The sequence below is a fragment of the Fukomys damarensis genome, unplaced genomic scaffold (genome assembly GCF_012274545.1).
Source record: "Fukomys damarensis isolate Sample0158 unplaced genomic scaffold, DMR_v1.0_HiC HiC_scaffold_8, whole genome shotgun sequence".
Lineage (NCBI taxonomy): Eukaryota > Metazoa > Chordata > Mammalia > Rodentia > Bathyergidae > Fukomys > Fukomys damarensis.
Window position 1 is genome coordinate 7,476,284 of NW_022900920.1, and position 72,089 is coordinate 7,548,372.

Sequence of the window (72,089 nt, forward strand, 5' to 3'; positions counted from 1 at the left end):
CTAGGTAGGAATGAAGCCTCATTTCTCATATGTGGACATTGGAATTTCTGGTCTAACCTTGTGCACGGTGAGAAAAGGTCAGACATTCCCATGGCTACTCTATTTTCAGCAGAATTCTCCCTTATAGATTTTTTCATCATTTCTCCACCAGAGCTGTGAGCATAAACACCCTAAAATGAAACACACACAGACACACACACATACACACACACACACACACACTCACAGAGAAGTTAGGAAAACAGTTAACACTAAGCATAAATGACTCCTTTCAGAAAGGAAACTTAAGGAGCAGAAGCAGAAAAAACTATGATCTGGAGGGGCAGCAGAACTGAGCCCAGACTCCACTCTTAGGCCTGTATCCTGCATTATGGTGCATGCATTCATGCAATACAGTAGCAAGCAAGGGACTATGTGTTCTAACTCCTGTGATTCTTCTTAATACTGATGCTTACTGCATTCTTGCCGCGCTAACCACACAACTGGGGTGTCATTTCTGAGGCTGTTTCAGGGGTCCCAGCAGATCCAGGATTACTGAGGAAGGTACAACTTGCCTGAATACAGAGGTTGTTCGTAATCTTTTGACAAATTCTTTTTCATTGATATTTTGAAAATAAAATGTCTTACAGGTAAAAGCATAATCGAGATTATTAACTATAACTTGAATATTTAAAGTAGAAATTTTTCATACTTCTTAGGTCTAGGAAATTTTAAAAGCATGTATAAATTTTTCTGGTTTCTGTGGAAAAGGTCACAATGAACAGAAAATAGAAATTGCAAATTGTTCCAATTTAAAGCTATTGTATGAGAAATGTCTTTGTTGAATTAGATGAGAATTTTGAAAGCTGGAATAATATTTCTCCATGTTGTTTTCTTTCATGTTTAATCTGCACTATAATATTTTTTCACTTTCATGTTTAATCTGCACTATAACATTTTTTCCATCACTCTTTTGTCTAGGCCATCAGCAAAAATAGTAAATCAAGCCTGAATGGGTTGTCTGCCAATCTGCCAATGTCTGTGGTGTAAATACTCCCTCCATGGCTGATTTCTGAGAAGCATCCAACATGATTTCATTGAATGCAGAGGTGAAGAGATGGGCAGTAGGACAGCATCCACAGTCTTCTACCACATAGGTATATTGGAAAACTTCAACAGGGCAGATTGCAGTAAAATATAGAAACATAATTGGAAAGTGGTAGATTTAAAATAATTATTACCTTTGTTTTTAATAGGAGTTACATAATTAAATTTTCAGCAATGGTCACACTAAAAAATGGATTAAAAAAATCCCCAATGTTTAAAAATCTTATGATCTGCTCTGAGGATTCAGGCTGGAGGAACACCTGTTCCTTGGGGCGAATTCTTATCATAGAAGAGATGGTCAAGAAAGATAAACAGAGAAGCATAATGGTTCTTGTAATCCCTTTCTCAGAACTGGCTGGGCCTTACCTCTTTCCAGTTTCTGTTGGCCAAAGCAAACCACAATACTGGACTTGAAGTCAAAAGAACAAGGAAGGACAACTCACCCAGACTGTCCATGTGAATTTTGAACAAACAACACATCCGATTAAATTTTGGATTGATAATTTAGCGAGGCACAAAATTCTAGGTTGAAAATAATTTTACCATAGTATTCTGGAGTTTTTCCAATATCATCTGTTGTTGATGATGGAAAATTTACTCATTCTAATATTCTGCTGGTGGTTCCTCTCTCCTATAATGGTTTAAAACTATTCATTAATTCCTGATCTGTATTTTGACTATAATTAGACAACAATGAGTTTATCTTTCTTTGTTCAACACTTGAAGGATCCATGCTTTTAGTCATATCTGGAAACTTCTCAGCTATTAGCTTTTTTTTTATTGATTCCCCATACTCTTTTCATTTTCCCCCTGGAATTCCTTTTAATTTAGGGGTTGAGCTTTAATTACCTGTCTCTGTATTCTAGATTTCATTTGAATGACACAGTCCTGCTTTATGTTCCTCTTGAACCTCAGATAATTGATAAATCTACTGAAATTTTGATTTCATTGAATATATTATTTATTTTCCATGTTATTATCTGTTCATTTTTATACTTATTTGTTCTTGTTTAATTTCTTTCTTTTTTGTTTCCAATTCCTTGCTTATTTATTTATTTACTTTTGATTCTGGGCCTTCTCACTAAACTATATCCCTAGCCCTTTTCTATTTTTTTATTTTGAGACAAGATCTCACTAAATTGCCCAGGTTGGTTTTGAATTTGTGATCTTCCTGTCTCAATTTCCTAGAGTACTGGGATTATAGCTATGTGCGGCCACACTTGATTTCTTATTTAATTTTTGATAGATATTATATATATATACTCATTGTCCTTTTGAGTACCTAATGTAATCATTTAACCATGTAATGGATTTTGTCTAGAGTACAACATTATCATAATTATTGATCATGTTGGCTTCATTTTAAGCCTTAATATTCCTTATATGTTCTTAGTTTTTATTTTGAAGAGAATCTTATTGTTTGAAAAGTTTTTTTTTTTTTTTTCCCGGTCCTGTATTTACCCTTCTAGAAGCACTGTGATTGCCTCTGGATCCTCAATCCAGAACTACGTCTTAAAGGCTGTTCCAGTCATGAGATGGTGCTGGAGCTAGCCCAGGTTGAGTCACAATCTCATAAGCTGTTTTATTCAGTTCTTGGTTATGGGGCTTTCTTATGTCCTGGTTCTTTATGACCTCAGGCAGTGAGCAGCACTTGCCAGACAAATGGTGTGAGTCTCAGTTCTCAGCCTGACTTTGGCATTGGTCTAAGTCTGCTTCCACTTCTCTTGTGGAATGCCTTTATTTATTTGTGGATTATATGAGTAAAAAACTATAGCTGAGCCTTCCTGACTCCATGCTGTGATTCTTAAAGCAAGATTTGTGTTGCCTCTGAGCCCTGGACTGTCTTTTCTACTCTCCACCTTTTATATCTCATCTATTTTTGATGCTTTAGTTTTGAAGCAGAGGAAACTCTACAAAGCATGAATGTTCTATGCCGGTTTCACCAAAATTAAGGTTATTTGATCTGTGCCGCTGAATGAACTGAATTATTCCTGCATCTAGAGATTAGTCTTCCTCATGATGTGAAAACAAAACTAAAACATTTGAAATCAACTTGCATGTGTTTGACTCAGAGATGAATACCTCAGCACATCAAGGAGGCTGTGGCCAACTACATTTGATGAGATAAGTCACAGATGTTATTAGTTTACAAACTGCTGTGAACTTCAAGGACTTTTAAGCTCAGTTTCTGAAGTCATTTGGAAAGAGAACAGATGAGAGTTGTAAAGTTTAGAATAATTACTCCTTGTGTTTGGCTACCTAGTGCATATGTATAAGTAAAGGAGAAATACTTGAGCACAGAATTAGAGTCTTCCATCCTGCAAGAAGTTCTGCTAAATTCCTGAAGTGTCTTATTCAATCACAGCCTTAAATTTCTTTTCTGATAATTTCATCTCCCAAGGAGCATAGATTGAAGAGAATCCACCAGACAAGAGCGACTTGGTAACTAAAATAGACATTCTGTGGGGACTGGAGAGGTCATTCTGTCATTGAAGATTTGTGGTAATCAGTGAAAAGAATCAGAGCCTATCAGCTATGGCACTAATAAAGAAGATTTCAAACATGTTCAGGGAAAAGACAAGGAGGCCCACTTCCATGCTGAGTACTGAAAGGAAGAAGGCACAGAGGGTAGGAAAGTTATTACAAGATGCAATATCATCATGTCATCCTGAATTAATCTAGAGAAAAGACAAGACAATACCCTCCAAGCCAAGGTCCTTCTGCTAAGGTTGGCTTTGAAGACACATACTATAATGGGAAATTATGATCACTAAAAAGACTACAAAAGCATTTTAGATTTTTTTTCTCTCTTTGAGTTTATTGGTACATTTTAGGTATACAGTACAGTCACATTCATCATTGGGATCTTGTACCTTTACATGACAGGTCTTGGTTCTCATTTTTTCCCCTTGTCCCTTCCCTCCCTTCACCCCCTCCTCTCTTCCCCATTTAAAAATACTTTATTAGTAGTACATGTTTGTAGTACGTAATGTTTACAATCATCAGGGAAGTTGGTACACGTACATGACATATCCTAATTCTCTTTTCAGCCCCTTCCCCTCCCTTTCTTCTGCCTCCCACCATCTCTTGGACGTCTCCTCTTATGTATTTCTGTACATATTTGCAGTGCATAATGGTCATATTCCTGATAGGGACTTGGTGAATGTGAGTAACACATCATAATTCCCTTTTTAAATCTCATGTCCCCCACCCAAGTCTCTTGTGTCCCTTCTTTCAGGCTAAAGATCTAAGAACATTACAGATTCTGAGTATGCGTGTTAAGGGAAGAGAGCACTTGATAAACAAAACCTGAAAAGGATGCTAAGGAAAAAATGTCATATTAGGCAATACAGGCGAAAGGATGCCTCTGCGATGCCCAAGTCTCCTGTATGGAGCCATTGATGAGATGTTGATGTCGGAAAATCATCTTTGAGTCCCATATGCATTCTTTTTCCTTTTTTAAAAAATTAATTTATTGGTACATTTTAGGTATACAATCTGACATTGATCATTGGAGATTTGTACCTTTACATAATGTATCTTGATTCTCATTTTTTCCCCATTCCCCTGCCCTCCCTTCAACCCTTCCATCCCTTCCTATTTACAAAGACTTTGTTCCCATTTTTTCATTTTCTCATGTTGACCTCATTCTTGATAAAAGTGTAGGAGAGTATTCAGGAGATGGGAATGATTCTCAGGGACTCAAGAGACAACCTGGGAACTGGCCAAGGAGCTTCTTGCACCTGAACTGGTGACATTGAGAGCACAGGGGAGATTAAACAAAATACTATGTAGCCAAGAAATACCAAGGCCTTCATGCTTTAGTAAGCTACAGAATGTAGTGTAAGTTAGTTACACATTTGTGACTGTATGACAATCATAGGCAAGATTTAAGAAAATGTTGTGAAATAGTTGATTTATTTATAAATTAAGAAAAAATCAGCCACCTTGAGAATAAGCCTGAGTTGACCAGGAGAAAGTTTTGCCAGTTAAAGTAATCTCTTTCAGGCTGGGTACGTGGCTCAGTGGTACAGTGCCTGCCTAACATGTGTAAGTCTCTGGGTTCTATCTCCAGCATTGGAAAAATAAATAAAAAATACAAATAAAAGGTCATGTCTTCAACTAATGGGCAAATGGGCTGTTTCCAAGTTTTAGCTATTACAAACTGCGCCACTATAAACATGGGTATGCATATATCACTGTGGTATGATTCTTTTATTTCTTTTGGAAAGATACCCTGCAGAGGGATGGCTGGGTCACATGGAACCTCTAATCCAAGGTACAAGAGTCCAATGATGAATGAAACTGTACTGTATACCTAAAATGTACCAATAAACTCAATGAGAAAAAAAAAGTCATGTCTTTCTTTGACTGGTTTTCCAGAAGGATAGCAAGTACTGTAGTTGAGGTAGCAAAGTGAGGTTACAGCTGTCATGGGTTCTTTTCTGGCCATGTTTCTGGCATGGGTGCTTGCTGGGTCATAATCTGCTCTAGAAGCAGATGTCATCTACCCTGAGGCTTTTCATTTTCTGCCCAAACAAGTTAAATTATTTTGAGTGCTTCCGCGCATGGAACATTTAGTCCCAAGCATCAATCAGGAGGTCATGCCCCTCTCCAAGATGCGAGGCTCAGAACTAGTTGCTGCAAGGATGCATCCATGCTGAGAAATGTCCCTCTTTTACCTTAGTGCTTTGAATGGCACCAAAGACTCATCTACAGTCTCATTACATTGAGATGCGGTACTTGGCAGTCAACCAAAACTCCAACGTATTATTTTTTCCTGAATAGACCACTTATTTTCACCTGAAAATAATGATAGAAACATTAACTGATTAATTCTTTCAGATGACTGCCATTAATCTGAGGGTAGTCAGATAAGGAAAGGGCTGGAGACAGTCTGAGCCAGTAAGCACACTTTATTTGTGGTCTTGATTCACACTTGGATTCTTGTCAGTGTGGTGTTTTATTGGAGATCATCATGGGACTCAAGTTTCCTGAACTCCCGCAAGAGGCACTGGAGTGCTCTACCATGTAGACACCTTTTTTCTTTTTTTTTTGGAAAAAGCCCCCCTGTGGGCAGAAGTAGAAGACAGGGCATGGGTTGTGTGTGAAGGGTACAACACACTGGACAACTGAAGAAAATCATCTGACAAGTTTATTACAGCTAGTTCCTGAATGTTTTGAGTTTATTGGTACATTTAAGGTAAATAATACAGTTACATTCATCATTGGGATCTTGTATCTTTCCATGAGGTATCTTGATTCTTATTTTTTCCTCATTCCCCTGCCCTTCCTTCACCCCCTTCATCCTTCCCTATTTACACACTCTTTATTTCCATTTTTTCATGTTTTTTCTTTTCCCTATTTCCTTTCCTCTACCCCTCCCACTTCCCCTACTCCTTTAGCCCTTTCTTCCTATTTCATATTATCAATTATACCATTTGAACATTATTTAATTTTTCACACCAAAGAAACTATTTTGTATTTACTCATGTGTGTCCTATTTATTGACTTAAGAGTATGCCCTCAATGTGCATCCATTTAGCTATAAATGTCTCTATTTTCTCATTCTTCATGGCTGAGTAGTACTCCATATTATAAGAAAACCCATATCTTATTTATCTAGTCTCCAACTGATGGACAATTAGGCTGTTTCCAAATTTTAGCTATTACAAACTGTGCCACTATAAACATGGGTGTGCATATATCACTGTGGTTTGATTCTTTTATTTCTTTTGGAAAGATACCGAGCAGAAGGATGGCTGGGTCAAATGGGACCTCTAATCCTAATTTTTTGGGGTATCTAGATATTGATTTCCACAGTGGTTGCACCAGTCTGCACTCCCATCAACAAAGAAGGGTTTGTTCCCTCCCACCAGGGTTTGTTATTGGTTGATTGTGTGATAGCAGCCATTCTTTCTGGGGTGAGGTGGAATCTCAGTGTTGTTTTCATCTACATCTCTTGAATGACCAGTGATACTGAACATTTTTTCATACATTTATTTGCTGCTTTTACTTGTCTGAGAAATATCTGTTCATTTCATCTGCCCTTTCTTTTTTCGGGTCTTTATATTTGAGGGTTCTCATTTTTTGAGTTCTTTATATATTCTAGGTAGAGGACCTTTGTCTGAGGAACTGCTGGTGAAGATTTTTTCCCACATTGTAGGTTATCTGTTAGCTCTGTTGGTGGTTTCTCTTGCAGAAGCTTTTAATAAGATGAGATCCCAGTTGTTGATTCTTTGTGCTAGTTCCTGTGCTATGAGAATTTATTCCTAAAGTTTTTTCCTATTTCAGTAAGACTTAGTAAATTCTGATGTGCCCAAGACTCCAAGTAAAGCATTTTAGCAACAATCCTTTCTCTGCATCCATAACCAATCAAATACCCTCCCAAATTCCCCGAAAAGAACTCCTGAACTGAGAAGCTGCATGGTTAGGGGCGGCAGCAGATCTCTCTCTGTACATCTTAGCCTCCCCTTTTCCTGATGTTTTCCATCTCCAGAGAGTTTGGGGCAACAATAAGGACTTCAAAGGCCTAAGGGGCCAGGTCAGCTTTTGCACAGCACACTGCATTGCAGGTTAGACAAAGGGAGTTCTGGGATATGGCAGACACACACACACACACACACACACACACACACACACACACACACACTAACATTAAATGTTGAGTTAAGAACACAGGTAAGTCAGACAGACTGCTCCTGTGGAGAAGATGTCTGAGGAGAGCCTCATTGTCCAGCCCTCAAAGAGGTGTGTCTCAGTTTGAATTTCTTGAGCACATATCTGAGATCAGGATTCCTGTGTGAGGAGAAAGTCATGCTGCCAGCTGAGTTGGGAGGTGAGCTAAGAACAGGAAGACAGTTACCTCTGGAGGTGACTAGAGAGCGATACTTCGGGAAAATGGGGAAACAATAGGACACTTGGCCAGAGATATCCTCCTTATTGTAGAGGGAGCTGGGGTGTTGGTACCCAATTTCTGCAAGGGCTTATTTGCAGCAAATTTTAGGGAATAGTAGTGCCCTGGGTGGTCCTGCTGAGTGACAGGTGTTGGGTATGTGGTCGCCATGCCCTGGGAAGGCTTGGACAGGAAAACTGATGAGAGCGTCTTTGTGCAGGGGCTGCATCAGAGAGGATCACTGCTTCCAGAGTGACAATGCCCCATGAAAGTGGCTATTGCACAGAACTGCCCTGGGGGAAGGATCCTTAAATCATGTCTAACAAGACCTATGAAACATGAAAAGACAACCTTGTAAAGTGCCATTGCTACATCAAAATGTTATTAATTATCCCATAATGTTGGTGACAGTGAGGTGTCTGATCCAATTCACATTGTAACCAGAGACATCACCCATAAGCATCCAAGCTTCCAAACTGAACAGGTAAAAATTTCTCTTGATTCATCCCTCAGTTCCACATGACCACTCTAGCCCACCTCTCCCCAAGTCTGCTTCTAAATATTTGTCAAGCTAGACCAGGTTTCTTTATCTTTACTAGCCCTTCCCTGGTCTAGATGACCACTGTCTTTCCTTTGGATTATTCCAGGTCCTCCTAGGTGATCTCTTTGACTTTGGTTTTGTCCCTATTCAGACCCTCTTCTTCTTACATCTGCAAAAGTGGACGCTTCCACTGATGCTCAGACTTCACACTCCTGCCCAACTTGAGTGAGAGCTAATTGCAAATACATGTCCCTTGTGTAATAAATACGTGGTTTGCACACTTACACAAACACACAGATTATACACATACACACTAAATTTATCAAAATGCAAAGAACATACTTTGTCAGATATTAAAATGTGGAGTTACAATATATTTCTGCTTTTTTTTTTTTTGGTACTGGGGATTGAACTCAGGCCCTATGTGCTTGCAGGGCAAGTGGCGAAACCATTGAGCTAAATCGCTGGCCCCTATTTCTGCTTCCTTAATACTGATGCTTACAGACCCACAAGATAGATTTCCTGTGAGGTTTGTTTCCTATTTCCAGTAGAATTATGAGGCCATTACATTGGCTTATAAAGTATTATTTTTGTATTTCCAGCTCTGAATTAGACCAATAAGTGTGTATGCTCCTTAAATGAAAAATAATTAAAGAGATAATTGAACTGTTTTAAAATCTTAACCTGAATTTGAACTCTAATAGTTTTTAGTTCAAGAGGAAGGCTGACTCAAGAAGAGATGAGACTTGCCCTGTACTCATCTCTGAATTTCTATTCCAACCAATTACTTTCTTTCTTGCTGGTAATCTATTTCCTTTTAGTAACAGATTAGTAATCAAAAGTTGAGGGCTTTCAATTTGCAGTTTCATTTGAAAGTTAGGAGAATAGAGTTTGTTCACACACATTTTCTCTCTCTGAAATCCCCACAATATTCTTGTTGCTAAGAGCTCTAAGTGAATTTAGATTTAAGGAGATACAGCCAGGCAAAGAGAAAGAAAGAAAAGGAAGAAAAGAGTGTAAAAGTGAATGCAGCAGCCTGAATTTTTCTCTATTTTTTTCTGACACCCTAAGAAAGCTGAAAAACTATTGATTGAGGACACTGAATTTGATAGAGAATGCCTAGGAGAGACTTGCTGTGTATTCCTGTGTGTGTATAATGGTGCAAACATAGTTGTACTTGTGTGAACATTCAATCTTAGAGTGGTTTAAGTGCAGGAACAATGAGAGCAGAGGCAGCTTCAAGAAGAGGCACAGAGCAGAAGAGAAATCAAGTCTAATCTAGTTGGTGAAGGAAGGAGCTGTCTAGAAAACTTCCCCAACACCACACCTATGCACCGTCACCCAATATACCACCAAAGTCTTGTTCAACCAGTTTGGAATTTCAGAAGGAAATGGACCCTTCCTTCCTCATTTTGGGATATCATGTGTGCATGTGTGTGTGTGCGCATGTGTGTTCGTGTGTATGTGTGGTATTAGGGGACTGACTCCATCATCTTCACACTGAGCTACATCTCCAGCCATTTTTAATTTTGACAGAGTCTTGTTAATAGGCCCATGCAGGACTCAAATTTATAATCCTCTGGCGTCAGGCTCCTGCAGTGCTGGGATTACAAATGGTGGCTGGAAGATGTCTTTAAAGAGAAGCTCTGATGTGTTGAAAGGATTCTACCTTTCCTGGCTGCAGTGGAAACCAGAGAATGAGGAAAAAGAATATTGTGCTGGTTCTGGAGAATAGGATAGGAGCATAAAGTGGGTTCTGTTTTTCAATGTTATTTCAGCAAATCTACTCTCAAATGACTCTGGATTTCTTTTTGTCCACATTCCAGAGAGCCAACATTTCTGGATGGATGCTCGGAGTTTCCAGAGGAAAGACTAGCCCTGTTTTAGAAGCAGAGTTAAGATTGTGTTTACAAAAACTAATAACAGCCATTGAACAGTATAGTAAATATTTAAAAAAATGAACCAAAACTGATACTTCTGGCCTGATGTCTCAGTGGTGTTTAGATCTTAGGCCCCAGTTTGTGACAGTGAGCATCAGGCAGACCACCCTGCCACATGCACCTCAGCGACTCCAGCAAGGAGAGACATTAATCATGTGACACACACGTTGGTGCAAGCTGACCTACGCTGAAAAGGCAAAAACAATGAACCTGGGAAAGGGATACTGGAGAGGGGCACTGGGGTTAACCTTAGGGGTCAAGGAAGACTCTCCAGAAAGCCAAGCAAGCTGAAATCTGAAAAATTGCCTGCAGCTAGTGAAGTTTGAATGGGTTGGAAGTGGAGAAAGCATTAAAGACAAGAGATATGAAAGTGTTGAACAAACAGGTGGAGAGGCTAGCTGGATGGCTGGGAGGGGCCTGGGCTGTGCTGCCACCTTATGCCTTAGTCTAACCTCAAAAGCTCCCTGACCTTCACACTGCCTCTATTCTTGCCATAGCCCTACTCTTTTGATTCCCGGAAACCAGAGATCTCTGCCTCTTTATTAGGGCTGTAGTTTCAGCCAATAGCAGCAAGGGTTTTAGGGACTGAGGCAGAAAAGAGGGAGAACCGTGGACTGTTATCAGCTGCTTTTGCTAAGATGACTGTTGTTGGTCCTCCAAAGACATCTTGAGATGACATAGAAACTTCCTTGAAGAGTCCATGGTGGGGAAGGAGGAGGCAGCACAGTGGAGTCTTTGTGTGTGGTTTGCTGATAATCTCACACCTTCATGTAATTCATGGCTAGGTGCTAGGTAAGTCCCATAGCATCTCACACCCTAACCTTGGCAAGGAAACTCCTCCAAGGAGTGAGGAATGTGGTGGGCTGCTGTTGAGCAGCACAGGTAAGGACAGAGCAGAAGATAGTTGAAAGCAGGGACCTAGAGGAATTGCAGAGAGTCTCTGTGCCACCCAGCAATGTAGTTTCTGTAACTCACTCAGGAAAGGATCAACCACTTGAGGGTTGTGTGCCATCCTTGTAAGTGGTCTTATAACAACTCTGAACTACTGATTATGGCCTAAGCAACTGCTGTGGACTGAATATTTGTGTTGCCCAAGGGAAGGCCATAGTTTTGACCCTCAAAATGTTGGTGTGAGGAGGTAGGCCTTTGAGAGGTAATAGAACAGAGAGTAATGCCCTGATGAATGAGATCAGTGACCTAATAATAGAGCCATAAGAGATGATCTCTGCCACGTGAGCACATGGAGAACACAGCCATCTTCAAGCCAAAAAGGGAACCTCTCCAGAATTTGCCGTTCTTTGTTCTCAGATTTCCAGCCCTTAGGATTACAAGAAGTTGTTATCTGTTGGTCAGTATCTGGGTTACCTTTCTCATTACTGAGACAAATTTCTCAACACCCCAAATTGAAGGAGACAAGGTTTATTATATTTTGCAGTTTGTAGAGGTTTCAGTTCATAGTCAGCTGGCTCTAAGACAGGATGGCATGGAAGGGGAGCATCACAGAGAAGAAATAGTTTATGGTGGGCGAAGGCAGCAAAGCAGTGGAATAGCTAAGAAGCAGAAAATGATGAACAGCAGCCCTCTTTCTGTCCCTTATATTCTATCAAGACTACATTCCCTTAGGGTGAGTTGCACTCACACCCAAAGTGTTCATTCCCATTATTTGCACCCAGAACTATACTGAACCAGTCAGTGGATTGATTTAGTAATCACACACCCTAAATCTGGATCATACATTCTAGATCCAGCTACCTCTGAAATGCTCCATCTATGATGTCATGAGTCTTTGGGGGAACATCTAGATACGAGGCATGAGAGTCAGTTTGTGATATTTTGTCACAGCAGCCCAAGGGAACTAAGGTAATAATTCAGTGGGGCTAGTGCCTACTCTTCACCTTTTCCTTGGCCTCTCCTGTATGCTTTTGTTGTCCGCTGGGCAACAGCTCATGCATCTGCACAGCTCTGTCCCATCTCACACCTTTGTACCTGCATCTCCCCTGCTCAGCTCTCTTTCTGGCTTGTTCCCATATCTAACAGGCTGCATTTAAATCTACCCTCCCTGGGGAGATCCCATATGGGTAAAGCTTTGGCAACCAGCACTCTGTGGCAGCTCTGGGTGGGACCAAAACCTACCTTGAACCACTACCAGGTGATGTCAGTGTTGCCCAGCAATACCCCCAGTGGTCAGTGTGTGGCTTTAAGTAGGAAAAATATTCTCTCCTCCCACCCCATATTTGGTTCTATTTTTGCCTTGATATCTGAAAGATCTATTGACTCTCAGCTAACCCTATACATACATTTCAGTCTGTGGAATCACATGGTTTCACAAATTCATAAATTATAGGATAAATAGAACACAGAAAGAAGAGGCATTTGAGCCAGGATCTGGACTCCAGGAATGAGAGTTGTGCTTCTAGTCCTTCCAGATTTGTGAGCCCTAATTACGTTTGAAAGTCTAGAGAAACTGCCTCTTTTCCTTGACAACCACTGGCAGAATCAATGAGTCTCTGCACATGGGGACACTGGTGCCTGCATAGAAGCTTCAATATGCACATGTAGGAACAGTCCTTTTTGAACCCATTGACTTGGACATGTAAGTACAGGGAGCATCATAAAACTAAAAACAAAAACCCTCATGATAGCATGTTACCTTTGCAGTTCACAAGTGTGTTACAAAGGAATGCCAAGGTGTGGGGTCAGTCACGGAGAAAATCATGGACCAGGCATTGCATGTCATCTGGAGGCTGAGAGTTTAGAAGTAGTTACCCAGGAGGGTGTGTGGTGGGCCCTGACCTTATCTAGCAGGGACCACCCAGCAAGCACTTGCCACACCTCTGTGTTGAGAATAATTGAAGGCAGTGATGACACTAGAAGGAACACTGAAGCACTGGCAGCACCTTCCTGTGCATGTTGGCATGCCTGTGCTACTGGGACAAACACTGCCCAGGCTGCATCTCTCAGGCTTGGAGTGGCCCTTTCTGTTCCCGTGCCCACCCTTCCTGACTTAGGATGTACATCACGAGCATTTCCCAGTGCTTGTGACATGATTACATAACTGTGATCCTCTTCCTGAGTGAAACCGACCTCAGGGACAGGTCTGTGGGTAACACAAGTGGTGAGAAGGTGGTTCTAGGAATGGTGAAGCTGAGTGCTCATCTGGGCTTTGACATCTCTTGGCCGTGTAGCAGTGAGTTGCTTCTCCTCTCTGATCCTCTGTCCCCTTCTCTGTGTGATGGGTGCAGGGTGCCCAGTGTCTTTAGAGGGCTGCAGGAATTAAAGAATCTGCAGCCATAGGCCAGGTTGCTGGTGCACATGCCTTTGGACATCAGCAACTAAGCACTTGCTTATTGTGGACAAAGCAGCAGCTTGTCTGAGGATGAATCTCCGCTATGCACTCTGTCCCCAGAGAACTTTTTGAACTCCTGTAGTCTCAGAGGACTCTGTGAAAATGGGGATTTGAAATGGAACCTAATTCCCAAGGTTGGTATGAGAGTCATATGAAAGAAACACTGCAGTGTGCACTCCAGTATTCCTGGAAATGCTTTGGGAACCTGGGCTCTGCAAACTCTTATTGTTAAACCCTTCTTTGATACCCTCCCCAAATGATCTGCCATGAATTCTTGTGTCCCAAGCTCTTCAAAATGTACTACCAAGGGAGCCCTGCAAACTCCAATTATGAAGATATATTTAGACTACTGATGGAGTCAATATTATTCAAACTAATAATGGACTGGACAGAGGAACATGTTCTATTCATAAAGGAGATTGCAGTCTGCTTAGGCACAGGCTTGATAATGACAGAAATGAAATACATGGAAATATTCAGTGGCAGCACACTGAACAAGCTGTCCTTTGGCTATGTATAATGAATTTCTTCAGAGAATATGGTGCCATTTCTCCATTTGCATTTATCCAGCAAATGATATTAACTTATATTATCCCAGAACTTACCAGAAGGCTTAGGGGAAAGTGACCTAAAATCTACTCAACCCATGGGAGATGAATAGACAGACACTCCAGTCTTCTGGAGTTTTCCTTCAGTCCAGATTTCATGTTAATATTGTGTCTAGGACTATCAGATTCTTTATGAAGGGTAGAAATGAGAAACCATTTAAATAATGGCTCTGAAATTTCAAATATATTAATTTCAACTCCATGCTGGAGTCATAACCAAACTGCTCTCCCTAGACATATTATTAAATAAATCCATATGAGTAGATTGGATCAGATAATAGTTCTAGCACTTGTCCCACCCTCATGATTAATCAAAATGTGTTATCATCCTAAATGGCAAACAGATAAACAAAGCCTTCAAATTTGGTTTTAAGCATCTCAAAGCCTGAGGGTATTTGCTATTTTTCTCAGTAATCACATTTTTTCCTGTTGCCCAGTTCCTATTTTCTAAATCAGTTAAAAAAAAAACAACAACAAAAAACAAAAACCATATTGAATATGACTTGGGGGCTTGGAGAAAACTAATTGAAATGACGTTTTATGTGATGACAGCATTTTAAAAAAGCAGTAGTGATAAAAGTCATGGACAAAAGACCTTGTCTCACAACTTCTCCATGCGTCCTGCCTTCTATTTTTAAATTGTTAATCAAAGCTGCCGACTTATTGCTTATGGGGAGATAGAACAAATCTTTATATCCCAAAAGCTTTTTAAATTATTCACTGTGCTTACTACTTTGCTTCTAAAGGGAGATTATCCTTTTTAATTGGAAATCTTCTATTATTTGTGCCTGAAATGTTTGAAAGAACAAGTTGAGGTGCAGCCCCTATTAATAGCCTAGTGCGAGGGAAAACAATAGAGTATGGGGTTTCATGGAAGCTATTCATTGCCAGGCACATTAACCTAGTCTCTGTCATTAATCTCACCCCCAGCTTGAGCCGAGAATGGCCTGAGTCCTCTTCCTATTTTATCAAGTACCCCGTAAGTTCAGCTTCTCTTTCACTTAAGGCAATACCATTGTTTCTTCAGTTATATTGCCCTGAAGATTAGGTTGTTAGGTTTTCAATATGTGCCAAGCTCAGACTCTGTCTACCCTGTGCAATCCTAACATGGTGATCAATTTCTGTTTCCCTTCTGGAAGTCAGACCTGGCAAGGTATCTTCCAACACTAGAGTGGCTAAATGAGGAGTTTTGGTGAACAGAGAGCAAAGGAAGAGCCAGGCTTGTTTTAATAATGTCATAATAGTCCCAAAAAGGCTTCTGACTCAGGCAACCTGATGATAATTTTAGTCTCACCTGTAATCGATTGTAGGTATAGTGACTTAACACACCTAGTAAGGTGCCAAGGATCTAGCAAAGAAGAGATTCAGAAAAGACACTAACATTCACAGGCAGTGAAGAAAGGTTTGTGAGGAGGCCAGGAATGAGTCCAGGGCAACATTAGCTAAGAGAAGAAAGAAGGCTGCTCCACAGGAGTCCTAGACCTGGTTCCCTTTCTGACCAGGCAACATCAGTCCCTTAATCTGTTAAGGTAGAGTAAGACGAGCACTGCCTGCAGGGATTGCTGTGAAAAATAAAGTCAAGCGCTTCTCAGACCACTCAGCTATGTTAGTTGTTATTATTCAACTTCTAAATGCAAATGAAAGGAACCGTCTGTCCCCACTCTTCCTTTTTTCTTTCTTTCTCAAATCTGAAGCAACAGTACTGTACACAAAGCATCTTTCTGGAATGCTCCCCTGAAAACGTATACTTCCCCTGAAAATTAGTACTCAATTTCCACCATGAGGTTGGGAATAAAAGTGATTTCACCTAATATGCCCATGTGAAATAGTCTGGGCTGAATGAGATGCATGTCTGCACCTGAGTTATGTGTGATCTGCCCCCATAGGATCTCTCAAGACTGTCAAAGACACTTCAACTCCTTGCTTTCTCCCAGGCCAGGAGTCCCAGCCTCTGCAGCATGGCAACGCAGCATTGGCTCCACACTGAGGGATTCTCTCCCCTGTGTAGACTCCAGAGCCAGGCACAGGTGGCCCAGCTTTCCTAGGTGCAAAGGTGAGATGTCATGTTCTGTGTCTCTGGGAACAAGCAGAGGTCAGCTGATGAAACAGGTGTCTCTCTCTTCTGTAAGACTGCTTAAATACCTTGCTCATGATATGACTCATATCAGAATTTAGCAGAAGTGATGTGTCCTCAGTGACCCAGCATTTCTCCTTGAATCAGTTAGGAAGAATGACTCCCTTCTGAGTCAGGAAGGGCCAGCCTGCTCGATTCTAAACTTACCATTCCAATGCAGTAACCATGGAGATGTGTTTTGATGTAATCATCTCATCCTTTCTCTGTATGCATTTGCCTCATTTAAAAATAAAACCTTTTCCTGTGTGGTAGTTTAAAAACTAAATGTATGTATTCTCAGTTTTAAAATTTATTGAGATATAATACGCATACTGTTATAGTTTGAATTTGAAAAGTTCTGCAAAATTCATGTGCCAAAGGATTTGCTGCCCCTGTTTGAGCCTTTTGGGAAGTAATTAGATCATGAGGGCTCTAACTCCATCAAGTGGATTAATCCTTTGATGCAGTTGTAATTTGATGACATTACAGGGAAGTGAGCAAACCAGAAAGTAGGCCTAGTTGAAGGGAATGGGTCCTAGTGGTTTGACCTTGGAGATTGTTGCTGGTCCCTGGCAACTTCTCCTCAGGTTATCTCTCTCTCTTTCCTCTTTTTCACTGCTACAAGGTGAGCACCTTTCCTCTGCTGTATTTTGCCTCACTCTAGGCCTAAAGTGTGGAAGCTGAACATGGATTGGAACCTCTGAAACTATTAATCAAAACGTCTTTTTCCTTTTTTTGGGTGAAGCATTATTTTATTTTATTTTTTCTCATTGAATTTATTGGTACATTTTAGGTATACAGTACAGTTACATTCATCATTGGGATCTTGTACCTTTACATGACAGGTCTTGGTTCTCATTTTCTCCCCTTGTCCTTGCCCTCCCTTCACCCCCCCTCCCCTCCCCATTTACAAACACTTTATTTCCATTTTTTCATTTTCTCATATTTTTTCTTTTCCCTTATTACTTTTCCCCTACCCTTCCCACTTTCCCTACACCTTTAGCCCTTTTCTTCCTATTTCACATTGTCAATTATCTCATTAGGATCTTATGTACCATTATAGTTTTTCACACCAGAGAAACTATTTGGTATTTACACATGTGTGACTTATTTATTTCACTTAGGAGTATATCCTCAATATGTTTCCATTTTCCTATGAATGAATTTAATTTTTCACTCTTTATGGCTGAGTAGTATTCCATTTTATAGAAAAACCACATCTTCTTTATCCAGTTTCCAACTCATGGGCAAATGGGCTGTTTCCAAGTTTTAGCTATTACAAACTGTGCTGCTATAAACATTGGTGTGCATATATCAGTGTGGTATGATTCTTTTGGAAAGATAGCCAGCAGAGGGATGGCTGGGTCAAATGGAACCTCTAGTCCCAGCTCTTTGAGGTATCTCCACATTGATTTCCATAGTGGTTGTACCAGTCTGCACTCTCACCAACAATGGAGAAAGGTTCCTTTCTCCCCAGAACCCTGCCAACATTTTTTATTGTTTGATTTCTTGATAGCAGCCATTCTTTGTGGAGTGAGGTGGAATCTCAGTGTTGTTTTCATCTACATTTCTTGGATGACCAGTGATGTGGAGCATTTTTTCGTATGTTTATTTGCTGCTTTTACTTCTTTGTCTGAGAAATGCCTGTTCATTTCAGATGCCCAATTTTGAATCGGGCCTTTATATTTGGGGGGCCTGATTTTTTGAGTTCTTTATATATTCTAGATAATAGTCCTTTGTCTGAGGAGCAGCTGGTAAAATTTTTTTCCCACATTGTAGGTTGTCTCTTAGTTCTGTTGATTGTTTCTTTTGCAGTGCAGAAGTTTTTTAATAAGATGAGATCCCAGTTGTTGATTCTGTCTGTTAGTTCCCATGCTACTGAGGATTTGTTCATAAAGACTTTTCCTATGCCAGTGTCTTCAATAGTTCTGCCTAACATCTTCCAGCAAGTTTAATGTTTCTGTTTTAATATTTAGATCATTAATCCACTTGGATTTTAGTTTAATGCATGGTGAAAGATAAGGGTCTAGTTTTAATCTTTGGCAGGTTGAAATCCAGTTTTTCCAGCAACATTTGTTAAAGAGACTATTTTGGCTCCACTGAGGATGGTTAGCTCCTTTGTCAAAGATGAGGTAGCTGAGTATATCTGTAGTTGTTTTTGTATCTTCCAGTCTGTTCCACTGATCCTCAGGTCTGTTTCTTTGCCAGTACCATGCTGTTTTTATCACAGTGGCTTTGTAGTATAGTTTCAAACTGGGAGTTGTTATACACGCTGCCATGTCTCTGTTGCCTAGGATGGCATTGATATCTCCAGGTATTTTGCTAGAGTGACAAAAAGCTGATTAAGCATACCAAGTATTTATGACATTAAAGTGCATAACTCAGTTGCTTTTTGTGTGGTCACAGATATGTACAACAAACACCACAGTCAATTTTAGGACATTCTTATCTCTCCAAAAACAAAACCCCTTATACCATCACCCATCCCCTCCCTTTAATCCAGGGAACTCCTAATTGCTATAGAATTTCTCTGTGCTTCCACCTCACCCCACAGAGAATGGCTGCTATCAAGAAATCAAACAATAACAAATGTTGGCAGGGTTTTGGGGAGAAAGGAACCCTTCTCCACTGTTGGTGGGAGTGCAGACTGGTGCAACCACTGTGGAAATCAATATGGAGATACCTCAAAGAGCTAGGTCTAGAGGATCCATTTGACCCAGCCATCCCTCTGCTGGGTGTCTTTCCAAAAGATTTAAAGAATCATACCACAGAGATATATGAGCACCAATGTTTATAGCGGCACAGTTTGTAATAACTAAAATTTGGAAGCAGCTCATCTGCCCATCTGTTGGAAACTGGACAAAGAAGATGTGGTTTTTCTATAAAATGGAATACTACTCAGCCATAAAGAATGAGAAATTGAGTCATTCATAGGAAAATGGATACATATTGAGGATATACTCAAGTGAAATAAATAAGTCACATGTGTAAATATGGAATAGCTTCTCTGGTGTGAAATACTATAACAGTACACAAGATCCTAATGGGATAATTAAGAGTGCAAAATAGGAAGAAAAGGGCTAAAGATGTAGGGAAAGTGGGAAGGGTAGGGGAAAGGAAATAAGGGAAAAGAAAAAATATGAGAAAATGAAAAAATGGAAATAAAGTGTTTGTAAATGGGGAGGGGAGGTGGGATGAAGGGAGAGCAGGGACAAGGGGGAAAAATGAGAACCAAGAACTGTCATGTGAAGGTACAGGATCCCATTAATGAGTGTAACTGTATTGTAGACCTAGATTGTACTAATAAACTCAATAAAAAAAAGAATTTCTCTGTGTTGTGAAGTTTGTAAAAATGGAATCATGTATGATAAGCCATCTTTTATGCTTGGCTTCTTTCACTTAGTACAGTGTTTTCAAGCTTCATCTGTGTTCTAGGTTTTCCTTCTTTTATATATTCCACTGTACAGATTCACCAGATTTTGCAAACTCATTTATCAATTGACAGATATTTGGGTAGTTTCTGCCTGTTGGGAATTGCAAAGATGCTGCTGTGAACACTTGTGCACAAGCTTTTGTGTGTGGGGCTATACTTCTAGATGTGGATTTTCTGGGTCTGATGGTCACTCTAGATTTCACCTTTGAGGAATTTCCAGATTGTTTGCTACAGTGTCTGCACTATTTCTCACACTAGCAGTGTAGGAGGTTCTAATTTTTATATGCTCAGTCACACTTGTGTTTTATTTTTATGGCTATCCCAATAGGTGTGAAGTGATAGCTCATTATTTTGATTTGCATGTCCTTGATAGCTAATTACAGAGAGCATCTTTTCAAGTGCTTATTCACTGTTTGCCTATCTTCTCTAGAGAAATGTCTATTCATGTCCATTTCCAATTTTTAAATTGGATTATTAGTCTTTTAAAAAATTGGGTTAATTGTAGGTCTTTGATCTAGTGAGTTAATTCTTGCATATATTGTATAATGGGGTTCCAATTTCATTCTTTCACATATATGTAGTTATCCCTGTACCATTTGCTGAAAATACTTTTCTTTTCTCATTTAATTATCTTGGTGCTCTTGCAAAAAGTAATTGCATTAATTAGACATAAATATATTGATTTATTTCTGGAATTCTCCATTCTATTCCATGGATTTGTATGCTTGTTGTTTTTAGCACCACACTATTTCAGTACATATAGCTTAGCAGTAAGTTTTGAAATTAGAAATAGTGCATTCTTTAACTTTCTTATTATATTTTAACTATTTAGTGTCCTTTGACTTTCCATATGAATTTTTGAACCAGCTTGTCACTCTTTGCAACCTGCTAGCAATTTGATAGGGGTTGCTTTGAATTTGTAGAATAATTTTTGGGGAGCTATTGTGTTCTTAAGAATGTTAAGTATTGTGTTCTATGAATATAAGCTGTCTTTCTATTTATCTAAGTCTTTAATTTCTTTCTGAAAATATTTTGTAGTTTTTAGAAAGTAAGTTTCTTCACTCCTTTTGTTGACTTTATAAGTATATGTTCCTTCAGATGCTATTATAAATGGAGCTGTTTCCTTAATTTCATTGTCAGTATGCTCACTGCTACTGTATAAAAACAGAACAAATTTTTGTATTTTAATTTGGTATCTTGAAGTCTTATTAAACTCATTTATTAATTCTAGCAAATTCATAGTGGATTTCTTTGTATACATTTATAACATTTGAAGTTGTTGTTTTTCTTCTTCCTTTAAATTCTGGAAAGCCATCATTTCCTTCTTTTACCTGATTGCCCTAACTAGAACTTCCAAAACCATATTGAAAAGAACTGGCCAGAAAGACATGCTAATTTTGTTCCTCACCTGGGGGAAGGGAAGAGTGTTCATTCTTTTATTTTAGTTATGGTGCTAGCTGTGGATTTTGAGTGAAACTTTATCAAATTGAGATACATATTTTCCTAGTCCATTACATACTTCTTTTGGTCATATTCTGGGTATAAAATATGAATACAAACTAAAACTAAAGCCATTTATAAGAATCACCATTATCAAACACTAGGAACTCACCTTTAAAATTTTCCCAAATTCTGAGTTTTCAGTTGTGAAAGTCAGATTATTTCCTTGCACCAGGAAAGCACACATTCTGGAATGTCTTGGTACTTGTGTCTATTTTTCCATAATAACCTAATAATTTTCTTGATTTGCGTTCACTGGAGACTGGACAGGAACTTCTCCAGAGTTGTGCCATGAGTATGCCATTTGGGAGCTCAGAGAAGGCTCCAAGACGGCAGGTCTGTAGCAGGCTGTTCAGAGCCTCACTTCTGATCCCTACATCCACCCCTGGTTTTCCTATGTTCCTTCATACCCTTCTTTTCCTGGTGAAAAGAGAAGCATTTTACTTTAAAAAAATCTATCTATGTATGTATCTGTCTACCTGTCTATCTATCTGCGGTGGTACTGAAAGTTGAACCCAGGACATTCCTATTGAGCTATATCCCTAGCTCTCTTCTTATTTTTTATTTTGAGACAGGGTATCACTATGTTGCTAAATTGCCCAGGGGAGGCTTGAACCTGTGATTCTTCTGTCTCAGCCTCCTCGAGTGCTGGGATTACAGGTAAACACCACCACACCTGGTTTAGGAGAGAGATTTTAGAAATATCTGTAACCTATAAACCCGAGAAAAATCATATTGCCCCATACCTATATGGTGGTTTTAATTCTTCATTTGAACTTTTTGATTTAGATATGGTAGGGGATCTGGATTTGGAAAACACTAATGATTTTCCAGTTCAAAAATAGGCCAACTTAGAATTCATCTTTTAAAGAAAGCAATATCCTATCACAGTCCACTGTGGGACTTGGTTCTTTCGGCTGGCACATAAGATGCTGGTGAGGAAGATGTTTGGGCTGCCAATGGGGCTCACACTGGCAGCAAAGCCAGGAGGCTGAAGAGCAAGTGAGGCCTCTGTAAGTTCTGGGCAGTGAGAGGCCGACTTGCCCTTTTCTGTAGGCTGGGGCTGCTTACATGTGCAGCAGAAGCACAGACAAGCCTTAGGACTGAAGTCACCTTTAATAAACTGGTTTTAGAACCGGCACCGAGACCGAAGTGCAGATGTTAAATGTGCTCAAGGAGGAGCAGCTTCCAGGCTTGTCTAAGGAAGATAAGGTTCTAGGAAGTTCACTGAAGCTCTGTTTAGGCTGTCAAAGTCCCATCAGTGTTACAATTCGATTTGGGGTGTCCTCTAGAAGCCTTGTGTGTTTAAAAGGTGAACGGATTATGGGGATGATATACTCAGCAGTGGGTTAATCAACTGATGAGTTCAGCAGCTGAGTGGGCTGTTTGGAGAGGAGGCCTGGTGGACAGAGGTGGGTCACTGGCATGGAATGGCAGATCTCCCGCCCCTGCTCCTCCTTCATTCTCTGCTTCCCGGCTGCTGTGATGTGAATATCTTTCTCCTGCCAGAACCTTCTACTCTAGCATTTCTGCCTTGGAGCCAAGCTACCATGGACTATAACTGCAAGCTAAAATAAACCTCTCCTCCTTTCACTTGTAGGTATTAGGTGTTTTGCTCCAACAATGAGAAAGTGACTGAGCAAGCAGCATTGCACATGCATGCACACACATATCACATATACATGCATTTATGAGACATATATGTTTATCCATGTGTGCCCCATGCATACACACATAAAAACAAACATACATGAACATATATGGACACATATTCATGGGGATACAGATGCACACATACACACACATACAAATGTACATAAAATACACATACATGCATATGACAGTGCAAAACACACATATCCATTCATGTACTCATACATATCCTCTTTGCTGAAAGATTCTCTATCTGCATAAGCAAACACTCATGCACACACAGAAGCACACTTCATACCATATGCAAAAATACACAGGTGTACACATATACACAGGTCATTTTTCCATCATAGACTGAGTATGACCTTTTGTCCACAAGTAATTTGTTATTGAAAAGTAACACATGATGTACACATTAAGCAAATAAAAGTGAATGATGCAGCATTTATGCACAATATCACTTTCTGTGTGCTTTCTTTAAAGGGAGAGGGTGACAAAGCCAAGGATCCAGGAATCGTGTCTGAGGTCACAACAAAGAATGCCTTAGTACTGTGATTAAAATGTGAGTTTGGGTGACTTTCATTACCATTTTCAATTGAGCCATGGATGTTTTAATAAGGGAAAAGTCTAGTTGGATGATAAAGTGGTCCTAGGCAATAATTGAACTCTTCCCTGGAGATAGCTTGCACAGCAACACAAACAAGAACTTGTGACATTAAGAACAGAATACAGAGGCAGGTGAATTTTGAAATCTGCACTGTGTCAGTTACATTGAAAGTCTTTAATATCTGTGTATTATATTTTTATACTTCATGCTTATTCTTTAAGAACATGTACTTGCTTTCCATTCCCTATGGAATATAGATAAAAAAATTAAACTTCGTAAATTCACTTTTGTTTTTGGTACCAGGGATCGAACTCAGGGCCTTGCACTTGTGAGGCAGGCATGATGCCACTGAGCTAAATCCTTGGTTCCTTAAATTCATTTTTTAAAAAACAGAATAATTCTGATTTTTCTTTAAAAATGACAATATTTTGACTTCAACACTCTGATGCTTATAAAGTATCTCCCTAAATTCCAAATTCTCTAACCTGCCCAACTGTTTTCCATCCAACTATTTTTTTTAAATTGGCAGATAATTTATTTTACTTTAGAACACTTTTTGTCAAAATCAAGGTCAGCCCATAAGAATGATATTTATGGGACCATCTTCCATCAGGATAAAAGTGGTGGGGGAAGATTTAGTAGAACTGCATGGCTAGCTGGTAGGGAAGCACCTTTGTAGTTATTTATCATCTCAGGAGCATCCCTCAGTGAGGCTTTTAGCAGCTTTCATCATAAATGTCTGCCTGGTGTTAAAGATATAATTGTAAGTAATCTCTCATTATCTCTCTCTCTGAATGTAGTTTCGGGCTTTTATCTGTGATGTACTAAAGATGTTATTATATATTTACGTGTACTATGTACTAATCTTTATTTTATAAATATTTTACAAATATGTAACAGTTGCTACATAGTACTCAATTTCTTTTAAAATTTTTTGGAGAACCAAGACCTGTCATGTGAAGGTACAGGATCCCAGTAATGAATGTAACTATATTGTAGACCTAGATTGTACCAATAAACTCAATAAAAAAATTTTTTTTGGAGAAAAAGGAGGAGGTTTATTGTCAAACTGTTTTAAAAATGGCACATTTGTTTGCTTTTACAACATTTTACATTATATTCCAGGAACCCCTGCAGATACCAACATTTTCAGGTACTTAAATTCCTTATACAAAATGGTGTAACATTCACGTGACATTCATATTCTTCTATATATTTAAATAATATCCAGATTACCTATAATACCTAATAAAATATAAACACAGTGTCAATAGCTGTTATACTAGAGAATAATGACAAGAAAAGGAGTCTGTATATGTTTAAAATAGACACATTTACAAAAAAACTTTAATCTGCAGTTAGTAAAATTCAAGAATGCAGAACCCACATATAGGAGGGCTGACAGAATAACTACATAAAACCAAACAACATTCAGTATCATGACATTACAACAAATGTAAAACATGACTCCTCACATAGGTTCTTGTAATTGTAGATGTGATAGAAAAATACAGTGATTGTTTACATTTTTAAAATTTATTACAGTAAATGAAATATTGCCATTAATCCATCTCAAACTACTTCCCCTCAGTTCAAATACCACTGTGCTACCATTTTTTCCAGTTTCTGAAGCAGTTCTCTAGGTCCCTTTTTAATAAATGTCTCTAGTTGCCTAATCATGGCTGCCTTGATTATTATGAATTGATTCAAAATGTTTACCTTTCATGTTAATTTTGGATTGGGAAAGAGCCAGAAGTAGCATGGTTCCAGAGTCAGCGAATAAGTTAGATGAGGACCAGTAGGGGAAAGGAAAAGAGGGAAAAGAAAAAAAAAACCATGAGACTATGAAAAAATGGAAATAAAGTGTTTGTAAATTGGCAAGGGAGGAGGAGGTGAAGGCAGAGCAGGGGTAAGGGGAAAAAATGAGAACCAAGACCTGTCATGTAAAGGTACAAGATCCCAATGATGAATGTAACTGTACTGTATACCTAAAATGTAACAATAAACTCAATAAGAAAAAAATAAGTTAGATGAGGACCTAGGATTACATTCATATGAACCTATGCTTCCATTTAATGGGACTTGGCAGCATTTACTGTATTTTTGACTACACATTGTAAAGACATCCATGAAAGAGAACTTCCAGAACTGCTTCAGAAAGTCGCAAGAATTATGGGCCAGGTGTGTTTGAAGAGAGGGGGAGTATTTTGAGATGGATTAATGGCAATCTATCTTTTATTATAATAAATTTTAAAATTTAAATGTTTATTTTATATTTTGATCACCCTTTGTATAAGCTATCTCTGTATATAAAAAAAAAGCCAAATTGGTAAATAATGTCTGTTTTAAATTTTTGTTATTGTTTTCTAGGTATGTAATATATGTAAAATGGTAGAGGAACTTGATTGAATGATTATAGTTAATGAATCTATATTAAAAATTGTTAGGCAAATTTGTCAAGTTATTATAACTACTCTCAGATTTTATTTTTATTTTTTTGGTACTGGGGATTGAACTCAGGTCCTTGCGCTTGCAAGGCAGGCCACCGAACCACTGAGCTAAATCCCTGGCCCTATTATAACTACTCTCTTTATATGCTACTCTCTTAATTCTACTTCAATATGTTTCATATTTACTAACTTTAATCAATGCTTCATTGAAATCATAATTTGAAAAACTGGTTTAAAATAATTTAGTATTCAAAACTACCATAGCAGTTGGAATTGTTTGACCATCCAGCACTTATTGGTTTATTTTAAAGGATAGATTGTGAAACAGTAAGTATATTTGCTAACTTACAAAGTAGAAATCTAAATATGTCTCAATATCTTTAATGATACAAAGCATCTCCTACTATGGGTTGTATAATGTTGCCTGGTAGAGGCACAAGTAGGTTCCACATAGGATCACGAATATTGCTTATCATTGAGCAAGTGTACAAGTATTCACAACAGGCCCAGCCAGGTCCTTTGATCTCATTTTACTGATATTTCCATCCATCCATCCATGCATCCAATCATCTATCTATAAGTCAATCCACCCTTAACCATTTTTCCACATATCCATCCTTCTCTCCCTTCCTTCCTCCATCCATCCATCTATTCACCCATATATCACCCTTTCATCCATCTATTGATCCACTTATCTATCAATTGGTCCATACATCTATCTGTTCGTACATTTCTACAATTTTTCAGATATCAATCAAGTACTAACTGTCAGTTTCTGGAATGGATATTGAGGACACTTTCTTTTGGACCAAGCACTTGTTTCTCTTGGTTAGATGCTTTGATGGGTGTTTCACACCTGCTCGTAGACTGTCTGTTCCCATTCTCCTTTCTGTCCTGTGCCCAGGAAACTGACCTGTATGGATGACATTATACATTTCACATGTTCTGGCTTCTGATTGGATTCAGTCAAAAAGAGCACAGCAGGAGATCTAAGATAAAGAGTGATACAGTAGGATCCTGTTCTCTATCCTTTACCTGTACTTTGCCTAAAAGGAATACTAGCTAGAGAGTATTGTCTTTCTAGTTTCTGGTTCCCACAAGTTTCCCCACCTAGTCAGGGGCACTGCTGCTCCCATTCTTTACTGTTCTAGGTGTCATAGAAAATGAACTACAAATGTGATGATGTCTCCCAGGCATTGCCCATTGCCCAACACTGCTCTCCCCCGCCCTGGATGCTTCTGCAGAGCTAGAATAATAATCACATTAATTGCTTTATCTGACTGTCATCTTCCCTAAAATTTATTCAGTATATGTGTCCCTTGACTAAATTATCCCTTCCAGAAAGATTGGTTTATCATACTTCTTCCTTTTATTTACAGAGGCATATTTTTAATTGGCTGTCCATATTTCAACAAAGTGCCAACATCCTTACAAAAAAATCAAGGCTTCTAATTGCTTTGTAACTGCACCTTAGTCACCACCCTCATGTTCTATTAGCCTCTCTGTAGGGCTTATGTATCCTGAGATTATTAGAACCATTGTAGACCTATTTTACCTGTTTTCTTCTATCCAGAATAAGTCATCAAATATAATATTTTACAGTTGTTAAGAGGCATATTTTTTCTATATGGCCAAAGGGTCATAAAATCAAGTGTTTTATACCAAGGATTCTTTGTCTGTGAACAAACAAATTTAGCTTTAGCTTTACTTTTGAGGATCTTTTCATCATACTAGACATAGGTAACCAAAGTGCCATAGAATAAAATTTCTAACTCCAAGGCCTTATGACTATGGGGGACAAAATAAATGTGTCTGGATCCAATGAAGCTGGGTTCTGAGTCCTCCAGTCTCAGCCTCACTGATGTCACCTTCTAAAATTACAGACCAGCAATCAGTGATTTCAAAGTACTTTAAATTTTTCTTGCATTTCTTAAATACTGAAGGGGATCCCCAAACTCTGCCCCATCCATTCCTAAGTAAGTTATTCAGACTTTACCCATTTAAATTAAGTCTGATGTAAGGCTTTGCATTGTACATAAAATTAGAGACACACACATATATGTATTGACAGAAAATTTACATATGTATTATATATATGTATATAACTTAGAGCATCTCCAAAAGGCCTGCTGTTCCCAATCCTAGGGCTTAGAGTCCATGAGCAGTGACAATGACAATGACAGTCCTTTCAACCACAGGATATGAGGTTGATGTGCTCTCTACTGTCTCTGATGCCCTCTTCTGAAGGGGTGATGACCTGAATCAGGATGCAAGCTTGTGGTCATGTAGTGTTTGTGCACTGTAGAAAGGAAATGTGTACTTCAATTACCTAGATCCTGCTGCCTGTATCAGAAAACTACCCACCCAGAGCAAGCTCACTGGCCCAGAGAATGTCCCAATAATGAATATTTAGACCACATGCATGGAGCCAGGAGTATAAAGGAATAACTCATTGCCAGATACACAAGGAGCTGCATCAATCAGAGAGTTACTGGCCCTAGGCCACTTAAGACTGTCCTTGTTCCCCCTTAAATGATGTAAATCAAATATCAAACCCAGCTCATTGTTATAAGAAATTTGAGAAATATGCAAATGAATACTCCCTAAACAAGGAAAATGACAGTACCTTTCTCATCATCCCAATTTAAATGAAATAACACACTCCCATAAGCTATGACATTTCCAGGATGATATTTTAGCAGGGCCACCCATTCATCTCTGTGGGCTCTTAGCACATGCACTGCTTCACAACCTGCAAGTTGAGAGGAAGCAATAAGACCCTCTGTATAGCTCAGGGAGGAAGTCTCAGTGTGGTTTGAGGTGCTTTAAGGCACATTAAGTGCTTATTAGAATTCGGAAGCTGAAATACATTTTCTTCTCTTTTCCCCCATTCTCTCCTCCCATGAGAAGCAGAGACATGAACTCACTTCCAAGCAGACTGGTTCATGACGTTTCTGCCTGCATTTTAACAAGACCCTGAATTTCAGGCATCGACTGGGGTGGGTCAGCACAGTTTATCTGGGATGAACCTTCCTCCATTTTCCAGATCACATGGCTACTTCACTTTATGTTTGGCAGGTGGTGACTTTACACTCCATGTATGGCATTTTGTTCTATTGGTCTAGAAGAGGTTTGGCACTGGATGTTTCTGGCTGTTTCATCCAATTAGAGTTAAGTCCCTAGAGAATTCTGATGGTTTCCATGAGAGAAAAAAAAAAAAAAGCAAATAAAGTCCCCAAACTCATAATGTCTAAATTTCTAATTTTAAAAACATTTGCGACCAAAAGTAACTATCATAACCCCTCAAAGGGAACAGCATATTTTGTAATAGCATAAAAACATCTCTGCAGAGAAGGTGTTAGGCTCACTTTCTTAGACCCTAGATACCTGAAAAAAAGAAAACAAAAAAGGAAAAGTCTCTGACTCTAAGAATTTTTGTCTACAAAGATCTTCTCACAATCTTCTTTTTTAAAAAGGTTAAAGGTATTTATTATTGTTGGCTTTTTTCTAGACTTGAACTAACTTCTAAGTAAACTCTGAGAAAAACACAACAAACCACCCCAGCACTGACTCCACTCTCCTTCACAGTGCTGGTTCCTGGTTTGGGGGACAACAGTAGAGAAACGGGAGCAGCAAGTGCAGGAGACTGAGGCAGAAAAGCAGTTCAGGGCGTCTCGGGCACCTGGGCTGAGAGGGAGAGACAAAGCGCATTAACTTCCCTCAGGACAGCTTTCCGCCCTGAGGGGCTTATCCCCGGAGGACCCACCAGTGGACAGCGAGTGGGTCAGATGTGGGTCAGATGTCACGCAGCCATAGGCTCTCAGTGGAAAAGCAGGGAAGAGGATGTTTTGGGAGCTGCATCCTGAACTTCCTGAAACAATAAAAGTTCAGGAAACCAGAGCATTAAAAGAATTTCTGAGTCCCTTTCTCTTCTTTCCCTGCCCCTCTCCTCCTCTGCCCTCTCCTCTCTTTCCCTTCCCTCTTCTCCTCCTCTTCTCCAACCTCTCTTGCTCTGATTTGAGGGCTCATGAGGAGGAAGCTGCCGGGTAGTGGTTCAAGCTAACACTTGTAACACCAAACTTTGGGTGAACTCCGATTTGGATGTGACAAGGAGGCCGTTTTCCCACCCCAGAGATACCAGGGCCATTGGGATTGCCTCATAGAGATGTCTGTAATTCCCAGGGTGGAATGTCTACTATCTCCCATCCAACTTGAGGGATTCTCACCTTCAGGTTGGCTGACTAGGACAGGAGAGCGTGCCCTAGCATGCTCATCTTGTCATTTTGCAGGAGATGGGACTCCTGAAAGCTGCATGGATGTATCTTAGTTACTTTCTCATTGCTGAGACACAGTACCCGATAGCCACAACTTAAAAGAAGAGAGGTTTATTTTGGCTGGGCAGTTTGTAGGGGTTGCCATCACTGTCCTTTGGCTCCATGGCAGGGTGGTGTGGCAGAGGGGCATGGCAGAGGATAAGTACCTGCATGGCATGGCAGCAGGAAGCAGAGAAAGAGATCAAGGGAAATGGGAGGGAGACAGACCCTTCCAGGCCACGCCCCCAATGACTCTCCTCCTCTGACCAGGTTCCACCTTCCAACATCACATACAATCATCAGCCATACAATCATCAGGGGACTCATCTACTGAGGAGTGTTGTGCCTCCATGGTCCAACCACCTCCCCAAAGCCCTACCTAGGAGCACATGAAGCTTTGGGGAGACATCTGGACATAAACTGTAGCATGGTGAAAAGAAGGACAAGATAGATCCAGAAAGATCCCAAGGAAAGAATACTTTGTAAGGGTACCATTTTCGGCCTTTTGTGGTTATTCTCCTGGAAGGAATGGCAGAGGGGCATTGAGAAACATACATTTAAAGTGCAGTCACTAGTATTGATTCTCTGTTTGTAGATTCTACACCCAATCACACAATCCATGATTGCTAGCAAACACAGAAGGGATATTTGGAGTTTGCTGAACTGCCACAAATCCATAGCCAGAAAAGGAACTTGTACTTATCAGCAAGGGTGGCATTTATTCTAATTGTTGTCATTTAGCTATCATTTGACTATTGGCTAAACAGATCTCTGATAAATGTTCAACAATGATCTTACTGACAAATTTTGAATGAATACAGATGGAGACTCTATAGTAAGAAATTATATTTATTAAAGAATCATTTAACTTTCCTGTTACAAGTCCTCCCATTCTCTTCTCCACCACAGAGGGCTCACTGTACCTTTTGCACATGCTAGAGCATACGGGCCTTTGTACCATTAAAGGTGGGCTACATTAATTTGTGTAGTTATCCAGTAATAATTGCACTTGAAAGACAATGTCTTTCTTTCTTTTGCACTCACATTATTTGGAGGACTGAGTGAACACATTGTGTGACAAGCAGTGTTTAAATGAAGCATGAGCCTCAGATTTATTTAGGTCACAGAGCAGTTAATAATTAATGTGGCCAGGCTCTGCTGATTTGAAAAGTTCTGAAGGGCTTGTTCACTTTGCTTTAGACACTTGATATTCCAGACAGTCTCTGGATTCCACATCTCTAATGAGCTCCACTTTCCAGGGTGCTAGTCACGTTAGGTTGTATAGGCAGGGAGGATGAGGAAAACCATGTTAGAAACAAAAACCTACGCACACACCAATAAAGAGCCTGCAACTATACACTGTAGGCACAAACAGCTATAAACATATTACCTTAATTTGGAAATTCATTCACTGGCAGTCTATCAGGGGACTGTTTTGTCACTGACAAGGTTTCCTAAACAAGCGTAATGATGTATTTAGGAAAGCCATATTATTAAAAGCAAGTCACACTGTTCTCTGGAGAGTCTTCGAGAGCTTGGGAACAAACAGACCTCAATTCAAACCCCAGCTTTGCCCATCAGTGGTGTGTGACCTTAGGCAAGCTCTTCACCTCATCTCTCAACACTAGGGACATAGAGCAATATCACTGCCTGACGTCATTTTACTTTTTTCATTCAGGAGTTAGGTCCAAGGTCAAAGCGTATCTGATAAGGGGCCTTCTCCTGCTTTGCAACTAGCTGTCTTTGAGTGGTGTCCACTTGTGGTCCTTACTGGATTAGTGCACTGGACTGAGATACCCTGCCTTTTTCTCTTTTGTGAGGGTTCTAATCCCTTTGTGGTGATGGTCTCACCCTCACGACACAGTCTAATGTTAATCACCTCCCCAAGGCTAATCCTCCAAATACCGTCCCACTGTGGGAGAGAATGTAAATATGTGAAATTTGGAGGAGAGAAGGAAACACGTATCTTCAGTCCACAGTGGCTGTTGTCTTCCTTTCATACAGAGCGGGAAACTGAGGCATAGAGTGTGTATAACTTGTGGATGGTCATGTCACTGCACGCCTTACTGTAAGTACCATTAAGACTCTGACTACCTTTTAAGGTCAAGAACAAAAGGCTGGTTTAGAGAAAGAGGCAAGAAATACTACCACCAATGAGAAAATCACCAGATCTGCATCCGTGATTCATCAGAGCTTCAGAGAAAGGGGTCAGGAAGGTCCAAGGTGGTGAGAGGTTATTTAGGGAAAGGCCCATCCCGGGATTCTGTTTCTCCTGTGGGATTGTTGTCCAAAGAGCACTATTTATAACTGCTCTCTGAGGTCATGGATGTGTACTTTCATTTGTATATATTTTAAATAGTTTATTATAAGGCTTCTATTACTAATTAAACTTTTACAAAATTGTGTTAGGCACCAAGTCAACACCAGATATGTATTTGCATGGGGTCAAGGCCTGTTACCCTTAGGAAAAGGCCCAGACCTTGAGAGGCAGACAGCAAGGTTTTGGCTGCTCAAGAGGCTGATATGCATGCTTAGGAGCTGTATTCAGTATCGGGTGGGCTTCTCTGCAGCCCCCAGATTCCTTCAGGACATAGAAGCTTTTCACCCTGGAATATGTGAGTAGATGACCCATAAAATGATAGATTTTGAGCTGGTCATGATGGCACACATCTGTAATCTCAGTACCTCAGGAGGCTGAGACAGCCAGATCACAAGTTCAAGCCCAACCTGGGCAATTTAACACCTCAAAGAGACTTTTCTCAAAATAAATAAATAAACCAACAAAGGAACTGGAAATAAATTCATTATGAACCATTTTTGGGTTCAATCCCCTGTACTGAAAAAAAAAGATGAACTCAACTGTGCTCCACATAGTGGACAGGAATAGAAGGGGCAAGGATGGAGGAAGGGAGGGCAGCTAGCTGGCAAGCCACCATCATGCCCAGCTAGAGTGGACACTGAAGGGTCACTCTGTGTTGAAGGGTCAGACTTCAGGCTTCCCTCAGCCTGTTGTTCACGGCGAGCAGCTGGCTGTGGAATGGCAAAGAGGATAAACAATATTCTTTGATTCTTCCAACTGTCAGTGAGCTGCTAGAAAGGAACACATGCCATCAGCTTTTGCCCTGCTTAAAATACCAAGGGGACATTTCCATTGAGAATTTGAAGCCCCATAGGTGAAGGATTGGACTCAAAATCCCGCAGTGGGTGGAGGTTGGAGGCCCATTCTGGGAAGGCTCCTCTGAGGGATCTCCAAGCTCACTTCTGCTGCTTACCTGCAAAAATACCATCACTGTATCGTTACATAATTCAGGGGAAAAACATAACACATTAAAAGGCTGTTAGCACAATGGGGTTGAGATATGTTCACAGGAAAAGTATAGCAAAATCCTACATTTTAGGAAAAGTTAGAGATCCATGGGTCAGAAATGAAGACAATAATATCCAAGTTTCCTCATATGGGATCACTCTGCCTGACTCAGTGTGGTCATGCCTTGTGGAATAAAGCTAACATAGGGCAGGGGCCTGGCCTCTGGACCACACTCTATGTCAGGCAGCAAAATCACAATGACATCAATGCCATTTTATCTTGAAAATTCTCCATAATTCCAAGTGGGTGGACACTATTGAGAAGGATAATTGGCATGTTGAAGAATGTTCCTATTTCAGATATCTGGCCCACACTCTTTCATATGGTTTCAATGTCACTCAGCATATACTTTTGCAGCAATTAATCAGTTCCTTAATAACTGGCTCACCATGCTGCATGCGGAGGTAATTATCTGTTTAACTTCTCCAGCTGGCTGCTACAGATGCTGCTGCCAGTGTCTGGGCAGAGAGACATTCTTCACGGAGGGTGAGGACCAGGGACAGTAAGAGGAAGAACCCCCAGGAGATGACTCTTTTTGGTAAGACGGGTGCATTTGGGTAAGGATTGGTAACTATGCCAGTGTCTAATCACTGCAGTGAGGCCTCTTAATGCCAGACCAGTCCCCTTGGCAGGGATAGAAGCATGGCAGGGGAGAATTTAAGTAATTTACTGTTAAGTCTCCATGTGATGCAGTACCTCTCTCTCAGATGTGGGTGGGCTCTTTCTTTCTCAGAGGCCACCGAGGTCATGTTGGAGATCCGTTGATCTCATCACCTCTGACACTGAGAAGGATCCTGGGAGAGCTTGTTTTGGCTTAGGCTGTGTGCTTTGGGAGCCCCTCAAGCCCAGGAAATTGGCCTTCACCCTTTGGTTACTCTGGAGCACCCTCGGCCCAGAGCCATCCATACTTCTTGACCACCCTTAGGTGCATTTGTAAATCTTGAGGTTCTGCAACGTTTCCTTTTGTTTCCTGCAGAAGAAACCTCAGTGTGTGGGTTCAAACCCCTCTCCTCTGGAATGACTTTGAAAAATAACCATGGGCTATATGCATTTAGAATGGGCAGGTTATATGTGTGGGTTGGGGCATTTCAGAGGGCCTCAGAGAACACTGCAGCTATAGTTTAGATGTCATTTTCACTCAAAGAGGATATTTGTCTTCTCTGTAGCAATGTAATAGGTACTGGGACTTTTAAGAGATGGGGTTTAGTGAAACGTTATCCTCTTAAGTCATTGGGAACATTGCCCTCAGGAGAGATTAGGATAGCTCTTGTGGGACCCTGATTTGTTTTTGAGAGAAGACTTACAGAAAGAGCAAGCCAGGCTCCTCCCCAACCTCTGGCATCCTGTCACATGGTGTGACCCCTCTCTCTTGCACACAGTCCTGCCATGATGCCATCAGTCTTGATGTGAAGCAGCCAAGGGATTCTCACTTGCACTAGAACCCTGCTGTTGGGACTTTCAGTTTCAGAAACTGTAAGATAAATAAATTTCTTCTTAAAAAGTCATCCAGCCTTAGGTATTTCATTATAGCCCTGAGAAATGGATAAATACAGGACCTAAGCCCAACCTGTTCAGCCAAGAGACTCCCATCTGCCTTGGTCATCTTGCAGTGATCCTGATGACTGGATCCTTGTCACATGAGAGACTATGGTGAAGGCTTAGCGTCTGTGTGTCCTTATGGCACACAACCCTGAGATGTGGACAATATCTGGAGCCCATTCATGGCACTGGACACTGTGACTCATTCTCAGTGTCATTGCTGAAGCTCCTCCAGCCTCTGCCATCCCCTTAGCACATGTGATCTCTGTGTTCAGATAACTGCCAGGAAATAGGTAATCAATAGTCCCACAACAGTAGCCTCTGACATTAGGTTCCTGAGGCCCAAAGTGGAACTTTCAGGGATAAGATGGCTGGGCTGGCTTGTCTCTAGGCTCAGTGGCACCTGAGCCCTGTCTCTGAGGTGCTTCTGGGAATGGACTGTGATCCTGATTCACAGTGGGGACTGCTGAAACCCCTGTGGACAGGTGAAAATGTGCTTCTCTACTGACAGCTTTGGGAGGAAAGACTTCCTGGCTCCGTGCTTTTCTCCAGGAGTCTGGTATCTGGTTCCAGCCTCAGGTGGAACAGTAGTTCCCAGGTTTCAGTACCATCTTGGTTCCTCATCCATTGTGTGACTGCCACCAGTTTTATCTTCCTGCAGTGCATAAACTTCATGTGACTTCATTGAGATATCTTCAGTGAATACCTATAATGGCCTTCGTAGTTTAGACACACTTTAGCCTGGTGTCTATGAACATGGGGTCACCAGCCACATAGCATCCAATCTCTGCCACTCAGACCACCGGCATCAGCTCAGCTGTGTCTCCCTGCCCCTGTGACCATCTGTCTCTCTGTGCAAGCTACCAGAACCTAGCTACTCGGAACACTACTGGGCAATTTGTGTGCCTGCAGCTCTGCAATCTGGGCTGATGTGGCTCCATGTGGGTCCTGCCTGTTGAGCCACAGGGTCTACATTCAGCTGCAGCCAGGTTTCTTTTTCTGCTTGCAGCCTTAGTGTTTCTCCCTGGTGGCATATCCCCATCACCTCTGTGGGTGGCCCCACAGGATGGGTGAACTTCTCAGAGAGGCCTCATCTCTGGTTTCATGAGGCTGGTGGGGGTTCCAGGCTTTCCCAAAGTTCAGGCTTGACCCAGACTCAGCATTCCCACCATGGCCTTCCATTGGGGATCAGAGGCCAAAGGTGTGAACACAGACCTGCTCCTTAGGGGCCATGGAGCAACAGTGAACTAGAGTGTTTCTGTGATCTTTTCTGGCACAGGCAAGGAATGCAGATTTACCTTTCAGAACCCACAGTTGCCTCCTTAGGGCCTCTCCTGGCCTCCATTCAGATGTGACCCCCGTCATTGTGCACATCAGCTCGGCCTGCCTGCTTGTGTTCCACCTCAGTCAGACAGGCTTGGAATTGGATCATGTCATCATCTCCACTTGAGGCACCTCTGGACAGATTGGCTGCCTCCATAGGCTGTGGTGGATGAATAACTATCCGATCCTTTTGGAGCTTTCCATGAGATCAGCCATCATATTGTACAGAAAGCTCTGGGCATTGTGTCTGGGACACATTTTATGCTCAGAACACATTGCTGTTCTTTGAAGCAGTTGCCACATCAGAACCTGCCAGCATCAGAGGATTTTAAAAGCATCCTCTTGTCCACAAACTCAATTCTTCCTTCCTCCCTCTGCCTCTCTGGTGTGTTTCCAGCCCTTGGGCCGTGTCATGTCCTGGAGTAACAGGAATGCCATACTGCCTGTGGAAGGAATTTGTCTGATATCTTCCACCTGAATGTAGGAAGAGACTATTTGGATACACTGTGAGCTTCACCTGTTGACAAAAATGTGAAGATACTCTTTTTCTTAAAGTAATTGAAATCACCGCCTGTGCTTTGGCTTATTTCAGAAAGCAGGCAGGACTGCTGTTTGATGAGACAATAAACTGTTCTTTGAGACAGCTTGTATGGTTTCCTCCCGTCTTTTCTCCAAATGCACTGCTCCTGCATCTCATCATGGTCGGGGTGTACACTGAAGCATCAGGCTGGTAAGCAGGGGCCGCTGCCTTTGCTCTCCATCCGTGTAAACGCCGGTGCTAAGTCTGTCTTGGCCACACCTAGGGAAGAAGAAGTGGTAGGGAACCTGCTGCAGCACGCAGGGGGAAGTGAAACACAACTAGCCTCAGTTACACACTGTTAGCCTCTCCTGGGGCCCTTTAGTGAAGCACACAAGCACTCCAAACAGTTTCTACTTGTGTGTCAATGAAATGTGCTAAATTGATGGAGTCTTAACAAAAGCCCTAAGAAACAGGAAACAATATGTGCAAATTGCTATTCACTCTCTGACCTCAATAAATATCTGCTATTATGGCCCAACAGACTACAATCCTTTGTAAAAGGGAAGGCGCCGTAAGGTACTCCTGTTATTTTCATTTATTTTTAGACATAATTTGCAATTAACTAAATACACTTCTGAAACACTTCTTGTACAAAACTTTACAAAGGAGCCAGAGAGATATATTTAGGCACAGCCCCCTTTTCCCCTAGGCCTCCTATGCAGCCTGGTAGCATGGAGGTGATTAGCAGCCACCTGTTCCCATGGGGCTCACATATCCAATACCTCTAAGTCAGAGTGGACATGGTTTCTCTGAAGCAATCCTATTCAACACTGAATTGGGAAATAATCTCTCTTCGTTATGTTTGAACAAATGCGATGTCTCCATGCAAGCTCTGCTACCATTCTCAGAAGGACTCAGCAATGTGTGTGGGTGACAGCTTTCAAGTGGACACTGAGCTTAGTTGACCTTTGCTACTCGGCTAGGTTCTATCCCTAAAAACCTCCTTCCTGTTCTCTCATACATCGCTGGGGCCGGACGTTAGGCAACGCAGTGTGAACTGTTGTGACAAGTTGAGTCAAGCTCAGTAGACATTTATTTTATGTTTACATGACAATGCAACATAGGCAGCTCTTTACCTGGAACCTGGGACTCAGATTTCACAGCTGCATGCTGCCCGGTGGGCTTTGGTGACATCCAAATCTGATGACAAATGAGGGAAGGAACGGGAGTAAGAGTGGTTATTTCTTAACCACCTCGTTGTGAGCAACACACAATATTTTCACTCATGTCCCTCCAGCTAGATCAGTCACGTAACCTCAGTCCATGCCATTATCTCTGAGAGCTTTTCCTGGACAGGCAGAGGTTTCCTAATGATAATCGGCCTGATCTAGTGAGGGAAGCATCTATTTGGGGACATCATGAGATACTTCCACCACAGACAGAGAACATTCTTCCCATTGCACAGCTGGGGAAACTGAGGTTCAGGACAAGTGAGCACATGCACTACAAAGTGGTGCATTTGAACCAGGCAGTCTAACTTGGGGAAACTGAGGTTCAGGACAAGTGAGCACATGCACTACAAAGTGGTGCATTTGAACCAGGCAGTCTAACTTGAGGTCCACAATCCTGTTAGGTCCAAGGCAGAGTCAGAACTGCAGGCACTTCAAACAAGGGAAAAACAGAGACAGTTATAAAACAACTCTGTTAAATTCTTTAAGAGACAAAAGAAAGCCAGTTCTATTCTCTGTCTACTAAAAACTTTCTCAGGACCCTCAGAGAGCCAAATATTTAGGGTTGGAAACATGGAATGCTTGAGTAGATGCACCAGCACCCACTCTTCTCTTCCCTGGAAGACCGAGTGCTCCTACTACATGCCTCATGTTGACTACCACCAGGGGAGAGCTTCTCTCACAACTGCTCAGGAGGATGGTGCAGAAGACTGTCCACAGAAGTACTGCTTCCCACACCGACAGTGGAAACAGCAAAATTATCCTTCTGTGGGCCATGGAGGCAAACCAGCAAACTATAGTTAAGCCAGACAATTGATGCTAAGAAAAATAACCTGGAGTGATGTGAACCCACATAAAACACAAAATTGAACAAAGTATGACAGCTTCATCGAGCTGAAGAATGGAGTGAGATATTTGGTTCCAAGCCTACCCAGAAGCAGCTTGGAAGCCAGCATTCCATACCAACAAGCAAAACACTGAGATGGAAGTCAGCAAGTCTTCTTATTGGACTCATAAGAGAGAGGTACTCAAGGCAAACCATTGCCTGCAAAACAACACAGACAGGCAAGTACACAGCTGATACCTGAGCAGAAATCATTGAGCTGGGATGGGAAAAGCTGAACCGCAGTAGCGAATTCCTAGAAGCTTAGTGTGGACCAGTCTGAGAGTAAAAGGCTGATGGTGAGCAGAGGCTGCCCTCTGAATGGTGATCTGGGAGGCCTGCTGCAGCTGAGACTTGAAGGACAAGTTGAACCCAGCCCGGAACTTGAGTGGGGTGAGCAGGTTTCCATGAGTAGCTGGAGAAAGCTGAGAGGAGCTGAGGTGTGCACCCAGGGAAGGACAGTGAGCTGTGAGAGTGTAAGGGTTGGCAGAGCCCTGTGGACCATGGAAAGGAATGCAACTCTTAAGATACTAAACAACTTACTGGTCTGATTCACAGTTTAAGAAAACTATGGGAGCCACAATGCAGAGAAGAGAAGAGAATGAAAGAGTCTAGGGTCCAGGAGGAGCCATGAAAATCCTTCTCAGTGACTCAGAGGGGAGGGACTCAGCACAAGTGCCTTTAGAGTTAGAATGCACAGGCCCTGTGGGTGGATTTGATGAGGAAGATGAAGCAGGACAAAGTATGCTTGGGGATGCTCCCAAATGGTAAGCATTGTGAGGAAGACAGAATCACATTCCCTAAAAGTACTGACTGTGGAAGTCATCCTCCAAGGAGCTCCTCCTCCCCCAAATGTGTGGCATGAAAAAGCATATGAGGAATAACATAATCTGGCTAACATTTGTTCCTTCTGTGAAAAATAACATCTCCTGCATAGATGAGGTCAGAAGTAAACAATTTCTATTCCTTAGATTTCAGGAAGTTTCACCTACAAGATCATCTGTAGAGATCATATTATAGGAGAAGAAACTGGTGACAAGATGCTCCAGGGCTTCTATAGTTAATACTTTCAGATCATAGTATGTCAGAGTTGGAAGCCTCCTTGTAGGTCCCAAGGCTCCCCAGCAATGCCTAGCTGCTCATTCAAACCCTCTGCCTGGGGCAATCTGGAGTGTTTTTTCTGCCACATCTGTTTCATTGCTGTGCTTCCTCCAAGAAAACTTCCCTAAGAAGAACGACTACATCTTCTTGTAGCCCAGCCAACTGCCAGCTCTAGTCTGTGTCAACAACTACTGAGGAAGCAGAAGCATTTGATTTGATAAATGATTAATATCCAAAATATGTAAGGAGTTCACACACCTCGATAGGAGAACAAACAAACAAATGAACAAAGAAGCTGAATAGATGGTTTTTCAAGAAAGACATACAAATGGTCAACAAATGCATGAAAAAATACTCAATTTCACTAATCATCAGGTAAATTCAAACTCAAGCCACAAATATCTCAATGATGAGATGTTGCTGTATACCACTCAGATGGTGCCTATAAAAAATGATAAGTGCTGTTGATGATGTAAAGGAAGAGGGAACTCTTGCACACTGTTGGTAAGAATGTAAATTGTTAGAACTAATGAAGTAGAATATATTGCCTTGTAGGGTAATAGTATAGAAATGCTACAAAAAATTAACAATAGAGTTACTATATGATTCAACATTCTCTTTTCTGGGTATGTACTTAAAGGAAATGAAATTAATACCTCAAATAAATTATCTGCACTCCCATGTTCATGATATCCAAGATATGAAACTAATCAAAGTATCCATCGGCAGGTGAATGGATAAAGAAAATGTGGTTTTACACACACATGCACATGTATTCCCACAGAATATTACTCAACTTTAAAAAGAAAGAAAATCCTGCCCTTTATAACAACATGGGTGAACCTATAGGACGTTATGTTAGGTGAAATAAAGCAGACACAGAAAGACAAATACACACACTGCGTGCTCTCACTTACATGTGGAATCTAAAAAAAAAAGTTGAAATCATGGAACTACAGCATGAATAGCAGATCCTGTGGAGGGAGTAGGGACACATTGGTCAAGGGGCACAATAATATGAATAATTTCTAATGATCTAATATACAGTATAATGACTATGTAATTATGATCAATAATGTACTCTATTCATGAAATTTGGAGAGTATATCTTTATGTTCTCAGGGCATACATATACGAAGGATATATATGTAAGACGATGAATGTTAACTGGGTTGTGATAGTCATTTCATAATGTATACATGAAGCAAATCATCATGATGCATATTTACATATATAGATACATTTTATTTGTCAATCATTTTTCAATAAATCTGGAAATAAATTAAATTAGAAAAATAGAACAAAAATTCTTAAATAGTTCTATTTCTGCAGTGTACTCAAACTCTCTTCTATTTATTGTAGGTTAAATTAATTAATTCTTCTGTAAAAATAATGGAGAATGCCTCCATTATGTTGTATTATGTATTATTATATTATAATACAATGCACATGCTTTCTGTCAAGTGAACTTTATATAAAATACAACAGTATAAATTTTGAATTAAATGTATGACATAATGAGTAATATATTAAATTGAAGGACAGATACATACATATACCTTACAGATGACATGAAACAGCTTTAAACACTTACAATGGTTGCATAATTAGTGACCAGCATAGAAATGGTTTAATATTTTTTGCTTAGTTACTAATGCAAACAGCCATCAGATTATTGTAGTAAAATCTGTGATAGATAAAATGAATTCACATTGAAGGGCATTAAAATGTATTTACAGATGAAGCTAAGGATGCTGTTTAGTTGAAGGGATAGTCTAAAGAATCATATGATGACCTCATTAATCCACTAGACACACAGCTCTGTACAACTTATTAGTGTCCATCACTGAGAGAGGGAGGGGCCTGTGGAAGTAAGGAGCAAATGCTGATGGGAAGGATCAGACATCTGGTTGGTGCAGAAGAAATGGGGAGTGGGGTGGGTGGGAGGAAAAGATGGGAGGGAGACAGAGGCCTATTACAATCATTCAAAACTGTACATAAGAACTCTGAAATTGGGGTTATTACCCACTGACAGAAACCTGAGGACACAGCCATTGTGTCATGGATACAATAACATTTTCATGACATTTTTTATTTGTAGCCATCAAGAAAAGGTAACATGTTCAATGTTCAGGAGAATTCACTCTATAACCATAGAAATGTAAGATCCTTCTTAGAAAGACAGGGCCTTCCAATCACTTGGCCGAGACAGTGGTACACCTGGTTAATAGTACTCCAAGCTCAGCACAGAAAAGAGCTGTGTACCTGGATGGAGGCTATTTTGAGATGGAAGCAGAGAGGAATCTCTGTCTACACTTTCAGCTTTCATCTGGAAGGAAGACATGTGTTCTTACATAAAGAACTGCGTGATTCTGAAGTGTTGGCCTAGATTTTTTTTGTTTGATTAATAGTATGTATTTTTTCTTTGAGTTAATCAACTTGAGAGCTGGCTTGGACTTAGATATCCCTTTGTCAGTCTTCCTCTATTTGTATTAGCAGAAGCAGAGTTAGAAGAATGAATATAAACTACACAGCTGGCTTAGTTTAGTGGTTTAAAATCAAATCTCCCAATTTTCAGCCAGAGGAGCAGGGAATGGAGCAGCAAGTATGTGTCAAATGAGGGTTTTACAGCATGGTGGAGGGAAGAGCACTTCATATTTGCTTCCCCAAAATGAACCATAAACTGGACACACAACCAAATCAACATTCCAGATCCCTGGGAGCCAACCAAGGCCTTCCAATAAGTGAGAATTCTCTTACTCATGGAAAAATGCTAGATTCAGGGGAAAAGGAATGGGGTCCATGGTGCTCTTGAGCAAAGTTGTTCCTGCTCTCTCACTGCCCTGCTCATCATGGCTCTGTCTGTGCAGTAGTACTGACAGTCTAGATCAGGCTACAAATTACCAACTGCTTCACTGTCAGAGGATGTGGAACAATTGGAGCAGAAGGCAAAAAATCTCTGCCTATCAAATTGTTCAAATCAGTAGCAATCTCAGTTGCAAGTGGACAAGTATGACCAACTATGCTATTAGCTTCCTGAAATGGCTTTTCGGGTTAGAACAAGGAATAGCTTGGCTGGAAATTTAATCGGGAGATACAGAAAAGAGCCAGTCACCTTTTCCCCATACCCCCGGCCTTCTAGGAGCCTGCCATAGGCACAGTGATATAAAAGTGCTCAGTAAAGAGTAAGGGTGGGGCAGGTCTGACCCCCACATACTCTCCTGAGCCCAAAGGCATATCTTTCAGCAATGGGTAGAAGCAGCAAGGTATTTGACCACACATTCTGACCAATCATTAATTGCAGAAGCATGGGTTAGCCCTGGGAAGCTTATCTGATACTAACAATAACACTACTGTTAGCTGATGATAACACACAATAGCCCAAAAGGATGAACAGTACCTCCCTGGCTATACACTGCAGAAGAAACATCCATATCAGACTCAGTACAGGTGAGATACAGTGCAGTGGTGACAGCCACCTTCCTAGAAGGAAATTCAATGCAGAGCATGACCGAATACTGCCAACTAGATCTCATATTACTCTGATACTAACACCTGAAAAAGACTACAGGAAAAATTTATTTCTCACAGATGCAAAAATCTTTCACTAAATGTTAGCAAACTGAATAAATAGCACACAGAATGGATCATGACCAAATGGACTTTATTTGAAAGAATACAAGGTTGGTTTAATACCTACAGTTTAATGAAGTAAATTATATTAATGAATAAGGACAAAATTTGTGTGACTAACTCAGTAGATGCAGAAATATCATCTGACAAACTCATCATCCACTCAGATGTGAAAACCTTGATAAACTAGGAATAGCAAGGAATTTACTCAGCTGGGTGAAGGGAATTTACCAAACTCCTCAGCTAATGTCATAATAAATGGCGAAAGACTGATGCCTTCTCTAGATCAGGATCAAGAGGAGGTCACCTACTCCTGCCACCTCTACAACAAGTACTGGGGCTTCCCCCAGCATAATCACAGAGGCAACAACAGAATTAAAGGCATCAAGATTGAGAAAGAAGTAAAACTACCTTTACTGAATAACATGCTCCTGCATAAAGAAAATATTATTTGGAAAAAATGCCAAAAATAATAATGTTAACAAGTTAAATAGTACAAGATACACATAAAATAAATGATATTTATGTATGAGCAAGGACCAACCTGAAAATAAAATTAGGGAAATGATTCTAGTCTCAACAGTATTGAAGATATGACACATTAGGATTAAATTTTCAAAAGGAAATATCGGACTTGTCCACTGAAAGCAATAACATATTTATAAGAGAAATTGAAGAACTAAATAAATGAAGATGTTCCAAAAGGAACTGAACAAATGTTTACAGAGTCTTCTACCCCACAAAATCAGAATACACATTCTTTTCAGTCACACATGGATTGTTCTCCAAAATAGAACACATACTCACTCATACAACATGCTTAAGTAAGTGCAAAGGAACTGAAGTTTCTGCCTGTATATTATCAGACCATACTGTGATGAAATTGGAGGTCAATAGCAAAAGAAACTGCAAGAATTTCATAAACACATGGAAATTGAACAACATACTTCGGAATAACCAAAGGATCACAGAGGAGACTAAAGAAGAAATTAGACAGTTTCTACAATTAAATGATACTAACAACACAATATATTGGAATCCATGGTACAAAATGAAAGCAGTCTTATGAGGAAAATTCATAGTAGTGAATACTCTTATTAGGAAAACAGAGCAAGCTCAATTATACAACCTGATGTTGAACGTCAATTTCTAGAAAAAGAAGAGCAGGACAAACCCAAACCTCATACAAGGGAGGAAATTATAAAGATCAGAGAAGAAATCAATACAGTGGAGACTAAGAGAATGATACAAAAATCAATGAAGCCAAGAGTTGAAAGAATAAACAAAATTGACAAACCTGTAGCCAACCTTATCAAAAAAGGAAAGAAATGACACAAATCTATGCAATTAGGAATGAAAAGGGTGAAATTACAATGGAACCAGCAGAAATTCAGAGGATGATCAAGGTCATTCAAGAACCTACACACCAATAAGATGGAAAATACAGAAGAAATGGACGGATTCCTAGATATGTATGAATTACCAAAGTTGAACGAAGATGACCTAAAAATTCTAAATGACCCAATATCAATGAAATTGAAAAACATAATTAAAAACTTACCAACTAAGAAAATTCCAGGTCCCAATGGCTTCACTGCTGAATTCTACAAGACATTTAGAGAGGAACTACTGCCAGTCCTGTTTAAACTCTTCAGTGAAATTAAAAGGGAAGCAATACTCTGAATTCATTCCTGGAAGTAAGCATCACCTTTATCCCCAAAGCAGAGAAAGATCCAACCAAAAAAGGGAACCATAGGCCAATCTCAATAATGAACATAGATGCAAAAATCTTCAATAAGATACTCACAAATAGAATGCAGGAGATCATCAAGAAGATCATGCACCCTGACCAAGTAGGATTCATCCCAGGGATGCAGGGATGGTTCATCACACACAAATCAATAAATATAACACACTATATTAATAGAGCCAAGGACAAAAACCATATCATCATCTCAAAAGATGCAGAGAAGAAAGCATTTGGCAAAACCAACACACATTTATGATAAAAACCCTCCAAAAATTGGAATAGAGTATCTTTACCACAATCTAATAAAAGCCATCTATGAAAAACCAACATTCAATATCATACTAAATGGTCAAAAACTGAAATCCTTCATACTGAAATCAGGGACAAGTGATAACTACTATTACTACTCCTGTTCAATATAGTTTGGAAGCATTAGCCATAATAATTGGAAAAAAGAAGAAATAAAATGAATAAAGATAGGAAATGAAGAAGTCAAATTGTCATTATTTGCAGATGACACTATACTCTATATAGAAGACCCCAAGAACACCACCAAAAGTCTTCTGGACTTAATAACCAATTCAGCAAAGTAGCTGGATACAAGGTCAACACACACAAATCAATAGCTTTCCTATACATGAAAAAGAGATGCACCAAAAGAGAAATGAGATGAAAAATTCATCATTTCACAGTAAACATCCAAAACATTGAAATACCCAGGAGTCCATCTAATGAATGAAATCAAAGAACTCTCCTCTAAAAATTACAACACTCTGAAAAAAGAGATTGAAGAGGATTTCAGCAAATGGAAAGACAACCCTTTCTCCTGGGCAGGAAGCTACAACATAGTGAAAATGGCCATACTTCCAAACTGCTATACAGATTCAATTCAATCCCAATTGAAATTACGACAGTATACTTCACAGACCTTGAGAAAAAAATCCAAAAAATTCATTTGGAACCAGAAGAGACCTAGAATAGCAAAAGCAACTCTAGGCAATAAAGATAAGGGAGAGGGTATCACAGTCCCTGACTTGAACATACACAAAACTACTGTGATAAAAGCAGCATGGTACTGGGAAAGAAACAGACCTGAGGACAGTGGAACAGATTAGAAGATGCAGAAACAGCTCCAGACACATTCAGCCACTTCATCTTCGACTAAGGAGCTAAACACTCTCACTGGAGGAAAGATAGCCTCTTTAATAAATTGTGATGGAAAAACTGGGTTTCAAATTGCCAAAGATTAAACCTAGACCTGTATTTCTCACCATGAATTGAACTAAAATCAAAATGGATTAAATATTTAAATATTAAAACAGAAACAATAAACTGGCTGAAAGAGAGGTTAGGTAGAACTCTTGAAGACATTGGTGTAGGAAAAAATTTCATGAACAAAACCTCAGTTGCCCATAAACTAGCATAAAGAATGAACCAATAAGTGGGTTCTCTTCTTATTAAAAAGCTTCTACACAGCAAGATAAACAACCAATAGTGAGAAGTGACAACCCACAATGTGGGAAAAACTTTTCACCTGCTCTTCCTCAAAGTTCTACTATCTAGAATCTATAAGGAAATTAGAAAAATCAGACTTCCAAAATTTAAAGACCCAATTTAAAAATGGGCATCTGAAATGAATAGACATTTCTCAAAGAAGTAGAAATAGCAAATAAACATGTGAAAAAATGTTCAACAGCACTTGTCATTTGAGAGATGCAAATGAAAGCAATACTGAGATTCTACCTCACCCTAGAAAGAATGGCTGTTATCATGAAATCAACCAATAACAAATGCTGGCCAGGCTGTGGGTAAAGAGGAATACTGCCCCACTGCTGGTGGGAGTATAGACTGGTGCTACCACTCTGGAAATCAGTCTGGAGATAGCTCAGAGAATTAGGATTGGAGGTTCCACTTGACCCAGCTATCCTCCTGCATATCTTCCCAAAGGAATTAAAGAATCATACCACAGTGGTATATGTACACCTATATTCATAGCAGCACAATTCATGATAACTAAAACTTGGAAGCAGCCCAATTGCCCATCAACAGGGGACTGGATAAAGAAAATTGTGTGTGTGTGTGTGTGTGTGTGTTTATAAAATGTAGTACTACTCAGCCATAAAGAATGAGAAACTAGAGACATTTATAGCTAAATGGATGCACATTGAGGTTGCACTCTTAAGTGAAATAAGTAGGACGCATATGTGTAAATATCAAACTGTTTAAATAAAAGTATAAGTAAGGACTAAAGGGTATAATAGATAATGTGAAATAGGAAGAAAAGGGGCAAAGGGGAAGGGGAAATGGGGAGGTACAGGAAGGGGATGAAATTAATATGAGAAAATTAAAAAATGGAAACAAAATCTTTGTAGATAGGAAGGGAGAGAGGAGTTGCCGGGAGTTCAGGGAAATGGGGAAAAAATAAGAACCAAGATGAATTATATAAAGGTGCAAATTTCTAAGGATGAGTGTCATTACATTGTATAACTTAAATGTACTAATAAATTAATTAATAAAAAAGATGTTCCATATTACTGGTGGGTAGACATAACTAGACAATTTTTCCCAAATTGCACTATAGAATCAATGCAGTCCTTGACAAACTTTTATAATTTAAACTCACAAGCTGATCATAAAATTTATAGGAACATACAAAGGAGACAACCAAAATTATTTTGGAAAAAAAGAAAGTTGTCAGACTTACTCACTACCTTACATCAAAATTATTGAAAAACTATAGTATGGTAATCAAAACTTAGTGTCCATGTAAATTTGGTATACAAATGAATGGAACAAATCAGAAAGATCAGAAATAAAACACTGCATATTGAATTAATAGATTTTCATTAAAAGTGCAATAGCACTTTTAGTGGGAATATTAGTGAGAATAGATAGTCTTTCACCAATCATGGTAGAGAAATTTCATAACAATATGCAAAATTAAAAAATATACAGTGATCCAAATGCACAGTGAATGATTAAATTTTAAAAAATCGTTTACTTTAGTAAAAGACACATTATTACCACTAATCCTCCTCAACATACTCCTCCATTCCTTGCACACACTTAGTGTGTGATAAAAAGTACAGTATGTGCTACTGCCCAGTGACATCCAACTAAAAAGGCAGGTTCATAAAAAATGACAGTGTGTCTTCATCCACTATATTAACTGGGTCTGGTACCATGCAACTTCTGGATCTTCCCCACAGTAAAAAAGACCCTGGAAGGTAAATGTTCTGAACTGATTCAGGTCATCGAGGCATTCCTGACAGTGTACCTAGACACACTCAGAAAAAAAGGACTTTCAAAACTGTTTCATAAAGTAGTAAGAACAATGAGACAAGTGTTTGAAGTAAAGCGCAGTATTTCGAGGTGGATTAATGGTGATACCTCTTTTACTGTTAATAAGTCTTAAACATGAACTGTATGTTTCCATCAGACCTCATTTCTTATTGCACACCACTCTAAAATGAACTTAAAATGGATCACAAACTTTATATAGAGGTAAAGGTAAAGAAATTATAGAATATGAGATAAATTCCTCACAATCCTGAGTTAAGCAGAGTTCTTAGATACAAAAATAAAGACATGATCCATAAAACAAAATGGATAATTATGGCTTTGTTAAATTAAAACTTCTGTGATCTAAGGCATCATCACAAAATGAAGATACATAATATAGACCAGGATTTTGTATTTTAAATCATATTTCTGATAAAGAATTTATATCTATAAATGATAAAGAACTCTTACAACTCAATGAAACAGTTCAATTTAAAAATGGGCAAAAAATAATAGGCATTTCATGAAAGAAAATATACAAATGGTGAAACAGTGCCCCCAAAATATGCTCCACATCAGGGAAAAGCTAATTAAATTAATGAGATACTACCACCCATACAGAAGCTTGGCTACAATGAAAAATTCAGACAATACAAAGTGTTGTCAAGAGTCTATAGACATTGCACTTACATAATGACTTCCAGTTTCATCCATGTTACTCTATGCAATGGGGTATCATTGTTTTTTATGGCTGAGTAAATTTCTATTGTGTATATTTACTACAATTTCTTTATCTCGACCCCTTTGATAGACACTTAGACTGATATCTTATCTTGGCACTTGTGAATAGGGCAAGCAAGAAACGTGGGTGTTCGGGTGTCTCTTTGATATGCTGATTTCATTTCTTTTGTGTATGTATTCATAGAATAGAGGATCAGGTGGTCATCCTACTTTTTTTATTTTTTAAGGGAAATCATGACATTTTAAAAATAATCATTTCTAAGTCATGTGTACAGATTGTTTTAGTCTACATATTTAAATCTTACAACAGATATTTTTTAGTGAACATTCGTATTGTTTTTTTTTTTAAGAGTAGGAAAATTTATTGAGGGAAAGAAAGCTTCTGTCTAAGAGAGACAGCAAGGGATCCAGAAAGTGGGTTGAGACCCACCCCACTTTTCTTTTTTTTAAAAAATTTAATTTATTGGTACATTCTAGGTAGACAGTACAGTTACATTCATTACTGGGATCTTGTACCTTTACATGCCAAGTCTTGGTTCTCATTTTTTCCCCTTGTCCCCACCCTCCTTTCACCCTCCCTCCCCTCTTCAAACACTTTAATTTCATTTTTACATTTTCTCATATTTTTTTTCATTTTCCCTTGTTCCCCCTTCCGTATCCTTCTCACTGTCCCTACACCTTTGGTCCTTTTTTTCCTATTTGCTAAATGTCCCATTAGGATCTTGAGTACTATTTTAGTTTTTCACACCAGAGATACTATTCAGTATTTGCATATGTGTGCCTCATTTATTTCACTAAGAAGTATATCCTCAAAATGTACCCATTTAACTATGAATGAATCTACTTTCTCATTCTTTATGTCTGAGTAGTGTTCCATTTTGTAGAAAAACCACATCTTTATCCAATTTCCAATTGATGTGCAGATGGGCTGTTTCCAAGTTTTAGCTATTACAAACTGTGCCACATGGGTGCACATATATCACTGTGGTATGATTATTTCACTTCTTTTGGAAAGATACCCAACAGAGGAATGGCTGGGTCAAAAGGAACCTCTAATCCTAGTTCTTTGAGGTATCTCTATATTGACTTCAATAGTGGTTGCACCAGTCTGCACTCCCACCAACAATGGAGAAGGGTTCCTTTCTCCCCACAACCCCGCCAACATTTGTTATTGTGTGATTTCTTGATAGCAGCCATTCTTTGTGGGGTGAGGTGGAATCTCAGTGTTGTTTTCATCTGCATCTCTCAAATGACCAGTGATGTGGAACATTTTTTCATATATTTACTTGTTGCCTTTATTTCTTTGTCTGAGAAATGTCTGTTCATTTCAGATGCCCAATTTAGAATTGGGTCTTTATATTTGGGGGGGCTGGTTGTTTTGAGTTCTTTATATATTTTAGATAATAGTCCTTTGTCTGAGGAGCAGCTGGTAAAAATTTTTTCCCACATTGTAGGTTGTCTCTTAGTTCTGTTGATGGTTTCCTTTGCAGTGCAGAAGCTTTTTAATAAGATGAGATCCCAGTTGTTGATTCTTTCTGCTAGTTCCTGTGCTACTGAGGATTTGTTCATAAAGTCTTTTCCTATGCCAATGTCTTCCAGAGCTCTGCCTAACTTATATTCCAGCAAGTTTAGTGTTTTTGTTTTTATGTTTAGATCTTTAATCTACTTGGATTTTAATTTAGTTCATGGTGAAAGATAAGGGTCTAGTTTTAATCTTTGGCAGGTTGAGATCCAGTTTTTACAACACCATTTATTAAAGAGGATATCTTTCCTCCACTGAGGATGGTCATCTCCTTTGTCAAAGATGAGGTAGCTGAGTACATCTGGGTTTGTTTTTGTGTCTTCCAGTCTGTTCCACTGATCCTCAGGTTTGCTTCTTTGCCAGTACCATGCTGTTTTTATCACAGTGGCTTTGTAGCACAGTTTCAAATTGGGAATTGTTATACCTGCTGCCATGTGTCTGCTGCCTAGTATGGCTTTTGCTATTCTGGGTCTCTTATGGTTCCAAATGAATTTTTGGATTCTTCTTTCTAGTTCTGTGAAGTTGGGATTTCAATTGGTGTTGCATTGAATCTGTATAGCAGTTTTGGTAGTATGGCCATTTTCACTATGTTGATTCTTCCTACCCAGGAGCAGGGGACATCTTTCCATTTTCTTAAATCCTCCTCGATCTCTTTTTGCAGAATGCTGTAGTTTTCAGTGTAGAGGTCTTTTGCTTCTTTTGTTAGGTTGATTCCCAGATACTTCATTTTTTTGGATGCTATTGTGAAAGGAATTGTTTCCCTAATTTCTTTCTCAGTGAGTCCGGTATTTGTGTACAAGAAGGCTATTGATTTTTGGGTGTTGACCTTGTATCCAGCTACTCTGCCAAAAGTATCAATTAAGTCGAGAAGTCTTTTGGTGGAGTTTTTTGGGTGTGCAATGTAGAGTATCATATCATCAGCAAATAATGACAGTTTAACTTCTTTCTTTCCTATCTTTGTTGCTTTAATTTCTTTCTCTTGTCTAATTGCTATGGCTAATGTTTCCAGAAATATATCGAAGAGGAGTGGTGATAGTGGGCATCCTTGTCTTGTTCCTGATTTTAACATGAAGGTTTTCAGTTTTTGGCCATTTAATATGATGTTGGCTGTTGGTTTTTCATAGATAGCCTTTATTAAGTTGAGACATAGACCATGTATTCCAATTTTTTGCAGAGTTTTTATTATGAATGGGTGTTAAATTTTGTAAAATGATTTTTCTGCATCTATTGAGAGGATCATGTGGTTCTTGTCCTTGACTTTGTTAATATAGTGTATTAGATTAATTGATTTACGTATGTTGAACCATCCTTGCATCCCTGGAATAAATCTGACTTGGTCGGGATGTATGATCTTCTTGTTGATCCTCTGTATTCTGTTTGTTAGTATCTTATTAAGGATTTTTGCATCTATATTCATTAAGGAGATTGGCCTGTAGTTCTCTTTTTTTGTTACATCTTTCCCAGGTTTTGGAATCAAAATGATATTTGCTTGCAGGAATGAATTTGGAAGTATTGCTTCTCTTTCAATTTCATTGAAAAGCCTGAAGAGTAATGGCAATAGATCTTCTCTAAATGTCTTGTAAAATTCAGCAGTGAATAAATCAGGACCTGGGCTTTTCTTTGTTAGTAAGTTTTTAATTACATTTTCAATTTCACTGATTGTGATTGGGGTGTTTAAAATGTTTTTATCTTCTTCGTTCAACTTTGGTAATTCATAGGTATCTAGAAATCTGTCCATTTCTTCTGTGTTTTGCATTTTATTCGAGTACAGGTTCTCATAGTATGTATTGATGATCCTCTGGATTTCTTTTGGATCTGTTGTGACTTCGCCTTTTTCATTCCTGATTGCATGGATCTGAGCCTTTTCTTTCCTTTTTTTGATAAGGTTTGCTAAGGGTTTATCAATTTTATTTAGTCTTTAAAAAAACCAACTCTTTGATTCATTTATTTTTTGTATCATTTTCTTAGTTTCCATTGCATTGATTTCTGCTCTAATCTTTATAATTCCCTCTCTTATTCATGCTTTGGGTTTTTCTTGCTCTTGTCTAGGAGTCTAAGTGTCACCGTTAGGTTGTTTATTTGAGCTTGCTCTGTTTTCCTAATGTGGGCATTCAGTGCCATGAATTTTCTACATAGAACTGCTTTCATTGTGTCCCATAGATTCCTGTATGTTTTACTGGTGTTTTTGTTTTTTTTAAAAACTGTCCGATTTCTTCTTTGATTTTCTCTGTGATCCATTGATTGTTCAGGAGAGTGTTGTTCAATTTCCATGTGTTTGTGAAGTTCCCACGGTTTCTTATGCTATTGATGTCCAGCTTTATTGCACTGTGATCTGATAATGTACTGGGAATAACTTCAATTCTTTTGCATTTATTCAAACCTGTTTTGTGAGCTAGTATGTGATCTATCTTGGAGAATGACCCATGTGCAGCTGAAAAGAATATACTCTGATTTTGTGGGGTGAAATACTCGATAGATGTCTAATAAGTCCATGCATTCAAAAGCTTGGTTCAGTTCTAGTATTTCATTGTTGACTTTTTGCCTAGATGATCTGTCTATTTTTGATAGTGGGATATTCAGATCCCCCAGTACAATTGTATTAGTGGTTATTTGATTTTTCATGTTACTTAATATTTGTTTTATATAGTTGGGGGCATTTATATTTGGTGTATATATGTTTATGATTGTCATTTCTTCCTCTTGAATTGTTCCCTTTACAAGGATGTAGTGGCCTTCTTTGTCTCTTTTAATCAGTTTTGGTTTGAAATTTGCTTTGTCTGCAAATAAGATTGCTACCCCTGCTTTTTTCTGTGCTCCTGTCGCATGGAGAATTGTTTTCCATCCTTTCACTTTCAGTCTATGGGCTTCTTTTTGCACTAGGTGTGTTTATTGTATACAAAATATTGTTGGATTTTGCTTCTTAATCCATTCTGCCAATCTGTTTCTCTTGATTGGTGAATTGAGGCCATTGACATTGATAGTTATAACTGACATGTATTGTCTTATTATTGTCATGTTATTGTCCTTTTGTTGACTCTTTATGTTTTGTCCTCTTTTTTTAGTTTCTAGCCTAGGCTATTTGATTTGCTCTGTAGGACCTCCTGGTGTTGTGATCTTCATTGTCTTTTTCTAGGATATTGTTTAAAATTCTTAGTAGTGCTGGTTTAGTATTCATGATGTTTCTCAAGTGTTCTTTGTCATGGAAGTATCTTATTTCTCCATCCATTTTGAAAGAGAGTCTTACAGGATATATCAGTCTTGGTTGTAGGTTGTGTTCTTTTAGGACTTGAAATACCTCACTCCCAGCTCTCCTTGACCTGAGGGTTTGTGTTGAAAAGTCTGCTGTGATTCTGATGGGCTTTCCTTTGCATGTGATTTGTTTCTTTTCTCTTACTACTTATAGTATTTTGTTCTTCTGTTGGGTTTTGGGGATCTTGATTATTATATGTCTAGGTGTAGATTTTTTTTTATCATGGCTAGTTGGTGTCCTATATACCTCGCTTATCTGTATGCCTAATTCTTCCCCTCTGTTTGGGAAGTTTTCTGTCATTAATTCTTTGAACAGATTTTTTTAAGTCATTTGCATTTTCTCCTGGTACTTCATGGATTCCTATCAGTCTTATGTTATTCTTCTTTGCATTATCTAGGAGTTGTTGGATCGATTTCTCATGATCTCTTACTGTTTCTAAGAGACCTCTCTTTTCATGGTCACTGTCTGCTACCCTATCTTCTATATCTGAGATCCTATCCTCGCAATCTTTTATTCTATTATGTATGCTTTCAATAGAGTTTTTAATCTCCTGGATATCTGTTTGAATCTGTTTAATGGATTCCATTTATTTCCTATGTTGGGTGTTCATGTTTCCAGTTCTTTCTTATTCTGGGCCTTCATGGTTTCTATTATGTTCCCAAGCTAATCTATTTTTTTTTTATCAGTTTCTGTTCTGGATTTTCAAATCATGTCTTTCATTTTGCTCACCATCTCTATGGTTAACTGGGAAATGATTTCTGTTTTGAATTTTTCTAGAGCTTGATTGATCACTTTTTTTACTTCATGTGCTGTGAGTTCTGAGTGTCCTGAAGGTTCACTATCTGATTTTTCATCCTCCTTTGCCCTACTGTTTGCCATTGGTGGACTGGAAGTCTGTCTTTGTGGCTTGCTTAAGCATTTTCTCATCTTTATTTTTGCTGTTAGGCTGCCCTTGATTCAATCTCTGGGTCATTAAATCTTCCTGATATTGTTGCATCCCAGCCTTTGATTCTCTAATGACTTATAGACATTCTTATTTTCATAATTGAGCAAACAACTCATCAAATCAATCCCTATCCTTTATCCCTATTGATACAATCAGAAACATAATAGGATCAATCACCACCCTTTATAGCCCACCACACCTCTGCAGAGTGCATCCTAGGACTGGCTCAGTCAGGGGATCTAATAGTGGGGGGGGGTTGCTCAGTGGCTACCCTCCTACCACTGTGTCAGAGCCAATCAGTGGTGCCCATTGGAAACGGTGCAGCTCCAGAGGAGGCCATGCAGGAGAGAGGGCTCTGAGTCCAAGCCAGGGCGATGATGTCAAACTCACCCTACTGGTGTGCATTGTAGGCAATCACTCCGCTCCTACTGGAAAAGGCGTGGCTCCAGAGGAGGCCATGCCGGAGGCCATCCCACTTTTCAAAGATGTTTTATACAGCAAAGCCATGTGGTAAGGCAGGTACAAAGTGGGACAAAACTGTAAGACCCAGTGGAAAATTACAAAGTGGGCATAGGTGGGGCAAAACCATGACCAACCAATAAGATTACAAGTACAGTCACCCAGGTAATATTGATGAAGTGAGGGTCAAATGGGGAGAACAAGTCATGTAGCTAACATACAAGAATTTTCAGTAAGGGTGGGGATCAGGGATATTTCCTGGAAAGTCTGGGTTAAGACCTTGCCACCCCCCAAAATATCAATCACTCTTTCATATTGTTCTTCATAATAGATGTACTATAGTATACATTCCCACTGACAGTGTGTAAGAGTTTTCTTTCTTCACATCTTTTCCAGCATTCATTTTGACTTTTTAATAGCCATCCTACCTGGAGTGTGATGTTACCTATTTATGGTACTGACTTACTTCACTGTGAAGGCCAATGGCATTGAACATTTTTTCATGAATGTGTTAGCCACTTGAGTTTCTCCTCGATGAGTGACTGTTCACTCTTTTGCCCACTTTTTAAATTGTAGGGTTTTTGTTACTGTTTTAAAATTTTTTCTTACATATATTATTTCTTAATCTTTTATCATATTAATAATAAGAAAAATTTTGTAGGCTCTGTACTGATTTTGGTGATTGTTTCCTTTGTTGTGCAGAGCACTTTTAGCTTGATGTAATTTCATTTGCCTATTTTTTCTTTTGTTTCCTGTGCTTTGGGGTTTTATCCACCTAAAAAAATTGTTGTCTTATCTAATGTTTTAAAGTGCAGCCCTTATGTTTTCTTTTAAGAGTTTTAGATCTTACAATTAGTTGTTTAACCCATTTTATTTTTGTGTAGGGTGAGAGATAGAGGTCAAGTTTTATTCTTCTACATGTCAATATCCAGTCCTTTCTCCAATGTAGTTTTTTGGCACCTTTTTAAAGAATCAGTTGGCTCTAAATACATGGGGTTATTTCTGGGTGCTCAGTTCTTTTTCTTTGGTGTCTGTGTCTGTTTTTATGCATATCCCATGCCAATTTGAGTGCTATAGTTTATAGTACTTTTGAAGTCAGTTTATAGTATTTTGGCTCAAAATTTTTTTGACTGCTTGGGGCCTTTGTGCTTCCATATGAGTTTAGGATTTTTTTTCTGGTTCTGTGAAGAATGTCATTGGTATATTTATGGGGATTCTACTCATTTATGGCAACTAGAATGAACCGTGAAGACATTATGTTAATGGCTGCTAAAAAGTAGAACATCACATCGAACCTAAAGAAGGTTGTTTCTAATGTCATTGGTTTGAGAAACCCCACAAGATAGGACCTTTAACAGACATAAATGAATCTTATCATCATCAACTTCTGAGTGATCTTTTAAAAGCATAAATAATTTAACCACTGGGAAAAAAAGAAATGAATCTGGAGTCCTCCCACAATGCATGTGAGAATGTACAATGAGTGAAGGAAGCCTGGCACAGAAGACTGCATGCTATGGGATGCTATGACTATGACACATCTGGAAAAGGTAAATTTATAGAGAAATAAAAAGGTAGGTGGCTTCCTGGGACTGAGAGTGAGACTTGGGGTTGACTGAGACCAGATATGAGGGAGATATGAGTGTGACAGGGATGTTCTACATCTGGTTTTTAGTGAAGGTTGTATAAATATGTACATTTACTAAAAATTCCCTCACTGTATGCATACACTGGTGAATTTTAAGAAGCCCTCATGGTGCATCAGAAAAGCTGCTTACGTACCACCATGGTTTCTCCTCCTGTAAGGTGGGTGCAGGAATCTTCTGCCTTCTGGTGTTTCTTCCATGACCTGTGTTCAGAGCAGCACCCAACACACAAGCAGAGTCCTCTAAGATCCCGGGAGCCCCGTTATCCCTGTCTGGCAGAGTATCATTTCTTCTTTTCCAGACACCAGCTGTGCCTTTCTCATGACTTGTTGCCTTCTGGAGGGCTCCTCAAAGAATACTCACCTGGTTGGACTTTGTCCACCAAAGCATCCAGTCACCATGCCTTCCTGACATGGCTCAAGGACCAGATCTTCTTGGTCTTCTTCATCTGATGACCATCTTTTCTACTTGTTTTTTCTGTTTTCTGTATCTGCCACTGTCCTAGTTAACTTTCTCATTGCTGCAACACAATATCTGGCACACACAAGTTAAAGGAGAAGTTTATTTTGGCTCACAGTTTGTGGAGGTTTCAGTCTATAGTTGGCTGGCTGTAAAGCAAGGTGGCATGGCAGAGGGGCATATGAGGGGAGAAACAGTCAATGGAAGATTAGGCAGAGAATAGAGAAACAGCAAACAGGAGCAACAGCAGAGAGCCTCCCTTTCCCTTTTATCTAATCCAGTCTACAAGCCTTTTGTGTGGTGCCATCCATTATCCACACCCAGAACCATGCTAATCCAGCTACAGGACTTAAGCAGATATCATACTCCTTTAATCCATATTCATACACCCTAGATCCAGCCATCTCTGTAAAGCCCCACCTATGAGCGATTGAGGCTTTGGGGGGACTTCTAGATACAAGACAACAGTCACCTGCTTTCATCTTCCACAGATTCTTGAAAGAAGTCCCTCTAATGTTTTCTATCATGGAACTCATGATGACATTTTACCACCCTTGGTGGACCAATGAAACTCTCACCTCAGTTGGAGGTGATTGGCTAGGGCACAGGTTTCCCAGTCCACAAACTGAGAATATCGTAACAGTCATTGAATCTGGCAGGTAATCCAGAGTCAAAAGAGTGATTTTCCAAGAGGGACAGACTCCTCTAGAGTGAGAGCAAGACATCTTATGTATGAGTCTGACTCTGCTACAAAGTCCAATTGCTCTTCATATGTATTGAGTTGGAAGTCTGCGTGACTCTGTGAAATAAGCAGTTACATCAAAAATGGAAATGTCACCAAAGTCATCTAAGGAGAAACACTTGGTATTTCCATAAGAGTTTGGTCCAAGGAGGAGTCTGGTCCTACTCTGGGTATACACACTCTAAATGAGCCTGGAAAGATGTCTACCCTGCTGCAGGATAACAGGACCAGAGGATCACACGCATATTCAGCTGGAAGGTCGCTGAGGCCCGCATAAGCAAATGGTGTGTCCTCCTTATGAGATTTGCAGCTGTCACACTGAAAACTCTAGAGAGTGGACGGCATTTTTCATTTTTAAATATTAAAAACTCATTTAAACCAGACTCCACCTGAGGTTCTCTACCTGGCTCCCCTGGGACTGCTCTTGACCATGCTAAGTATTTAAATCGAATCTTCAAACATTGCAATTAGTGACTTTCCCCTTCAACTGTAATATGTTCTGTAAAAGCTACATTTATAGAATACAGATTTAGAAGAGATGGATTTTCAAAGCCGGATGTAGCAATGTCTAGACAGTATGATATTCTGACAGGAAAGCATTAACATGCAGTGATATATTCTGAGAGTTCTCTCATTTTTCTTTCTTAAGCACATTTTAAAGAAAGTCACATGACCAGAAGGGCTTGGGGGCCAGGCCTCCCTGGAGCAGCAGATCCCAGTAGGTAGGTGATCATCTGTCCACCCGCCCACAGTCTGGATGGTCCTCCACCCCAGTGGCCTGCCCCCGGCACACTAAGTGCTGACTCCCAGGTAGAGCAGGATCATCATTACCTTTGACTTCTCTCTCCTTGCTCCTGCAACCCCCCACTGATGTGTTTCCAGCAAAGGAGGCTCTCACACAGGTAGACATGGGTCTGCCCTTTGGGAGCACTGAGCTTTCAGGTCTTGAGTATGTGAAGGTAGGCCTACTAAAGCTTTCTGGCATAGTCCCTGTAGAACACTGCTGTCAGACATGGGATAAGTGTGCCACTGCACAATTTACATAGCTGCCCAAAATATTGTCCACTTCCTCCAAGGAAGGTCACATTTCCCAAAGGTAGGTTAGGTAACAGTAGGATCAAATCAAGTAAGTCAAAGCAAGTACTTCTATTCATTCATAGTAGAGTGAGAAAAATGATTTGCGTACAACATTTTGTCAGAAGTTTAAATAAAAAACTTAAATACATAAAAATATATGTACTGATTCAGGAAAGCTTAATATTCAGAGATCCAAATCCACAATTAGAAAGAGTTACATTTTGTTTTATACAAATATTCTTTTATTTAATTATGCCACCAATCAAAGCAGCCTTAATGGAACAGCCCTATTGGAACAGAGTTTTAAAAACCTTAATTCTGAAAGAGCAAGGATATAAACACCTGGAATATCGGGGGCCCTTATTAGAGATTTGAAAATAGAGATGCAGAGAAAGCCAATATGATGTTTGTCACTGTATTCTCTAAACCTCTTCATTGGAGGATTTAATTTCTGAGATCTCATTTTCCTAGAGTCAACCTTGGTCCAAAAATACTAAATGAAAAATGGCAGAAATGAACAATTTTTGAATTTTACATTGCAGTCATCCTGCACAGTGTGATGAAATCTCCCAGTGCCCTGCTTTGTCCTTTCCCATTGGCATTTAGTAGCTAACTCTTCATTACACCAACCGTCACTGTTATTGTAGAGCTTGTATTCAAGTGACCCTTATTTTACTCAATAACACCATCAAAAGCAAGAAAAGTGATGCTGGAAATTTGGATATGGCAGAGAAGCCATAAAACACTTCTTTTATGTGAAAACATGAAAATTCTCAATTTATGGAAACAAAAAACTTTTTGCTGAAGTTGCTAGGATCTATAGTAAATTGTTGTTACTCTCTTAGTAAGCCTAATTTATAAAATTGAACCTCATCACAGATATGTATGTATAGGAAAAGCATTATGCATATGTCTGAGGTTTCAGGAACTGCTGAGGGTTTAGACACACATAAAAGGGCTTGCTGTACAATGAGCTCTGTCATGTGTACACATGATGGCTGTCCTGGGTATGCAAAACCCTCCATAGTTGAAACTAGGGCATTGCTAGTCAGTCTGCATGGTGCATAAACAACAGAGCTGGAGCTGGGGGTAAGGGTAATGGATTCCAGTTACTGTTTGTTAACCTCCTGCCCCCAATCTGGCCCCAGATTCTGCCTGGTCTCTCTCTAGCTACAAAGTCAGGCAAAGTGTGAAAGTAAGTCTACATATAATTTCCATGCACTGCACCTCCCCCCATCATCTCTCTGGCTACTCACAAGCATTTTTTTACAGACCAGGCAACTTGTACAGCTGAAAAATTAGTTTCCCCAAAGTTAGTTGTGTCCAATTATAATCTGAAGTGTGAGGTTTAGTGGCAGTTTGCATTTCTGTTGCTGCTTGCAATACAGAATTCATTCTGAGGCAAGAAACCCAGTCACAGTCTCTGACATTTGGTCAATGACTTTAGAATAAGTAACTTCCACATTGGCAAAAGCATGCTAAAAGCCAGATTGTCATGACCATGAGATGCATACTCATATTTCAGAACACTGCCCTAGCCGTGAATAGGAAGAAGCAAGCATCTTTTCTTTAGTCTAGAACAAGTCCAAAGTAGCAGTAGCCTGCGTGAAGGTACACAGAATGTGGCCATGGGCACCGGGGCTGTAGGTGTTCTGATTGCTGACCAGTCCCTGAAGGACTGGCTCTGTTAGAGGTCCTTGTGCATATTAAGGACCAGGAAATACGGTACTGTGCGGAGACACTGAAGACAAAGATGTGCTGAGAACATTGAGATGTTCTCAGAAAATCTGAAGGAAACCCATTTCTGTTATGATCAGACACCAAAATAGACACTTTGAGGGTTTTAATCCTTTCAGCTGCCTCATGATGTTGATAATACCTTCCACGCTACAGAAGTGTACATGAAAGCTGCAGGTCTGATAAGCAAGGCCAAGTTTATGCTGCTATTCAGTGACGGGCTTGGGATGGGGTCATCAGTGTCCACGTCTGCAGATGGATTTTCCCTGCAGCTCAAAGGAGCCCTCAGCTGCAAGGATCCAGCTGATAGAGGGCTCCGCCTTCGTAGCTCCCCTGGGCATGAGGGGTGAAAGCTGGGGAGCCAGTACCCTTAAGGACAGATCCAGCTGGGAGAGTGGGAGGAATTCTAGGCAGGGAAAGGAGCAAGGTGATGTCAGAGGAGGTCACAGGAGTCAGGGACAAGGAAGGAGAAGAATGAGACTTGAGAGTTGGTGTCCCATTGGTGGGTGCTGGTCTGCTGAGGCACTGAATATAGTTCAGGGCCAGGTTTTGATTTCAAAAGGGAATGGCAAATGTAAAATGTGCCCAGTTTTCTATAAGACATATTTGGTTGTTCATCTGCAGGGGTTGCTGGGCCACCAGAAACATTGGCTGGGAGTCTGTTGCTGACTGAGCATTCAGGTGGCTCTCATGATCTGGAATCCAGGCAGCACTGTAGAAGTATGAGCAGTAAGTACTTGGAAATCAGTAGCTGCTTTTTCATAGGGCAACATAGGGCACAGATCCTTTGAAGACAGCTGCTGAAGAGGCCAATGGGTCAGTAAGGAGCAGTGGTGAGGGCCTGAAAACTCAGCCACAGCTCAGGCTCACTCTGGATATCTTTACATCGAGACCTGGACCTTGGGGTGTGTCCCAGACAGAGAAGCCAGGTTTCTGTGAAAATAACAGCACAAAACAAGCGAGTGAAGGGTGAGCAGGGCCCTGCCAAGTAAGTGGCCAGTGAGCCACTGTGGTTACTGTGAGAGTCTTTGCTGACCTATTGCCCCTGTCTCCATCCAGCCACCTTATTCAGCCTCCTGCTTCTCTGTGGGCCCTAAGAGCAGCCATGTGAAGGTATGCTTCATTTGATGGCTTCCAGGCCACTCAGCTTTGCTCTCTGGGATCTCTGTATCAATTCTGGAAAAGGCCTGGACCCACCATTGCCATTGGTCTGTTCTTACCCTGGCTCTTGCACCAGTGCATGTCCTTATAGGGATGATGGTCGCTGTTCTTCCTGAGCATGGAGGCCCTGACTCATCGTGGCTAGACCCATTGTTTCCCAGATATCGATGGGCAGACATGTGCTCTGCACCTGGGTCTCTGGATGCAGTTTTAGAGAGGCAACTGGGCAGCAGGGACAGTAAGGCATAGGTTACCTGGAGGAGGAACCACACATCCTTCTGTTGTGGTAGCTGCTAAGCCCTGCTAAGTCTAAGGCATGGGAGCAGGCTTTCTTCAGTCTTGGGAAAATAAGGTTTATACAAACACCCAAGAATAGAGACACTAGAATGATACAGTTTTACAAAGTGAGAATAAAAATGTAATTAGCACAACATTTAAAACAAAGGATTAATAGACTTTTGTCTTCTTTTTAAATGCATGACTGTTAATTTGTTCAACCCAAATCATCTCTGTTTCTGTTAGGATAAGGATAACCCCCAGAATCCTGTGTTCACAAAATCCAACTCAGCAGGCTTTGGCTGTGGACTCGACTTGCCTCCCAGGCTGCCTTCATCTTCAGGTCTTCTTGGGGGCTCCCTGGGATGGGAGCAGCCGGCTGTTTGGAAATCCCAAGTGCCCAAGGCCTGACCTGATACAATAACCAGACATCGGTTGTCCATAGGGGACTCTCCTTCTGCAGAGAACCATCTTGTGCATTTTTTTTCATTTTTTCTTTTTAAAAAATGGACAGGCAGAAAAATATGCGGCTGTTGGGAACCTCTACTCAGAAGGTACCCATCAAAATTCCTATATTTCTTTGGGGCCAGCCTCTCCACCCTTTCTTAAAATCAGGATCACACCTTTTCTTAAAACAGGGGTTTTGACTTCGAAAGGAGAATGGCAAATATACATACAATGTGAGATGAGGGACATTTGGTTTGACATCTGAAATGTCACATGGGTGCCAAGTTGTAGTAGGCCCACATCTGTGGGCCTTACTTCTCGGCAAACTGCTTCGTGTCTGCATTGCTGCTTTTGATTTGTTTTGGGGAAACTATCATACTGGTGTTGCTCAGCTCTCCTATTGCTGTCATAAAACATCTTATACTTACAACTAAAAGAAGGAGAAGTCCATTTTGGTTTAGTTTCAGAGGTTTTAGTCTGTGGTCCCCTGGCTCTGAGGCAGAAACATCATGGTGGAGGGAATGGCAGAGAAAGCTGTGTGCCTCCTAGCATTCAGGAAGCAGAGAGCAGCAGAAAAACCAGAGAGAAAGAGACCAGGGACCAGATAGGGTTACACCCATGACTACCCAGACACACTCCAAAGTGTGCTTTACTAATCTTTAAGCCATTTTTGAAGCCAATCAAATTGACAATCAATATTAATCATTACACTATGGCAGAAAATTTATAAATACAGACATATGAGGAATATGAAGATTTCCTTATAAGCATGTTCCATATTAGAAAATCAATTTTTGAAAAACTTAGCTGAATTATTAATGTTGCCTTTCGTGAACACATATTTTTTGAAGGATCTCTAAAGTTCGATAAGTTCAATGCCAGTGTTCAGAAACAGTTGTTTTGAACGACTGAGTAAATTGCGAATGTGTGATAAAGAGGCTTGCTTTGTGCTCTTGTATTTGTAGTGACAATAAGAATACTGACCCACCGCAGCTAACTTTTATAGATCCCTGACTGCCCTTTCTGAAGGAGCAGCACAATGGAATTTTAGAAAGAAAGCAGAAGTTCACGAGCAGTTCCAATAGTGCATTAGGATTGCTGGAGTAAGTGTTTGGGCACATTAATGGAGAGTGATATATTCCTTGTCTCTGATACAAGATTTAGTAATATAAGCTACAAGACAGTCAACAGCGAGGCTTAGGCCTTTTGGAATTGGAGTTGGGTTTTTTATGTAATTTGCTTTCATGAGGATACAAGTGAGGAGATCCTTCGACAACTTTTGCTTAGAACAAAAAATGTCCTAGCATATTGTAGAAATTCAATACAACTATAAATAATAACATTTAGTTATTTAAGAGTTATAGTGATATAACTTTATAAAATTATATTTATGATTGTATATAAAATAACTATATAAAACTGTGAATTATGTAAAATATGCAAAGTGACTTATGCCTTATATTGGAAGATGTTTTTCCTTTCCAATTTCCCCAACCGACTATAGTATTCTCAAAGTTTAAACAGTGACTGATACAAGGTGGTTGTCCCAAAATTATTTTTAGAATGTTGGATGATTGTCTCAATTCTGAAAAACTGTCTTTCAATCCACATTTGAAGGCTCATAAATAAGTCACCAGGCTTGTGAAAGAAATACATCTGACCGGTAACTCCTATGATACTGCACAGTGGCATCACCTTTATTAACTTGTGACTGTTTGTCCAAATCTCCTTGCAGGCTTGGTGAGAGCCAGACCCATTGATTACATTCGAATCTCTCTTTGGATCTTCATTTGTTATTTTTCTAATTATGTTACAATGCCAAGAAGGTGACAAGAGTGAGACACAAGTTCTGGGCATGGCATTCTGGTTGCATTGATGGCCCTTTAGGGTTCTTTGAAACTCCTGAAGGAGTCCAGGGGCCAGGCTGTCCAAGTATCAGACAGTAAATTAAGGGTCAGGATTGGGAATCAAGGGTAGGTGATTAAAATCTAAGAAAGATACAATGTTGCCCATGTCTGGGGGCGGGGCTCTAACTTCAGCAATGATCATGCCTGCCTGTTATAATGCCCTTCCCTAATGCACCGGCACCTTCTGCTCTGACACCTACATGGAAACACACATATACTGAATGCTTAGCACCTTATCAAAATCTCTTCACTTTCCTATTATGCGATCTATCTTGATAATATTTTTGATCTCACTTACACAGCCTGAATCTCCAAAATGTATTTTGCCAGCTGGCATGGCATTATTGAGCTATATATCATGATGGTGACATTGCTAGTAACTAACTGGCAGCAGTTACAGATGGTGCCCATGCATTCTTGGAGACCTGGGCCAGGCAAATTATACCGCACTCAGCTCCTTAATGCACCTTCCATATCTGGTTTTGAAAATGATAGAATATTAACCAGTGTATTCTGTAATTCTAAACACTAATAATGCCAAAAGGTTTTGCTTTCTCATTAAAGATGGATGGCATTGACATTTAAATAGATCACTTCCAATAGGTCTTTGGGACTTCACTCAGGTAACTATTAAAAATATTTTCCCGTGTATTGCAGACTGGCCACATCTGGCTTAGTATGCAGTTTCAGGGGAGTGAGCCATACTGGTTAACTGCTTCCTACCTTTCTGGCATTGCCACAGGAAGCTCATTTCCCACCTGGCCCATCACGGCTACAGTGAATTATGCAGACCAGAGCGGCTCTTCCAGATCCCTCATATACTCAGTCTTTGATCTTCCTTCCTCCACTCTCTCACACTGTTCCCAGTACATCTTTTTCACCCCAGGTCCAGCTATGGGGGCCCGCCCGGTTCACTGCACATCCTGGCACATCTCGTGAGCTTTGAGCACAATCTGTGTCAGCAATGAATCTCAAAGGTTGGCCCCTGAGGTGAGAGAAAATGATGCAGTCCTTCTGCTTAGAGAGTTTCTGAATAACTACATGGAAGAGAAACCTGGCTTCGGGAAGAAAGGCCTGTTTTAGTTGCTGTCCTTGGTGAATGCCAGAAATCCCCACAATATCTTGAGGACTGGATCCTCAGTCTTGTTTCATGCTTGCCTTTCACCACACAGGATCTCTGTCTGTCCTGATACATTTGCATGTCCAAGTGTTGAATGGTCCAGTTGTGGCTGAGCTGACAGAGACAGTGAAGAACATGAGAAAAGACCCCCTAGTCCCAGCCACACACTGGGGTTGACCTGGCACACAGGTCTCTCTTTCCCCAAGCCCGGTCTACCCACCAGTGAGGACGTGGAAGCTTGAGTGCAGGCCTCTTTTCACTTCTCAGGGTCCTGAAGCCTGTGTTCTACCCTGGTGTGTGGTTCTCCCTAGGTCACCATTTGTCCAGGGTAACTGGGCTCTGCTTCTTCAGACTCAGGGGCAGAATCTGCCTCTGGTATTACTCTCTCCAGCCCTCAAAGAGAAATTAAATGCCAGCATGGTGGGGTTGGGCAAGATTGGAACGGCACTTGTGGGGAGGTGCCCCTCACTCCACCCAAAGGATGCAAGAAGGAGAGGAATCAGAGTCCTGGCCTTAGCAGTAGAAGCGATGGCACTGCTCCCGGTCAGTCTCCACTGGACGGCCAGCTCCATCTTCATACAGGGACTTCTGTTAAAAAATGCGAACTACACAGAATCCATTACTGCAAACCTTCCACTTTGCATTAAAAGTATAATTAAGAGTTTTAATTAGTTCACATGGGGCTGCAGGTGAGTGTCATTAGCGCATCTCGAGTCTGCAGCTGGAACTTTAAAATCACTACCTTTTCCCCCGTGCTGAGTCTGATCAACTATAGACGTTAAACTTTTTCCAATTTAGAGTTGAGCTTCAAGTAATCAAATTAGTTATGTTTGTTCTGAATATGAGGAATTAGAGCCCAAAGTTGTGGATCTGACTCAGACTCTGATAATGAATTACAAGAGCCACAGGCTCCATAAGCAGAGAACAAAAAACTGTGTAGAAAGAAAGCAAAGAGAATGTGACTGTTAGGGCCTGCAGTTACTTAGAAGAAGCACTTGATTAAATTTTATTTATGCTTATAATCAGTAAAGTATTCAAACCTCACTTTTGGGAAGGGGAAGCGGTGGAGAAGAGCTCCATCAGCTTGTTGCTCCATGTCCCACACCTGGATGGGCAGCAGCCACACTCACATCTGTCATTGCCCCCTGGACTCCCCTGAGGGGCCCTGAGCCCATCACACACCTGCCTGGACTGGTCCAGGCTTCTTGCATGTGCTGCAGGCTACGGCTTCAATCCGTACATCCATCTCTCTCACACACGCCCATATCAAAGAAATAAGGGAATCAAGAAATCATAAAAGTGTGAAATGTAGTTGAATATGCAAGAAGGGACTTTAGAGTTAAGAACATGAGTTTAAATGATTGCATGTATTTCCCTTCCCACATCTGCTTTCAATCTCCACAAGTGACAGGGGAGCCCTCTGCTCGCCAGGCAGCTCACCTGTTAGTGCTCAAACTCAGTAAGATTCCCACCCTCTCTCTCTACCTCTCTCTTCCCAGCCTGGTTCTGGCCTCCCACTGGTGACATCCTATGTAGCCCTGGCTCTTCATGGCTCTCCTGGGCCTGCGGACCATGGATGCCTCGAGGCAGGCATTGGCCCAGGCCCTCTGCATCCTCAGCACTTAGCACAGAGTGGAGTGCATCCTGACCTCAGGCTAAGTGCTGGCTAAAAACTGGACTGACAAGGTGGGGGATAAACTGGCCTGCACGAGGAGATTTTCCACATCGTTAAAGCTCTTCCCTATAACTCACGCTTATCTTTGAGCATCATTCTTCCCTCTTCTCACAGTGTATCTCCAATAAACAAGCTTTCAGACTTCCTCTCATACCGTCTTAGGAGAGCTTCCCAGCTTGGTGGATGGCTCCCCTGGGCACCAGCACGAGCCTGATTCCAATATGCACCGAATGCCACTGTGATCTTCCTTCAAGCCCGCCCCCTGAACTTTGTCCTTCCACCTCCTGGGAGTCCAGCTCCCCAGCTTCTGCTTCCACCTCTTTGCTGTCACTTGGGGTGGGGGTTAGGGGCCCACACGACTGTCCACCGTCGGCGTGTACTTGTGTGCTACCGTCACGGGATCACAGCCTCTGGCTGCTTGGGGGTTAAGCCATGGGCAGGCACCAGAGGGACAGAATGGGGGAGAGGAGAGGAGAACTGAAGAGTTGCCTTCTTTTCTTCTTCTCTTCCTCCCTTTTTCTATTCCTTTTTCATTTCTGCCCCCTCTGTCTCCCTCCCTCATTCCCTTCCCTTCTCCTTCCTTCTTTTGTTCATTCGTCCCTTCTTCCCTTCCCCTCTCCTGTCCTCCCCTCTCCCTCCCTCCCTCCTCGGTTAAGGCCCTTGGGCACATGGCTAAACCCACTGATAGCATGGAGTCAGCTATAAAATTTGGGTGGCTCAGTGCAAAATGACAACAAGGGGCCCCTTGTTCAAAAGTTACTAAGACTTCTAAGATGGCAATGATAGAGCATTAGCTAATTGCAGGTATCCTGATCCCAGGGCCTAGTTCCTCTGTAAAGGTCATAGGCTGGAGACACTGACCCTATTGGAGGAATAAATGGTTGATCACAAGCCAGGTGTGGTGAGCAAGACAGCCTAGAGTGGATGGGGTAGACAGTGGGGGTCCTCAACCCAACCTACACCGACTCACAGAACCATGCAGTGCTGCTTTTCAGCCTCATGTCTGAATTTGGGGTCTCCTTCCCTTCACTTCTGCTGATCTGGAGTAGGTAGGTGGCCCACCTTCTTGGCTTCTGAGGTGAGTTCAACTCCAGCTCCTCTAGTGCCACCTCTGACCACAGGAGTCTGCAAAGTGCTGCCATGTCAGGGCACATCATTGGGCCCCCTTACACCCCAGAGTTGTATCTGGTTCATGCCCATAGTGAACAGGCAGAGTTCCATCCTGCAGCTTATTGCATTTGAGGCTGCCTTCTGGTTGCACATCCCATGAGCAACTCTCTCTGGGGAAACCAGAGATCAGAATTGCAGAGTGTTTTGAACATCCTGGGAAAGTCACTGTTGGTGACTCAAATGGCTCAGGGAATAAAGGGGAGAGTTTTGCCTACTTCTCATTGAACAGCGTGAAAAATGAGGCCTCTTCCTGATGCTTATAATTGAAGCGTGATTCAAAGCTCTCAAAGAACTGTGGGTGATGAGAGCTTCCCGTGATTGTGTTCCTAGTCACAGCTTGCTTTCAATCGCCACTGACTACACTTAAAAGTGACAAAGGTGAACTCAGGGCTCTCTTTTTGTGCCAAACGTTTCCCATTTCATGAATTCTTTTTTTTTTTTTTTCTGCTTTAAGCTGTGATTTCAGTATAGTATTTTGGCAGGAGACGTAAGAAGGCAAAGCCCAGCAGTACCTGACTAATGGCCTCCTGGAGGCTGTGGCACAGAGCTGTGTCCCACTGGACATGAGGTCTGCGGCCCACAAGGGCAGAACTGTCTCTAGTGGATCCCAGGTGGAAAGGCTGCTCACTTCTGGAAGGAGCCTCTACCACACAGGGCAGGACAAGTCCCCCCACCCCTCCATCTGGACATGGCCACCATGCTGGCCCAGAAAACTGTACCCATCACCAAGGAAGGATACATTTTTCAGTCCACCAAGATAAAGGAATGTCTGGCCATTGGGGCCATGCAGCTGAAACCTTTTAACAGTTGCTTAGCAAAATCTAAATTTAGAGGCATTAAATAACTGAAGTAGCCTGCATCTGGGCTTGCAATTAAACAGGAATGCAAGTGCCAAGCATGGATGGGAGGAACTGCTTTATAGGAGCTATTTCCTCCTCACAGAGTCTGGTGGGGCCACTGTCCTTTTCCTCTGCCAGGGACTGGACTTCAATCGAGAGGAAAGAGGCCCACTAGGGCCTGCTCTTGGAAGAAGTGGGCTTCAGGTGCTGCATAAGAACAACTTGGCTGGCTGGAGCTTAAGAGCCTGGTTTCTGGGGCAGAAGTGCAGACAGAACTGTCATGGTAACTGGCACTGGGCAGGGGGACTAGAAAGGCAGCCATTATCAGATCTCTGGCAAAGAGAAGTCATGACAAAAAGGTAATCCTGGAGGTTGTGCACAAATGGAAAAAAGCAGGGAGGCCTGTTCGTGTGGTTTTTGGACCAGCGTGGTCACCAGCTCACATCAATAAGGGCAGTCACAGCCAGGTGCACCAAGCGTGGATATTAGCAGGCACCCTAGGAGTATCCATCCAGCTCATGAGTTAATGAATGAATGAAATGATAGAGGATGAAGGAATGAATAAAAAAAGATGCTGACTGAATTAGTGAGTGCATAAATGAATGCAATCGAATGGAAGGGCAGAGGCAAGAGAGGAAGAAGGGAAAAGAAAGGGAAAAAGACCAAATTAAAAAAAAAAAGCAGAGAAAAGAAACAAAGGAACAAGAGAGGAGTGGAGGGAGGAAGCACAGGGAAAGGTAAAAAGGGAAAGCAAACAGGTGTGAGCCGTGTGTGCCCCTGTTTGAGGAGACCCTTGAGGGGCCACAGTGTCTCTCAGGTATGCACAGGCTCTAGCCTCACGCTCCCCTGTTCTCTGTATGAGATTATTGCACACTCCAGCTTTGCATTGCACTCCATTTGGGCAGAGGCCGGAGCAACCTCAGCCTGAATCCCATAAGCAAAACAGAGCTGCCTTTATTCCCTTGTGGTAACAGAGCAGAAGTCATGAACCAGGACAACCTCTGGCTGCTTCTCTTGCCCAGCAGTGAGGCCTAGGCATCATGGCAAGGCTGTTATTCTGTGGATTCTGTGGAGGACTCCTCAGGGCCTCATGGTGCAGGATGTGTGCCTTGGCCCTTGGCACCTGGCCCTGGCTCTTCTTTCTGTGTTGAGCATGATTCAAAGATGTTCCTTGGAGCAGATTCCCTGGGAAATGCTGCTCATTAGCATGTGCAGATGACTGTGCTTTGTGCGGGCCCCCTATGCACTCCTGCAAAGCAAGGGGCTCAGGCCCAGCTTTTACCAGGCTTTCTAGGGTGGGGGTACTTTTAGCCCAGGATGGCCCTCCCTCCTTTGGAAAGCATCCCTTCGCTGGGCAGACCATCTCATCCATCTGTCTGCAGGGCACCAGAGCCATGAAGTGTTGCTGGCAGAACTACAGCCAGTGCTGTCCTTTGTCCTGAGAGAAGCCTGAGGCTGGAAAGGTGAAGAGACTTGTTGGTAGACACGAAGATCAAAAGGGCAGAGTCTGAGTCCAGAGCCTTGCCCTCAGAGGTCAGAGTGCAGGTTCGTGTGGCCAGGGCGCTACGACACTTCAAATGAGGGCAGGTCTGGCTCACCTCACTCTAAGAGCCAGGGTGGCACAATCAATAAGGAGAGGTGACATTGGCAAGGCAGCAAAGCAGCAGCTCCTGGATGTCCTCCTCCTGCACTTCCTGTCTGGGGGCAGGAACCAGGGACAGGCCCAGTGGGCAGGGAGGACTCAGCTGACAGTTCTGATGTGTCCTTCTTTCCTGTGATTGACATATGCTGGGCAAAGGAGGG

The 72,089-nt window shown here is 40.7% G+C and overlaps 1 long non-coding RNA gene across 1 annotated transcript; it reads left to right on the forward strand.

The window, feature by feature from the left end:
• The first annotated feature begins 11,728 nt into the window (after positions 1-11,728).
• On the forward strand, positions 11,729-34,381 carry LOC104859782. Its single transcript, XR_779488.1, has 4 exons — positions 11,729-11,810; positions 23,599-23,677; positions 32,490-32,553; positions 34,282-34,381. It is a non-coding gene; the product is annotated as an uncharacterized LOC104859782 (long non-coding RNA).
• Positions 34,382-72,089: the final 37,708 nt, after the last annotated feature.